The sequence below is a fragment of the Podarcis tiliguerta genome, assembly GCF_965153285.1.
Source record: "Podarcis tiliguerta genome assembly, chromosome: 4".
Classification (NCBI taxonomy): domain Eukaryota; kingdom Metazoa; phylum Chordata; class Lepidosauria; order Squamata; family Lacertidae; genus Podarcis; species Podarcis tiliguerta.
In genome coordinates this window covers 92,253,556-92,325,644 of record NC_139537.1, presented here as the reverse complement: position 1 = coordinate 92,325,644, position 72,089 = coordinate 92,253,556, and the positions used below count along the sequence as shown (strand labels likewise).

The 72,089-nt window shown below is 42.4% G+C and overlaps 1 protein-coding gene and 1 long non-coding RNA gene across 3 annotated transcripts; one reads left to right on the top strand and one right to left on the bottom strand.

The window, feature by feature from the left end:
- Positions 1 to 46,083: 46,083 nt before the first annotated feature.
- RAP2A (RAP2A, member of RAS oncogene family) lies at positions 46,084 to 64,658 on the bottom strand. Of its 2 annotated transcripts, XM_083435907.1 has the most exons (3): positions 64,601 to 64,620; positions 64,054 to 64,483; positions 46,084 to 50,234 (listed from the first exon to the last, which is right to left on the bottom strand). In XM_083435907.1, the coding sequence occupies exons 2-3, from the start codon at positions 64,365 to 64,367 to the stop codon at positions 49,997 to 49,999; spliced, it is 552 nt and encodes a 183-aa protein (XP_083292033.1). In that variant the 5' UTR covers positions 64,368 to 64,483; positions 64,601 to 64,620; the 3' UTR covers positions 46,084 to 49,996. The 2 variants fall into 2 exon arrangements, with proteins under 2 accessions (XP_083292033.1, XP_083292032.1); XM_083435906.1 differs by having other exon boundaries at positions 64,054 to 64,658.
- Positions 64,659 to 65,064: 406 nt separating this feature from the next.
- On the top strand, positions 65,065 to 66,398 carry LOC310676759. Its single transcript, XR_014510722.1, has 2 exons — positions 65,065 to 65,435; positions 66,215 to 66,398. It is a non-coding gene; the product is annotated as an uncharacterized lncRNA (long non-coding RNA).
- The last annotated feature ends 5,691 nt before the right edge of the window (positions 66,399 to 72,089 follow it).

The window sequence follows — 72,089 nt, the reverse complement described above, 5'->3', positions numbered from 1 at the left end:
AAGCTTTTTCGGTGAAAAGAGATAGGTTTTTATTATGGGAAACAGAATTAGCCCTCAAGGTCTGAACAACTTTTTTTTGAAAAAATCCCTAAGCCGCGCAGTCACAATTTCAGCAAAATCTGACGTTCTGCAATTCACTCAGAAATGGTGCCAAACTGTTGCAAACGATCCCCTGAAAGCTTTTTCGGTGGAAACAGATCTGTTTGTATCATGGAAGCAGAATTAGCCCTCGACGTCTGAACAACTTTTTTTGAAAAAATCCCTAAGCCGCGCGGTCACAATTTCAGCAAAAATCTGACGTTCCGCAATTCACTCAGAAATGGTGCCACACTGTTGCAAACGATCCGCTGAAAGGTTTTTCGGTGGAAACAGATAGGTTTTTATCATGGGAAACAGAATTAGCCCTCGACGTCTGAACAACTTTTTTTGAAAAAATCCCTAAGCCGCGCGGTCACAATTTCAGCAAAAATCTGACGTTCTGCAATTCACTCAAAAATGTTCCCAAATTGTTGCAAACGATCCCCTGAAAGCTTTTTCGGTGGAAACAGATAGGTTTTTATTATGGGAAACAGAATTAGCCCTCAACGTCTGAACAACTTTTTTTGAAAAAATCCCTAAGCCGCGCGGTCACAATTTCAGCAAAAATCTGACATTCTGCATTTCACTCAAAAATGTTCCCAAACTGTTGCAAATGATCCCCTGAAAGCTTTTTCGGTGGAAACAGATGGGATTGAATCATGGAAAACAGAATTAGCCCTCGACGTCTGAACAACTTTTTTTGAAAAAATCCCTAAGCCGCGTGGTCACAATTTCAGCAAAATTCTGACGTTCTGCAATTCACTCAGAAATGTTCCCAAACTGTTGCAAACGATCCCCTGAAAGCTTTTTCGGTGGAAACAGATGGGTTTGTATCATGGGAAACAGAATTAGTCCCCGACGTCTGAACAACTTTTTATGAAAAAATCCCTAAGCCGCGCGGTCACAATTTCAGCAAAAATCTGACGTTCTGCAATTCACTCAGAAATGGTGCCAAACTGTTGCAAACGATCCCCTGAAAGCTTTTTCGGTGGAAACAGATGGGATTGTATCATGGAAGCAGAATTAGCCCTCGACGTCTGAACAACTTTTTTTGAAAAAATCCCTAAGCCGCGCGGTCACAATTTCAGCAAAAATCTAACGTTCCGCAATTCACTCAGAAATGATGCCAAACTGTTGCAAACGATCCCCTGAAAGCTTTTTTGGTGGAAACAGATAGGTTTGTATCATGGGAAACAGAATTAGCCCCTGACGTCTGAACAACTTTTTTTGAAAAAATCCCTAAACTGCGCGGTCACAATTTCAGCAAAAATCTGACGTTCTGCATTTCACTCAAAAATGTTCCCAAATTGTTGCAAACGATCCCCTGAAAGCTTTTTCGGTGAAAAGAGATAGGTTTTTATTATGGGAAACAGAATTAGCCCTCAAGGTCTGAACAACTTTTTTTTGAAAAAATCCCTAAGCCGCGCAGTCACAATTTCAGCAAAATCTGACGTTCTGCAATTCACTCAGAAATGGTGCCAAACTGTTGCAAACGATCCCCTGAAAGCTTTTTCGGTGGAAACAGATCTGTTTGTATCATGGAAGCAGAATTAGCCCTCGACGTCTGAACAACTTTTTTTGAAAAAATCCCTAAGCCGCGCGGTCACAATTTCAGCAAAAATCTGACGTTCCGCAATTCACTCAGAAATGGTGCCACACTGTTGCAAACGATCCGCTGAAAGGTTTTTCGGTGGAAACAGATAGGTTTGTATCATGGGAAACAGAATTAGCCCTCGACGTCTGAACAACTTTTTTTGAAAAAATCCCTAAGCCGCGCGGTCACAATTTCAGCAAAAATCTGACGTTCTGCAATTCACTCAAAAATGTTCCCAAATTGTTGCAAACGATCCCCTGAAAGCTTTTTCGGTGGAAACAGATAGGTTTTTATTATGGGAAACAGAATTAGCCCTCAACGTCTGAACAACTTTTTTTGAAAAAATCCCTAAGCCGCGCGGTCAGAATTTCAGCAAAAATCTGACATTCTGCATTTCACTCAAAAATGTTCCCAAACTGTTGCAAATGATCCCCTGAAAGCTTTTTCGGTGGAAACAGATGGGATTGAATCATGGGAAACAGAATTAGCCCTCGACATCTGAACAACTTTTTTTGAAAAAATCCCTAAGCCGCGCGGTCACAATTTCAGCAAAAATCTGACGTTCCGCAATTCACTCAGAAATGGTGCCAAACTGTTGCAAACGATCCCCTGAAAGCTTTTTCGGTGGAAACAGATAGGTTTGTATCATGGGAAACAGAATTAGCCCCTGACGTCTGAACAACTTTTTTTGAAAAAATCCATAAGCCGCGCGGTCACAATTTCAGCAAAAATCTGACGTTCTGCAATTCACTCAGAAATGGTGCCAAACTGTTGCAAACGATCCCCTGAAAGCTTTTTCGGTGGAAACAGATGGGTTTGTATCATGGGAAGCAGAATTAGCCCTCGACGTCTGAACAACTTTTTTTGAAAAAATCCCTAAGCCGCGCGGTCACAATTTCAGCAAAATTCTGACGTTCTGCAATTCACTCAGAAATGTTCCCAAACTGTTGCAAATGATCCCCTGAAAGCTTTTTCGGTGGAAACAGATGGGATTGAATCATGGGAAACAGAATTAGCCCTCGACATCTGAACAACTTTTTTTGAAAAAATCCCTAAGCCGCGCGGTCACAATTTCAGCAAAAATCTGACGTTCCGCAATTCACTCAGAAATGGTGCCAAACTGTTGCAAACGATCCCCTGAAAGCTTTTTCGGTGGAAACAGATAGGTTTGTATCATGGGAAACAGAATTAGCCCCTGACGTCTGAACAACTTTTTTTGAAAAAATCCATAAGCCGCGCGGTCACAATTTCAGCAAAAATCTGACGTTCTGCAATTCACTCAGAAATGGTGCCAAACTGTTGCAAACGATCCCCTGAAAGCTTTTTCGGTGGAAACAGATGGGTTTGTATCATGGGAAGCAGAATTAGCCCTCGACGTCTGAACAACTTTTTTTGAAAAAATCCCTAAGCCGCGCGGTCACAATTTCAGCAAAATTCTGACGTTCTGCAATTCACTCAGAAATGTTCCCAAACTGTTGCAAACGATCCCCTGAAAGCTTTTTCGGTGGAAACAGATGGGTTTGTATCATGGGAAACAGAATTAGCCCCCGACGTCTGAACAACTTTTTTTGAAAAAATCCCTAAGCCGCGCGGTCACAATTTCAGCAAAAATCTGACGTTCTGCAATTCACTCAGAAATGTTCCGAAACTGTTGCAAACGATCCCCTGAAAGCTTTTTCGTTGGAAACAGATGGGTTTGTATCATGGGAAGCAGAATTAGCCCTCGACGTCTGAACAACTTTTTTTGAAAAAATCCCTAAGCCGCTCGGTCACAATTTCAGCAAAAATCTGACGTTCTGCAATTCACTCAAAAATGTTCCCAAATTGTTGCAAACGATCCCCTGAAAGCTTTTTCGGTGAAAAGAGATAGGTTTTTATTATGGGAAACAGAATTAGCCCTCAAGGTCTGAACAACTTTTTTTTGAAAAAATCCCTAAGCCGCGCAGTCACAATTTCAGCAAAATCTGACGTTCTGCAATTCACTCAGAAATGGTGCCAAACTGTTGCAAACGATCCCCTGAAAGCTTTTTCGGTGGAAACAGATGGGTTTGTATCATGGAAGCAGAATTAGCCCTCGACATCTGAACAACTTTTTTTGAAAAAATCCCTAAGCCGCGCGGTCACAAATTCAGCAAAAATCTGACGTTCCGCAATTCACTCAGAAATGGTGCCAAACTGTTGCAAACGATCCCCTGAAAGCTTTTTCGGTGGAAACAGATAGGTTTGTATCATGGGAAACAGAATTAGCCCCTGACGTCTGAACAACTTTTTTTGAAAAAATCCCTAAGCCGCGCGGTCACAATTTCAGCAAAAATCTGACGTTCTGCAATTCACTCAAAAATGTTCCCAAACTGTTGCAAACGATCCCCTGAAAGCTTTTTCGGTGGAAACAGATGGGATTGAATCATGGGAAACAGAATTAGCCCTCGACGTCTGAACAACTTTTTTTGAAAAAATCCCTAAACCGCGCGGTCACAATTTCAGCAAAAATCTGACGTTCTGCAATTCACTCAGAAATGGTGCCAAACTGTTGCAAACGATCCCCTGAAAGCTTTTTCGGTGGAAACAGATGGGTTTGTATCATGGGAAGCAGAATTAGCCCTCGACGTCTGAACAACTTTTTTTGAAAAAATCCCTAAGCCGCGCGGTCACAATTTCAGCAAAATTCTGACGTTCTGCAATTCACTCAGAAATGTTCCCAAACTGTTGCAAACGATCCCCTGAAAGCTTTTTCGGTGGAAACAGATGGGTTTGTATCATGGGAAACAGAATTAGCCCCCGACGTCTGAACAACTTTTTTTGAAAAAATCCTTAAGCCGCGCGGTCACAATTTCAGCAAAAATCTGTCGTTCTGCAATTCACTCAGAAATGTTCCGAAACTGTTGCAAACGATCCCCTGAAAGCTTTTTCGTTGGAAACAGATGGGTTTGTATCATGGGAAGCAGAATTAGCCCTCGACGTCTGAACAACTTTTTTTGAAAAAATCCCTAAGCCGCTCGGTCACAATTTCAGCAAAAATCTGACGTTCTGCAATTCACTCAAAAATGTTCCCAAATTGTTGCAAACAATCCCCTTAAAGCTTTTTCGGTGAAAAGAGATAGGTTTTTATTATGGGAAACAGAATTAGCCCTCAAGGTCTGAACAACTTTTTTTTGAAAAAATCCCTAAGCCGCGCAGTCACAATTTCAGCAAAATCTGACGTTCTGCAATTCACTCAGAAATGGTGCCAAACTGTTGCAAACGATCCCCTGAAAGCTTTTTCGGTGGAAACAGATGGGTTTGTATCATGGAAGCAGAATTAGCCCTCGACGTCTGAACAACTTTTTTTGAAAAAAATCCCTAAGCCGCGCGGTCACAATTTCAGCAAAAATCTGACGTTCCGCAATTCACTCAAAAATGTTCCCAAATTGTTGCAAACGATCCCCTGAAAGCTTTTTCGGTGGAAACAGATAGGTTTTTATTATGGGAAACAGAATTAGCCCTCAACGTCTGAACAACTTTTTTTGAAAAAATCCCTAAGCCGCGCGGTCACAATTTCAGCAAAAATCTGACATTCTGCATTTCACTCAAAAATGTTCCCAAACTGTTGCAAACGATCCCCTGAAAGCTATTTCGGTGGAAACAGATGGGATTGAATCATGGGAAACAGAATTAGCCCTCGACATCTGAACAACTTTTTTTGAAAAAATCCCTAAGCCGCGCGGTCACAATTTCAGCAAAAATCTGACATTCTGCATTTCACTCAAAAATGTTCCCAAACTGTTGCAAACGATCCCCTGAAAGCTTTTTCGGTGGAAACAGATGGGATTGAATCATGGGAAACAGAATTAGCCCCTGACGTCTGAACAACTTTTTTTGAAAAAATCCCTAAGCCGCGCGGTCACAATTTCAGCAAAAATCTGACGTTCTGCAATTCACTCAGAAATGGTGCCAAACTGTTGCAAACGATCCCCTGAAAGCTTTTTCGGTGGAAACAGATGGGTTTGTATCATGGGAAGCAGAATTAGCCCTCGACGTCTGAACAACTTTTTTTGAAAAAATCCCTAAGCCGCGCGGTCACAATTTCAGCAAAATTCTGACGTTCTGCAATTCACTCAGAAATGTTCCCAAACTGTTGCAAACGATCCCCTGAAAGCTTTTTCGGTGGAAACAGATGGGTTTGTATCATGGGAAACAGAATTAGCCCCCGACGTCTGAACAACTTTTTTTGAAAAAATCCCTAAGCCGCGCGGTCACAATTTCAGCAAAAATCTGACGTTCTGCAATTCACTCAGAAATGTTCCGAAACTGTTGCAAACGATCCCCTGAAAGCTTTTTCGTTGGAAACAGATGGGTTTGTATCATGGGAAGCAGAATTAGCCCTCGACGTCTGAACAACTTTTTTTGAAAAAATCCCTAAGCCGCTCGGTCACAATTTCAGCAAAAATCTGACGTTCTGCAATTCACTCAAAAATGTTCCCAAATTGTTGCAAACGATCCCCTGAAAGCTTTTTCGGTGAAAAGAGATAGGTTTTTATTATGGGAAACAGAATTAGCCCTCAAGGTCTGAACAACTTTTTTTTGAAAAAATCCCTAAGCCGCGCAGTCACAATTTCAGCAAAATCTGACGTTCTGCAATTCACTCAGAAATGGTGCCAAACTGTTGCAAACGATCCCCTGAAAGCTTTTTCGGTGGAAACAGATGGGTTTGTATCATGGAAGCAGAATTAGCCCTCGACATCTGAACAACTTTTTTTGAAAAAATCCCTAAGCCGCGCGGTCACAATTTCAGCAAAAATCTGACGTTCCGCAATTCACTCAGAAATGGTGCCAAACTGTTGCAAACGATCCCCTGAAAGCTTTTTCGGTGGAAACAGATGGGTTTGTATCATGGGAAACAGAATTAGTCCCCAACGTCTGAACAACTTTTTTTGAAAAAATCCCTAAGCCGCGCGGTCACAATTTCAGCAAAAATCTGACGTTCTGCAATTCACTCAAAAATGTTCCCAAACTGTTGCAAACGATCCCCTGAAAGCTTTTTCGGTGGAAACAGATGGGTTTGTATCATGGAAGCAGAATTAGCCCTCGACGTCTGAACAACTTTTTTTGAAAAAATCCCTAAGCCGCGCGGTCACAATTTCAGCAAAAATCTGACGTTCCGCAATTCACTCAGAAATGGTGCCAGACTGTTGCAAACGATCCCCTGAAAGGTTTTTCGGTGGAAACAGATAGGTTTGTATCATGGGAAACAGAATTAGCCCCTGACGTCTGAACAACTTTTTTTGAAAAAATCCCTAAGCCGCGCGGTCACAATTTCAGCAAAAATCTGACGTTCCGCAATTCACTCAGAAATGGTGCCAAACTGTTGCAAACGATCCCCTGAAAGCTTTTTTGGCGGAAACAGATAGGTTTTTATTATGGGAAACAGAATTAGCCCTCGACGTCTGAATAACTTTTTTTGAAAAAATGCCTAAGCCGCGCGGTCACAATTTCAGCAAAAATCTGACGTTCTGCAATTCACTCAGAAATGGTGCCAAACTGTTGCAAACGATCCCCTGAAAGCTTTTTCGGTGGAAACAGATGGGTTTGTATCAGAGGAAACAGAATTAGCCCCCGATGTCTGAACAACTTTTTTTGAAAAAATCCCTAAGCCGCGCGGTCACAATTTCAGCAAAAATCTGACGTTCTGCATTTCACTCAAAAATGTTCCCAAACTGTTGCAAACGATCCCCTGAAAGCTTTTTCGGTGGAAACAGATGGGATTGAATCATTGGAAACAGAATTAGCCCTCAACGTCTGAACAACTTTTTTTGAAAAAATCCCTAAGCCGCGCAGTCACAATTTCAGCAAAAATCTGACGTTCTGCAATTCACTCAGAAATGGTGTCAAACTGTTGCAAACGATCCCCTGAAAGCTTTTTCGGTGGAAACAGATAGGTTTTTATTATGGGTAACAGAATTAGCCCTCGACGTCTGAATAACTTTTTTTGAAAAAATGCCTAAGCCGCGCGGTCACAATTTCAGCAAAATTCTGACATTCTGCAATTCACTCAAAAATGTTCCCAAACTGTTGCAAACGATCGACTGGAAGCTTTTTCGGTGGAAACAGATGGGTTTGTATCATGGGAAACAGAATTAGCCCCCGACGTCTGAACAACTTTTTTTGAAAAAATCCCTAAGCCGCGCGGTCACAATTTCAGCAAAAATCTGACGTTCTGCAATTCACTCAAAAATGTTCCCAAACTGTTGCAAACGATCCCCTGAAAGCATTTTCGGTGGAAACGAATGGGTTTGCATCATGGGAAACAGAATTAGCCCTCGACGTCTGAACAACTTTTTTTGAAAAAATCCCTAAGCCGCGCGGTCACAATTTCAGCAGAAATCTGACGTTCTGCAATTCACTCAGAAATGTTCCCAAACTGTTGCAAACGATCCCCTGAAAGCTTTTTCGGTGGAAACAGATGGGATTGAATTATGGGAAGCAGAATTAGCAATCGACGTCTGAACAACTTTTTTTGAAAAAATCCCTAAGCCGCGCGGTCACAATTTCAGCAAAAATCGGACGTTCTGCAATTCACTCAGAAATGGGGACAAACTGTTGCAAACGATCCCCTGAAACCTTTTTCGGTGGAAACAGATGGGATTGAATTATGGGAAGCAGAATTAGCAATCGACGTCTGAACAACTTTTTTTAAAAAAATCCCTAAGCCGCGCGGTCACAATTTCAGCAAAAATCTGACGTTCTGCAATTCACTCAAGAATGGTGCCAAACTGTTGCAAACGATCGACTGAAAGCTTTTTCAGATGAAACAGATAGGTTTTTATCATCGGAAACAGAATTAGCCCTCGACGTATGAACAGCTTTTTTTGAAAAAATCCCTAAGCCGCGCGATCACAATTTCAGCAAAAATCGGACGTTCTGCAATTCACTCAAAAATGTTCCCAAACTGTTGCAAACGATCGACTGGAAGCTTTTTCGGTGGAAACAGATGGGTTTGTATCATGGGAAACAGAATTAGCCCTCGACGTCTGAACAATTTTTTTGAAAAAATCCCTAAGCCGCGCGGTCACAATTTCAGCAAAAATCTGACGTTCTGCAATTCACTCAAAAATGGTGGCAAACTGTTCCAAACGATCTGCTGAAAGCTTTTTCGGTGGAAACAGATGGGTTTTTATCATGGGAAGCAGAATTAGCCCTCGACGTTTGCAGAACTTTTTTTCAAAAAATCCCTAAGCCGCGCGGTCACAATTTCAGCAAAAACCTGACGTTCTGCAATTCACTCAAGGATGGTGCCAAACTGTTGCAAACAATCGACTGAAAGCTTTTTCGGTGGAAACAGATGGGCTTGTATCATGGGAAGCAGAATTAGCCCTCGACGTCTGAACAACTTTTTTTGAAAAAATCCCTAAGCCGCGCGATCACAATTTCAGCCAAAATCGGACGTTCTGCAATTCACTCAAAAATGGTGCCAAACTGTTCCAAACGATCCCCTGAAAGCTTTTTCAGTGGAAACAGATGGGTTTGTATCATGGGAAACAGAATTAGCCCTCGACGTCTGAACAACTTTTTTTGAAAAAATCCCGAAGCCGCGCGGTCAGAATTTCAGCAAAAATCTGACGTTCTGCAATTCACTCAGAAATGGTGCCAAACTCTTGTGAAAGATCCCCTGACAACTTTTTCGGTGGAAACAGATAGGTTTTTATTATGGGAAACAGAATTAGCCCTCGACGTCTGAACAAGTTTTTTTGAAAAAATCCCGAAGCCGCGCGGTCACAATTTCAGCAAAATTCTGACGTCCTGCAATTCACTCAAAAATGTTCCCAAACTGTTGCAAACGATCGACTGGAAGCTTTTTCGGTGAAACAGATGGGTTTGTATCATGGGAAACAGAATTAGCCCTCGACGTCTGAACAACTTTTTTTGAAAAAATCCCTAAGCCGCGCGGTCACAATTTCAGCAAAAATCTGACGTTCTGCCTTTCACTCAAAAATGTTCCCAAACTGGTGCAAATAATCCCCTGAAAGCTTTTTCGGTGGAAACAGATGGGTTTGTATCATGGGAAACAGAATTGGCCCTCGACGTCTGAACAACTTTTTTTGAAAAAATCCCTAAGCAGCGCGGTCACAATTTCAGCAAAAATCGGACGTTCTGCAATTCACTCAGAAATGGTGACAAACTCTTGCGAAAGATCCCCTGAAAGCTTTTTCGGTGGAAACAGATAGGTTTTTATTATGGGAAACAGAATTAGCCCTCGACGTCTGAACAATTTTTTTGAAAAAATCCCTAAGCCGCGCGGTCACAATTTCAGCAAAATTTTGACATTCTGCAATTCACTCAAAAATGTTCCCAAACTGTTGCAAACGATCGACTGGAAGCTTTTTCGGTGGAAACAGATGGGTTTGTATCATGGGAAACAGAATTAGTCCCCGACGTCTGAACAACTTTTTTTGAAAAAATCCCTAAGCCGCGCAGTCAGAATTTCAGCAAAAATCTGACGTTCTGCAATTCACTCAGAAATGTTCCCAAACTGTTGCAAACGATCGACTGGAAGCTTTTTCGGTGGAAACAGATGGGTTTGTATCATGGGAAACAGAATTAGCCCTCGACGTCTGAACAATTTTTTTGAAAAAATCCCTAAGCCGCGCGGTCACAATTTCAGCAAAAATCGGACGTTCTGCAATTCACCCAAAAATGGTGCCAAACTGTTCCAAACGATCCGCTGAAAGCTTTTTCGGTGGAAACAGATGGGTTTTTATCATGGGGAACAGAATTAGCCCTCGACGTCTGAACAACATTTTTTGAAAAAATCCCTGAGCACAATTTCAGCAAAAATCTGACGTTCTGCAATTCACTCAAAAATGGTGCCAAACTGTTGGAAACGATCCGCTGAAAGCTTTTTCGGTGGAAACGGATGGGTTTTTATCTTGGGAAACGGAATTAGCCCTCGACGTCTGAACATTTTTTTTTAAAAAAAACCATGAGCACAATTTCAGCAAAATTCTGACGTTCTGCAATTCACTCAAAAATGGTGCCAAACTGTTCCAAACGATCCCCTGAAAGCTTTTTCGGTGGAAACAGATGGGTTTGTATCATGGAAGCAGAATTAGCCCTCGACATCTGAACAACTTTTTTTGAAAAAATCCCTAAGCCGCGCGGTCACAATTTCAGCAAAAATCTGACGTTCCGCAAATCACTCAGAAATGGTGCCAAACTGTTGCAAACGATCCCCTGAAAGCTTTTTCGGTGGAAACAGATAGGTTTATATCATGGGAAACAGAATTAGCCCCTGACGTCTGAACAACTTTTTTTGAAAAAATCCCTAAGCCGCGCGGTCACAATTTCAGCAAAAATCTGACATTCTGCAATTCACTCAAAAATGTTCCCAAACTGTTGCAAACGATCCCCTGAAAGCTTTTTCGGTGGAAACAGATGGGTTTGTATCATGGGAAACAGAATTAGTCCCCGACGTCTGAACAACTTTTTTTGAAAAAATCCCTAAGCCGCGCGGTCACAATTTCAGCAAAAATCTGACGTTCTGCAATTCACTCAAAAATGTTCCCAAACTGTTGCAAACGATCCCCTAAAAGCTTTTTCGCTGGAAACAGATGGGTTTGTATCATGAGAAGCAGAATTAGCCCTCGACGTCTGAACAACTTTTTTTGAAAAAATCCCTAAGCCGCGCGGTCACAATTTCAGCAAAAATCTGACGTTCTGCAATTCACTCAGAAATGGTGTCAAACTGTTGCAAACGATCCCCTGAAAGCTTTTTCGGTGGAAACAGATAGGTTTTTATTATGGGAAACAGAATTAGCCCTCGACGTCTGAATAACTTTTTTTGAAAAAATGCCTAAGCCGCGCGGTCACAATTTCAGCAAAATTCTGACATTCTGCAATTCACTCAAAAATGTTCCCAAACTGTTGCAAACGATCGACTGGAAGCTTTTTCGGTGGAAACAGATGGGTTTGTATCATGGGAAACAGAATTAGCCCCCGACGTCTGAACAACTTTTTTTGAAAAAATCCCTAAGCCGCGCGGTCCCAATTTCAGCAAAAATCTGACGTTCTGCAATTCACTCAAAAATGTTCCCAAACTGTTGCAAACGATCCCCTGAAAGCATTTTCGGTGGAAACGAATGGGTTTGCATCATGGGAAACAGAATTAGCCCTCGACGTCTGAACAACTTTTTTTGAAAAAATCCCTAAGCCGCGCGGTCACAATTTCAGCAGAAATCTGACGTTCTGCAATTCACTCAGAAATGTTCCCAAACTGTTGCAAACGATCCCCTGAAAGCTTTTTCGGTGGAAACAGATGGGATTGAATTATGGGAAGCAGAATTAGCAATCGACGTCTGAACAACTTTTTTTGAAAAAATCCCTAAGCCGCGCGGTCACAATTTCAGCAAAAATCGGACGTTCTGCAATTCACTCAGAAATGGGGACAAACTGTTGCAAACGATCCCCTGAAACCTTTTTCGGTGGAAACAGATGGGATTGAATTATGGGAAGCAGAATTAGCAATCGACGTCTGAACAACTTTTTTTAAAAAAATCCCTAAGCCGCGCGGTCACAATTTCAGCAAAAATCTGACGTTCTGCAATTCACTCAAGAATGGTGCCAAACTGTTGCAAACGATCGACTGAAAGCTTTTTCAGATGAAACAGATAGGTTTTTATCATCGGAAACAGAATTAGCCCTCGACGTATGAACAGCTTTTTTTGAAAAAATCCCTAAGCCGCGCGATCACAATTTCAGCAAAAATCGGACGTTCTGCAATTCACTCAAAAATGTTCCCAAACTGTTGCAAACGATCGACTGGAAGCTTTTTCGGTGGAAACAGATGGGTTTGTATCATGGGAAACAGAATTAGCCCTCGACGTCTGAACAACTTTTTTTGAAAAAATCCCTAAGCCGCATGGTCACAATTTCAGCAAAAATCTGACGTTCTGCAATTCACTCAAAAATGGTGGCAAACTGTTCCAAACGATCTGCTGAAAGCTTTTTCGGTGGAAACAGATGGGTTTTTATCATGGGAAGCAGAATTAGCCCTCGACGTTTGCAGAACTTTTTTTCAAAAAATCCCTAAGCCGCGCGGTCACAATTTCAGCAAAAACCTGACGTTCTGCAATTCACTCAAGGATGGTGCCAAACTGTTGCAAACAATCGACTGAAAGCTTTTTCGGTGGAAACAGATGGGCTTGTATCATGGGAAGCAGAATTAGCCCTCGACGTCTGAACAACTTTTTTTGAAAAAATCCCTAAGCCGCGCGATCACAATTTCAGCCAAAATCGGACGTTCTGCAATTCACTCAAAAATGGTGCCAAACTGTTCCAAACGATCCCCTGAAAGCTTTTTCAGTGGAAACAGATGGGTTTGAATCATGGGAAACAGAAATAGCCCTCGACGTCTGAACAACTTTTTTTGAAAAAATCCCGAAGCCGCGCGGTCAGAATTTCAGCAAAAATCTGACGTTCTGCAATTCACTCAGAAATGGTGCCAAACTCTTGTGAAAGATCCCCTGACAACTTTTTCGGTGGAAACAGATAGGTTTTTATTATGGGAAACAGAATTAGCCCTCGACGTCTGAACAAGTTTTTTTGAAAAAATCCCGAAGCCGCGCGGTCACAATTTCAGCAAAATTCTGACGTCCTGCAATTCACTCAAAAATGTTCCCAAACTGTTGCAAACGATCGACTGGAAGCTTTTTCGGTGAAACAGATGGGTTTGTATCATGGGAAACAGAATTAGCCCTCGACGTCTGAACAACTTTTTTTGAAAAAATCCCTAAGCCGCGCGGTCACAATTTCAGCAAAAATCTGACGTTCTGCCTTTCACTCAAAAATGTTCCCAAACTGTTGCAAACAATCCCCTGAAAGCTTTTTCGGTGGAAACAGATGGGTTTGTATCATGGGAAACAGAATTGGCCCTCGACGTCTGAACAACTTTTTTTGAAAAAATCCCTAAGCAGCGCGGTCACAATTTCAGCAAAAATCGGACGTTCTGCAATTCACTCAGAAATGGTGACAAACTCTTGCGAAAGATCCCCTGAAAGCTTTTTCGGTGGAAACAGATAGGTTTTTATTATGGGAAACAGAATTAGCCCTCGACGTCTGAACAATTTTTTTGAAAAAATCCCTAAGCCGCGCGGTCACAATTTCAGCAAAATTTTGACATTCTGCAATTCACTCAAAAATGTTCCCAAACTGTTGCAAACGATCGACTGGAAGCTTTTTCGGTGGAAACAGATGGGTTTGTATCATGGGAAACAGAATTAGTCCCCGACGTCTGAACAACTTTTTTTGAAAAAATCCCTAAGCCGCGCAGTCAGAATTTCAGCAAAAATCTGACGTTCTGCAATTCACTCAGAAATGGTGACAAACTCTTGCGAAAGATCCCCGGAAAGCTTTTTCGGTGGAAACAGATAGGTTTTTATTATGGGAAACAGAATTAGCCCTCGACGTCTGAACAATTTTTTTGAAAAAATCCCTAAGCCGCGCGATCACAATTTCAGCAAAAATCGGACGTTCTGCAATTCACTCAAAAATGTTCCCAAACTGTTGCAAACGATCGACTGGAAGCTTTTTCGGTGGAAACAGATGGGTTTGTATCATGGGAAACAGAATTAGCCCTCGACGTCTGAACAACTTTTTTTGAAAAAATCCCTAAGCCGCATGGTCACAATTTCAGCAAAAATCTGACGTTCTGCAATTCACTCAAAAATGGTGGCAAACTGTTCCAAACGATCTGCTGAAAGCTTTTTCGGTGGAAACAGATGGGTTTTTATCATGGGAAGCAGAATTAGCCCTCGACGTTTGCAGAACTTTTTTTCAAAAAATCCCTAAGCCGCGCGGTCACAATTTCAGCAAAAACCTGACGTTCTGCAATTCACTCAAGGATGGTGCCAAACTGTTGCAAACAATCGACTGAAAGCTTTTTCGGTGGAAACAGATGGGCTTGTATCATGGGAAGCAGAATTAGCCCTCGACGTCTGAACAACTTTTTTTGAAAAAATCCCTAAGCCGCGCGATCACAATTTCAGCCAAAATCGGACGTTCTGCAATTCACTCAAAAATGGTGCCAAACTGTTCCAAACGATCCCCTGAAAGCTTTTTCAGTGGAAACAGATGGGTTTGTATCATGGGAAACAGAATTAGCCCTCGACGTCTGAACAACTTTTTTTGAAAAAATCCCGAAGCCGCGCGGTCAGAATTTCAGCAAAAATCTGACGTTCTGCAATTCACTCAGAAATGGTGCCAAACTCTTGTGAAAGATCCCCTGACAACTTTTTCGGTGGAAACAGATAGGTTTTTATTATGGGAAACAGAATTAGCCCTCGACGTCTGAACAAGTTTTTTTGAAAAAATCCCGAAGCCGCGCGGTCACAATTTCAGCAAAATTCTGACGTCCTGCAATTCACTCAAAAATGTTCCCAAACTGTTGCAAACGATCGACTGGAAGCTTTTTCGGTGAAACAGATGGGTTTGTATCATGGGAAACAGAATTAGCCCTCGACGTCTGAACAACTTTTTTTGAAAAAATCCCTAAGCCGCGCGGTCACAATTTCAGCAAAAATCTGACGTTCTGCCTTTCACTCAAAAATGTTCCCAAACTGTTGCAAACAATCCCCTGAAAGCTTTTTCGGTGGAAACAGATGGGTTTGTATCATGGGAAACAGAATTGGCCCTCGACGTCTGAACAACTTTTTTTGAAAAAATCCCTAAGCAGCGCGGTCACAATTTCAGCAAAAATCGGACGTTCTGCAATTCACTCAGAAATGGTGACAAACTCTTGCGAAAGATCCCCTGAAAGCTTTTTCGGTGGAAACAGATAGGTTTTTATTATGGGAAACAGAATTAGCCCTCGACGTCTGAACAATTTTTTTGAAAAAATCCCTAAGCCGCGCGGTCACAATTTCAGCAAAATTTTGACATTCTGCAATTCACTCAAAAATGTTCCCAAACTGTTGCAAACGATCGACTGGAAGCTTTTTCGGTGGAAACAGATGGGTTTGTATCATGGGAAACAGAATTAGTCCCCGACGTCTGAACAACTTTTTTTGAAAAAATCCCTAAGCCGCGCAGTCAGAATTTCAGCAAAAATCTGACGTTCTGCAATTCACTCAGAAATGGTGACAAACTCTTGCGAAAGATCCCCGGAAAGCTTTTTCGGTGGAAACGGATGGGTTTTTATCTTGGGAAACGGAATTAGCCCTCGACGTCTGAACAATTTTTTTTCAAAAAAACCATGAGCACAATTTCAGCAAAATTCTGACGTTCTGCAATTCACTCAAAAATGGTGCCAAACTGTTCCAAACGATCCCCTGAAAGCTTTTTCGGTGGAAACAGATGGGTTTGTATCATGTGAAGCAGAATTAGCCCTCGACGTCTGAACAACTTTTTTTGAAAAAATCCCTAAGCCGCGCGGTCACAATTTCAACAAAAACCTGACGTTCTGCAATTCACTCAGAAATGGGGACAAACTGTTGCAAACGATCCCCTGAAAGCTTTTTCGGTGGAAACAGATGGGTTTTTATCATGGGGAACAGAATTAGCCCTCGACGTCTAAACAACTTTTTTTGAAAAAATCCCTAAGCCGCGCGCTCAGAATCTCAGCAGAAATCTGACGTTCTGCAATTCATTCAGAAATGTTCCCAAACTGTTGCAAACGATCCCCTGAAAGCTTTTTCGGTGGAAACAGATGGGTTTGTATCATGGGAAACAGAATTGGCCCTCGACGTCTGAACAACTTTTTTTGAAAAAATCCGTAAGCCGCGCGGTCACAATTTCAGCAAAAATCAGACGTTCTGCAATTCACTCAAAAATGTTCCCAAACTGTTGCAAACGATCCCCTGAAAGCTTTTTCGGTGGAAACAGATGGGTTTGTATCATGGGAAGCAGAATTAGCCCTCGACGTCTGAATAACTTTTTTTGAAAAAATCCCTAAGCCGCGCGGTCACAATTTCAGCAAAAATCAGACGTTCTGCAATTCACTCAAAAATGTTCCCAAACTGTTGCAAACGATCCCCTGAAAGCTTTTTCGGTGGAAACAGATGGGTTTGTATCATGGGAAGCAGAATTAGCCCTCGACGTCTGAAGAAGTTTTTTTGAAAAAATCCCTAAGCCGCGCGGTCACAATTTCAGCAAAAATCAGACGTTCTGCAATTCACTCAGAAATGGTGACAAACTCTTGCGAAAGATCCCCTGAAAGCTTTTTCGGTGGAAACAGATGGGTTTGTATCATGGGAAACAGAATTAGCCCTCGACGTCTGAACAATTTTTTTGAAAAAATCCCTAAGCCGCGCAGTCAGAATTTCAGCAAAAATCTGACGTTCTGCAATTCACTCAGAAATGGTGACAAACTCTTGCGAAAGATCCCCGGAAAGCTTTTTCGGTGGAAACAGATAGGTTTTTATTATGGGAAACAGAATTAGCCCTCGACGTCTGAACAATTTTTTTGAAAAAATCCCTAAGCCGCGCGGTCACAATTTCAGCAAAAATCGGACGTTCTGCAATTCACCCAAAAATGGTGCCAAACTGTTCCAAACGATCCGCTGAAAGCTTTTTCGGTGGAAACGGATGGGTTTTTATCTTGGGAAACGGAATTAGCCCTCGACGTCTGAACAATTTTTTTTCAAAAAAACCATGAGCACAATTTCAGCAAAATTCTGACGTTCTGCAATTCACTCAAAAATGGTGCCAAACTGTTCCAAACGATCCCCTGAAAGCTTTTTCGGTGGAAACAGATGGGTTTGTATCATGTGAAGCAGAATTAGCCCTCGACGTCTGAACAACTTTTTTTGAAAAAATCCCTAAGCCGCGCGGTCACAATTTCAGCAAAATTTTGACATTCTGCAATTCACTCAAAAATGTTCCCAAACTGTTGCAAACGATCGACTGGAAGCTTTTTCGGTGGAAACAGATGGGTTTGTATCATGGGAAACAGAATTAGTCCCCAACGTCTGAACAACTTTTTTTGAAAAAATCCCTAAGCCGCGCAGTCAGAATTTCAGCAAAAATCTGACGTTCTGCAATTCACTCAGAAATGTTCCCAAACTGTTGCAAACGATCGACTGGAAGCTTTTTCGGTGGAAACAGATGGGTTTGTATCATGGGAAACAGAATTAGCCCTCGACGTCTGAACAATTTTTTTGAAAAAATCCCTAAGCCGCGCGGTCACAATTTCAGCAAAAATCGGACGTTCTGCAATTCACCCAAAAATGGTGCCAAACTGTTCCAAACGATCCGCTGAAAGCTTTTTCGGTGGAAACAGATGGGTTTTTATCATGGGGAACAGAATTAGCCCTCGACGTCTGAACAACATTTTTTGAAAAAATCCCTGAGCACAATTTCAGCAAAAATCTGACGATCTGCAATTCACTCAAAAATGGTGCCAAACTGTTGGAAACGATCCGCTGAAAGCTTTTTCGGTGGAAACGGATGGGTTTTTATCTTGGGAAACGGAATTAGCCCTCGACGTCTGAACAATTTTTTTTCAAAAAAACCATGAGCACAATTTCAGCAAAATTCTGACGTTCTGCAATTCACTCAAAAATGGTGCCAAACTGTTCCAAACGATCCCCTGAAAGCTTTTTCGGTGGAAACAGATGGGTTTGTATCATGGAAGCAGAATTAGCCCTCGACATCTGAACAACTTTTTTTGAAAAAATCCCTAAGCCGCGCGGTCACAATTTCAGCAAAAATCTGACGTTCCGCAAATCACTCAGAAATGGTGCCAAACTGTTGCAAACGATCCCCTGAAAGCTTTTTCGGTGGAAACAGATAGGTTTATATCATGGGAAACAGAATTAGCCCCTGACGTCTGAACAACTTTTTTTGAAAAAATCCCTAAGCCGCGCGGTCACAATTTCAGCAAAAATCTGACATTCTGCAATTCACTCAAAAATGTTCCCAAACTGTTGCAAACGATCCCCTGAAAGCTTTTTCGGTGGAAACAGATGGGTTTGTATCATGGGAAACAGAATTAGTCCCCGACGTCTGAACAACTTTTTTTGAAAAAATCCCTAAGCCGCGCGGTCACAATTTCAGCAAAAATCTGACGTTCTGCAATTCACTCAAAAATGTTCCCAAACTGTTGCAAACGATCCCCTAAAAGCTTTTTCGCTGGAAACAGATGGGTTTGTATCATGAGAAGCAGAATTAGCCCTCGACGTCTGAACAACTTTTTTTGAAAAAATCCCTAAGCCGCGCGGTCACAATTTCAGCAAAAATCTGACGTTCTGCAATTCACTCAGAAATGGTGTCAAACTGTTGCAAACGATCCCCTGAAAGCTTTTTCGGTGGAAACAGATAGGTTTTTATTATGGGAAACAGAATTAGCCCTCGACGTCTGAATAACTTTTTTTGAAAAAATGCCTAAGCCGCGCGGTCACAATTTCAGCAAAATTCTGACATTCTGCAATTCACTCAAAAATGTTCCCAAACTGTTGCAAACGATCGACTGGAAGCTTTTTCGGTGGAAACAGATGGGTTTGTATCATGGGAAACAGAATTAGCCCCCGACGTCTGAACAACTTTTTTTGAAAAAATCCCTAAGCCGCGCGGTCCCAATTTCAGCAAAAATCTGACGTTCTGCAATTCACTCAAAAATGTTCCCAAACTGTTGCAAACGATCCCCTGAAAGCATTTTCGGTGGAAACGAATGGGTTTGCATCATGGGAAACAGAATTAGCCCTCGACGTCTGAACAACTTTTTTTGAAAAAATCCCTAAGCCGCGCGGTCACAATTTCAGCAGAAATCTGACGTTCTGCAATTCACTCAGAAATGTTCCCAAACTGTTGCAAACGATCCCCTGAAAGCTTTTTCGGTGGAAACAGATGGGATTGAATTATGGGAAGCAGAATTAGCAATCGACGTCTGAACAACTTTTTTTGAAAAAATCCCTAAGCCGCGCGGTCACAATTTCAGCAAAAATCGGACGTTCTGCAATTCACTCAGAAATGGGGACAAACTGTTGCAAACGATCCCCTGAAACCTTTTTCGGTGGAAACAGATGGGATTGAATTATGGGAAGCAGAATTAGCAATCGACGTCTGAACAACTTTTTTTAAAAAAATCCCTAAGCCGCGCGGTCACAATTTCAGCAAAAATCTGACGTTCTGCAATTCACTCAAGAATGGTGCCAAACTGTTGCAAACGATCGACTGAAAGCTTTTTCAGATGAAACAGATAGGTTTTTATCATCGGAAACAGAATTAGCCCTCGACGTATGAACAGCTTTTTTTGAAAAAATCCCTAAGCCGCGCGATCACAATTTCAGCAAAAATCGGACGTTCTGCAATTCACTCAAAAATGTTCCCAAACTGTTGCAAACGATCGACTGGAAGCTTTTTCGGTGGAAACAGATGGGTTTGTATCATGGGAAACAGAATTAGCCCTCGACGTCTGAACAACTTTTTTTGAAAAAATCCCTAAGCCGCATGGTCACAATTTCAGCAAAAATCTGACGTTCTGCAATTCACTCAAAAATGGTGGCAAACTGTTCCAAACGATCTGCTGAAAGCTTTTTCGGTGGAAACAGATGGGTTTTTATCATGGGAAGCAGAATTAGCCCTCGACGTTTGCAGAACTTTTTTTCAAAAAATCCCTAAGCCGCGCGGTCACAATTTCAGCAAAAACCTGACGTTCTGCAATTCACTCAAGGATGGTGCCAAACTGTTGCAAACAATCGACTGAAAGCTTTTTCGGTGGAAACAGATGGGCTTGTATCATGGGAAGCAGAATTAGCCCTCGACGTCTGAACAACTTTTTTTGAAAAAATCCCTAAGCCGCGCGATCACAATTTCAGCCAAAATCGGACGTTCTGCAATTCACTCAAAAATGGTGCCAAACTGTTCCAAACGATCCCCTGAAAGCTTTTTCAGTGGAAACAGATGGGTTTGTATCATGGGAAACAGAATTAGCCCTCGACGTCTGAACAACTTTTTTTGAAAAAATCCCGAAGCCGCGCGGTCAGAATTTCAGCAAAAATCTGACGTTCTGCAATTCACTCAGAAATGGTGCCAAACTCTTGTGAAAGATCCCCTGACAACTTTTTCGGTGGAAACAGATAGGTTTTTATTATGGGAAACAGAATTAGCCCTCGACGTCTGAACAAGTTTTTTTGAAAAAATCCCGAAGCCGCGCGGTCACAATTTCAGCAAAATTCTGACGTCCTGCAATTCACTCAAAAATGTTCCCAAACTGTTGCAAACGATCGACTGGAAGCTTTTTCGGTGAAACAGATGGGTTTGTATCATGGGAAACAGAATTAGCCCTCGACGTCTGAACAACTTTTTTTGAAAAAATCCCTAAGCCGCGCGGTCACAATTTCAGCAAAAATCTGACGTTCTGCCTTTCACTCAAAAATGTTCCCAAACTGTTGCAAACAATCCCCTGAAAGCTTTTTCGGTGGAAACAGATGGGTTTGTATCATGGGAAACAGAATTGGCCCTCAACGTCTGAACAACTTTTTTTGAAAAAATCCCTAAGCAGCGCGGTCACAATTTCAGCAAAAATCGGACGTTCTGCAATTCACTCAGAAATGGTGACAAACTCTTGCGAAAGATCCCCTGAAAGCTTTTTCGGTGGAAACAGATAGGTTTTTATTATGGGAAACAGAATTAGCCCTCGACGTCTGAACAATTTTTTTGAAAAAATCCCTAAGCCGCGCGGTCACAATTTCAGCAAAATTTTGACATTCTGCAATTCACTCAAAAATGTTCCCAAACTGTTGCAAACGATCGACTGGAAGCTTTTTCGGTGGAAACAGATGGGTTTGTATCATGGGAAACAGAATTAGTCCCCGACGTCTGAACAACTTTTTTTGAAAAAATCCCTAAGCCGCGCAGTCAGAATTTCAGCAAAAATCTGACGTTCTGCAATTCACTCAGAAATGGTGACAAACTCTTGCGAAAGATCCCCGGAAAGCTTTTTCGGTGGAAACAGATAGGTTTTTATTATGGGAAACAGAATTAGCCCTCGACGTCTGAACAATTTTTTTGAAAAAATCCCTAAGCCGCGCGGTCACAATTTCAGCAAAATTTTGACATTCTGCAATTCACTCAAAAATGTTCCCAAACTGTTGCAAACGATCGACTGGAAGCTTTTTCGGTGGAAATAGATGGGTTTGTATCATGGGAAACAGAATTAGCCCTCGACGTCTGAACAACATTTTTTGAAAAAATCCCTGAGCACAATTTCAGCAAAAATCTGACGTTCTGCAATTCACTCAAAAATGGTGCCAAACTGTTGGAAACGATCCGCTGAAAGCTTTTTCGGTGGAAACGGATGGGTTTTTATCTTGGGAAACGGAATTAGCCCTCGACGTCTGAACAATTTTTTTTCAAAAAAACCATGAGCACAATTTCAGCAAAATTCTGACGTTCTGCAATTCACTCAAAAATGGTGCCAAACTGTTCCAAACGATCCCCTGAAAGCTTTTTCGGTGGAAACAGATGGGTTTGTATCATGTGAAGCAGAATTAGCCCTCGACGTCTGAACAACTTTTTTTGAAAAAATCCCTAAGCCGCGCGGTCACAATTTCAACAAAAACCTGACGTTCTGCAATTCACTCAGAAATGGGGACAAACTGTTGCAAACGATCCCCTGAAAGCTTTTTCGGTGGAAACAGATGGGTTTTTATCATGGGGAACAGAATTAGCCCTCGACGTCTAAACAACTTTTTTTGAAAAAATCCCTAAGCCGCGCGCTCAGAATCTCAGCAGAAATCTGACGTTCTGCAATTCATTCAGAAATGTTCCCAAACTGTTGCAAACGATCCCCTGAAAGCTTTTTCGGTGGAAACAGATGGGTTTGTATCATGGGAAACAGAATTGGCCCTCGACGTCTGAACAACTTTTTTTGAAAAAATCCGTAAGCCGCGCGGTCACAATTTCAGCAAAAATCAGACGTTCTGCAATTCACTCAAAAATGTTCCCAAACTGTTGCAAACGATCCCCTGAAAGCTTTTTCGGTGGAAACAGATGGGTTTGTATCATGGGAAGCAGAATTAGCCCTCGACGTCTGAATAACTTTTTTTGAAAAAATCCCTAAGCCGCGCGGTCACAATTTCAGCAAAAATCAGACGTTCTGCAATTCACTCAAAAATGTTCCCAAACTGTTGCAAACGATCCCCTGAAAGCTTTTTCGGTGGAAACAGATGGGTTTGTATCATGGGAAGCAGAATTAGCCCTCGACGTCTGAAGAAGTTTTTTTGAAAAAATCCCTAAGCCGCGCGGTCACAATTTCAGCAAAAATCAGACGTTCTGCAATTCACTCAGAAATGGTGACAAACTCTTGCGAAAGATCCCCTGAAAGCTTTTTCGGTGGAAACAGATGGGTTTGTATCATGGGAAACAGAATTAGCCCTCGACGTCTGAACAATTTTTTTGAAAAAATCCCTAAGCCGCGCGGTCACAATTTCAGCAAAAATCGGACGTTCTGCAATTCACCCAAAAATGGTGCCAAACTGTTCCAAACGATCCGCTGAAAGCTTTTTCGGTGGAAACGGATGGGTTTTTATCTTGGGAAACGGAATTAGCCCTCGACGTCTGAACAATTTTTTTTCAAAAAAACCATGAGCACAATTTCAGCAAAATTCTGACGTTCTGCAATTCACTCAAAAATGGTGCCAAACTGTTCCAAACGATCCCCTGAAAGCTTTTTCGGTGGAAACAGATGGGTTTGTATCATGTGAAGCAGAATTAGCCCTCGACGTCTGAACAACTTTTTTTGAAAAAATCCCTAAGCCGCGCGGTCACAATTTCAACAAAAACCTGACGTTCTGCAATTCACTCAGAAATGGGGACAAACTGTTGCAAACGATCCCCTGAAAGCTTTTTCGGTGGAAACAGATGGGTTTTTATCATGGGGAACAGAATTAGCCTTCGACGTCTAAACAACTTTTTTTGAAAAAATCCCTAAGCCGCGCGCTCAGAATCTCAGCAGAAATCTGACGTTCTGCAATTCATTCAGAAATGTTCCCAAACTGTTGCAAACGATCCCCTGAAAGCTTTTTCGGTGGAAACAGATGGGTTTGTATCATGGGAAACAGAATTGGCCCTCGACGTCTGAACAACTTTTTTTGAAAAAATCCGTAAGCCGCGCGGTCACAATTTCAGCAAAAATCAGACGTTCTGCAATTCACTCAAAAATGTTCCCAAACTGTTGCAAACGATCCCCTGAAAGCTTTTTCGGTGGAAACAGATGGGTTTGTATCATGGGAAGCAGAATTAGCCCTCGACGTCTGAATAACTTTTTTTGAAAAAATCCCTAAGCCGCGCGGTCACAATTTCAGCAAAAATCAGACGTTCTGCAATTCACTCAAAAATGTTCCCAAACTGTTGCAAACGATCCCCTGAAAGCTTTTTCGGTGGAAACAGATGGGTTTGTATCATGGGAAGCAGAATTAGCCCTCGACGTCTGAAGAAGTTTTTTTGAAAAAATCCCTAAGCCGCGCGGTCACAATTTCAGCAAAAATCAGACGTTCTGCAATTCACTCAGAAATGGTGACAAACTCTTGCGAAAGATCCCCTGAAAGCTTTTTCGGTGGAAACAGATGGGTTTGTATCATGGGAAACAGAATTAGCCCTCGACGTCTGAACAATTTTTTTGAAAAAATCCCTAAGCCGCGCGGTCACAATTTCAGCAAAAATCGGACGTTCTGCAATTCACCCAAAAATGGTGCCAAACTGTTCCAAACGATCCGCTGAAAGCTTTTTCGGTGGAAACAGATGGGTTTTTATCATGGGGAACAGAATTAGCCCTCGACGTCTGAACAACATTTTTTGAAAAAATCCCTGAGCACAATTTCAGCAAAAATCTGACGTTCTGCAATTCACTCAGAAATGGTGCCAAACTGTTGGAAACGATCCGCTGAAAGCTTTTTCGGTGGAAACGGATGGGTTTTTATCTTGGGAAACGGAATTAGCCCTCGACGTCTGAACAATTTTTTTTCAAAAAAACCATGAGCACAATTTCAGCAAAACTCTGACGTTCTGCAATTCACTCAAAAATGGTGCCAAACTGTTCCAAACGATCCCCTGAAAGCTTTTTCGGTGGAAACAGATGGGTTTGTATCATGGGAAGCAGAATTAGCCCTCGACGTCTGAACAACTTTTTTTGAAAAAATCCCTAAGCCACGCGGTCAGAATTTCAGCAAAAACCTGACATTCTGCAATTCACTCAGAAATGGTGCCAAACTGTTGCACACGATCCCCTGAAAGCTTTTTCAGTGGAAACAGATGGGTTTGTATCATGGGAAACAGAATTAGCCCTCGACGTCTGAACAACTTTTTTGTTGTGACTGCTTAGGGATTTTTTCAAAAAATATGCTCTTTTACACAGGTACATAAGGCAAGGAAGGGGAAGGAGAGGAAAAGAAAGAGCCTTTCATGTCAGTTACTCCAAATCATTGCCTGATTTGTAGTGACACACTTTTCTTTCTTGTTCTTACTGTAGTTTCTGTGCAAATCTGGAATATTAGAAACCTTTAATTTTTTTTCTTTTTTTTTTTTGAAGGTATTTGTGCCAGAACAGGTAAAGAAATACTTGTGCACATGTCCACAACAGACTTCAGGTTTCCTGGCTTGGAGCAATGCACTCGTAATGTATTGTACACATACTATGATGTACTGTTTTACTGCAGTTTTGTGCAAATCTGCAAAAGTTGTATTTCAAAAATTAAAAGATGCTTGCCACAGAAACAACTTGCAAGCATTCCTATAATGGTACCCACGATTCCTTGCTTAAGTCTGACTCCATAGGTATTAAGACCAATACATGTCATTCTTTCAGAGTTGCTGTCGCAAAATGCCAAAAAGCAACTGCGTTTATATACGCAGTATGTAATTTATATGCCATCCATATAATCTCTATTCAAAATGCTCCTCTGTCTGGATATGTTCTAAATTTTTAATCACAGAATTGTAATGTGTAAGAATATCCGCTCAGAGAAATAATACCCATTGATGTACTCTGAGGTATCGTTCAATGGCATGCCACACAATCTAAGTTTTTGTTTGCTTTTATGAACAGAGTTCAGAAATATAATGCCTCCCCCGTCCCCTTCTGCCCAATTAATCTCATCTTGATGCTACTTGATCTAGTGACATGCCAGTGAATTAATTTATTTGATATTACAAAGTAAATACGGGAGAAAGCCTAGAGCATCAGGGAGAATAAGTGTCTGTGATTTTGTCTTTGTGCAAAATATGCACAGGGAAGAGAAAAACAGAAATACGCAGGGAGGTTCCAGATGGCCTGTTTATTGAGCATTCTTCTTGATTTGTTTCTGGGGAGATCAGATAATAATGGCTGTTTAATGAACAGAGGTTACATGACATTCCGCCAAAGCAAGTGTTATTCCACATTTTCCAATGCCTGTCCCCATCACCTTCCTTACTGCAAGTAGCCCAATCTTCTGGGAAAGTGAGGTAGTTACGGAAGATCTCCCGATCAACCTGAATTTGCTGGTATGTGATTGAATCACACCTGAAAATAGCAACAGTATGGAAGCTGCCAGAGACTGTGCTCTCCTTGCATTTCAGAAAACAGGTTCACCTCGGAGCAGATGAGTTAAGCAGCTACTTTATTTTTTGAAAAAGACCCCCTTACAATATGGTTACCAAGCACCTTTCCACTGTGTGCAAGAGGTACTGGAGTAAGGAACTCAAACTCTGACTTATGGCAATGCTTGTCCATTTGGTGGGGGAGGACTATAGCATATTCTTATGTATTGAAGTTCCCACCCTGGCCACCAGGAGTATGTAGTTTTCACTCAGGTCCACGTCAGTTATTTTAGGCGGGAAACCCTGGGTTGTTGTTGCTACAGTGTTGACAGCCGGCTGCCTATAAAAGCAGGCCGGCTGAGCTGTTTGCTGTTCAGTTCTGGCCTCAGAATAAAGAAGAGCTGTTTGAAGAATCGCTGTGTCGTCTGCTATGTCTACCCACTATTCAACATATATGATGGTGTACACAGTCCTTACACATGGTTTGTCCTCCTCCCCTTATTTGTCCACTACCCAAAACCATCCTAATGATGGATAGATCATGTGAATGAGGCACACAAGTGCAGGTATATACACATCCAATCAGGTGACTAGGAGAGGATCCACAGCATACCTTTAAAACACTCTTATGCCACTTCAACAGTCATGGCTGCCTCCCCCCAAAGAATTCTGGGAGCTGTGGTTCGCAAAGGATACTGGGAATAAACAGCTCTGTGTGAGGTCTCCTAACAACACTCTGCACGCTTAGATGTCTGCGTCCAGGGGCAGCTGTCTACCAGCTCCATCTAGTATTCAGGCTGAGACCCTACCTGCCTGCAGACTGTCTCTCCAGAGTGATGTATGCTCTGGTTATCTCCCGCTTGGACTACTGCAATGCGCTCTATGTGGGGCTACCTTTGAAGGTGACTTGGAAGCTACAACTAATCCAGAATGCGGCAGCTAGACTAGTGACTGGTAGTGGCCACTGGGACCATATAACACCGGTCCTAAAGGATCTTCATTGGTTCCCAGTGCGCTTCCGAGCACAATTCAAAGTGTTGGTGAGACCCTTTAAAGCCCAGTATACCTGAAGGAGCGTCTCCACTCCCATCACTCAGCCTGGACACTGAGGTCCTCCTCCGAGGGTCTTCTGCTGATTCCCTCACTATGAGAAGTGAGATTACAGGGAGCCAGGCAAAGGGTCTTCTCGGTAGTGGGGCCTTCCCTGTGGAACACCCACCTGTCAGATGTCAAGGAGAGAAAGAACTGCACAACTTTTAGAATCCATCTGAAGGCAGCCCTGTATCAGGAAGCTTTTGATGTTTGATGCTTCGTTATGTTTTGATATATGCTGTAAGCAACCCAGAGTGGCTGTGGAAACCCAGCCAGATGGGCAGGGTATAAATAATAAAATTAGTAGTAGTAGTAGCAGTAGACTACGGTTACTAGGCTCTTTGGGGGGCAGCCATAACTGGTATAAGAGGGCTTTAAACAAATGGTATGGCTGTGACCCTCTTCTACTTGTGGGGAGGATAGCATAATGGCTTTTTCAACAATGGCACTCCACCACATGGGATGTCAACAGTATGTGAACCATCCCTCAGATACAGTAAGACTTTTTCATTTCTCATCTATTTGCTCTTTATGAATTTCTCTCTCTTCTCAACATGGGACTCTGTTGCTCCTATAACTAAAAGCAGATGGGGCATACATACTTTCTCAATTGTCTGTCTCACAAGGAGATATCCTGCAAAATATGGCACAGCTGCCAAGCTTAGGGCTTTCCTTGTGGAGAATATTTTTTTTTACAGACTCAAGAATTGGAAAGATAGAAAAAAGCAACATCGGGGTCACTCTCTGTCAGAAGCACGGCTCCCTTGACAAATGATTATGTTCCAAAGAGATTCATAAATGGTGACTCCCCCTCCCCTCGGATGAAATGCCGAAGCCAAAATCTACTTTCATTGCCTAGGGATATGCAGGCAGAGTGACAGAGCACACATCATTCCTCAAATAGAAGCGAACACTGAAGAACTCGTCTCTATTGGAGAATCCCCCTTTTCCCAAGGAAAGGATTGTAAAGGTTTCAGCATTAATGGTTTCTAGCCCTTAAGAAAATATCACCGTTTGCAGTCTCTTTGTGTTTAATGGGACTTACTCATATGTAAGTGGGTACAGGATTGCAGCCTTGGCAGTGGAGGGTTCTTGTGCCTTTTAACAGCTGTCTGGCGGGACAAAACTTAACAGGTTAAGCCTTTTCTAGTATGCAGATGCAATTATGGGAAAACCTTTAGCTTTTTCACATTCTGTCTGTAAGGTGTTTTATTACGTGTGTGACCACTGATCTATTTTTGGGTCCCCTACACCGCCTGCAATAGAGGGCAGAAATCTGCACACGTCACAAACAGATGCAAATCTCTTTCCTCTTTTGTGAGCAGGTTGGAAGTCACAGTGTACTGGGCCCAGAAAGTCCTGTTGGCACCCCTGGGAGCAGCAGATGGTGGAGAAGTTGGCAAGTCTGTCTCTTGTACAACCAGTTGAACAAGCTGTGGTGCCCTCAAAGAGAAGGGAAAGGGCCTCCCTCAGGTTTTATCAATGATCTGCAGTAGTGAAGACGGGGGTTTGATTTAGGAACATTGTAGAGGTAGCATTTGAGGGCTGTCAGTTTCAAATGCCCTTTCTAGAGCTGGAGTTTTAACTCTGGCAGACACGATACCAAGTGCAGCCTCAGCCAGTAGCTAATGTAATTGCTGTGTATTTAAAGATGCCATTTAATTCACTGTTCTCCAGTACAAACACACTTTGGCTCGGTTCTGTCATCTTCATCAGAACTGTCTGTGTATCACTCAAGCAAGGCAAATACTAATAATAATAATGCTATTTAGAAGCGGGGGAAAGCAGAGCAGAAACATCTGCCTTGGTTATGAAAAGAGTTGCCAAGCCCATGTATTCAGCTTTTAATAGCTGGGTGTTCCGGGCCCTTGAGAACAATATCAAGTGTATCATTAGAGCTACAAAGGCTGGTTTTGTTACGAGGGCTTCATCTGAGTTGCCTAAACGGTTAACGAAAGAACAAGAAAATTCCACGCACGTTAAGAAATCTTGGCAGATTAGCAGAGAAGGAAACTGGGCCAAAGGAGCTGGCTCGCAGTGGACCCGTAATGCAGAGTTGTAGCTGATGTGGTGCTACGTGAACGTTCTGTTAGCACTAATGTTTCTGATTGCACATTGAAATGTTCTCCCCCTTGCCTTTGCAGGCACGTCCCCTAAATCTGTGCCAGGGGTTCCCCCAATCCTCTGGTGCAGATTTGGAGGGGAGTGCAGTGCACACAGGAAGAAGATGGGGTGAAAGTGCCATTGTGCAAGCAGAAATCCTCATGCGGATCATAGAGTTGTAGAGTTGGGTCATCTAGTCCAACCTCTCTTTGCCCAATGCGGGGCTCGAACCCTTGACCCTAAGATTAAGAGTCTCATGCTCGACCAACTGAGCAATCAGTCAAGATGGGATGTGTATGCTGAACACTGCCCCATTTCCATGAATCATGAGGTTCTAGGTACAGGCAATTGCAGCTGTGTTTGAACCATCACAAGGTTCCTTGGAGTTGAAACCCATTTATGGATAAGGTTTGGAGCCCTCACGGCTGTCTCTAAAAGCAGAGGCTCCTTGTACCTCTTTGCTGCATTCTTCTGGGCTGGCTGTTTAACCCCACTTGCACTCAGCGTTCATTTCTCCTGGAGCTCAGCACTGGGAAATGCTGACCTTGGATGCTGAGATGGCGCTTGGTGTTTGCCAGATACTGATGAGCTGGTATATTTTAAATTGCACAGTCTAACTATTTAAACTGTCACCTCCAGTTGTAAAGAACAGCCGGTCGAGCAGGCAGCAATATTAAGGTACACACATAACACACACACACAGCTCTGACTGGAACAAGACAAGAGACTTGCTTCTTATCATATCAGGAACAATATTACCCCCTTTTTATTCCTTATTCTTTGGCAATGACTTGAACTCTAGCTTTGTGGAAGGGAGTAACTCTCGGGGGCAGAGGCAAGAGACATGGGTTTTGCTACAGCTTATGAGATTTTTCACTTGCGGTATCAGAGGTAGGGAACTTTTTTCCAGCCTGTGGGTCATATTTCCCTCTGGGGAGGGCAAGCAAAAACAAGCCAGGGCAATGTAGGTTTGCAATGTTTACCTTTGTGAAGTAAGCTACTAGGCTTTGAGGTTCCCTAATGTGGGTAAAAGCCTCAGCGCCTAGGGCTTGCCGATCAAAAGGTCGGCGGTTCGAATCCCCACAGCGGGGTGCGCTCCCGTTGTTTGGTCCCAGCGCCTGCCAACCTAGCAGTTCAAAAGCACTCCCGGGTGCAAGTAGATAAATAGGGACCGCTTACTAGCGGGAAGGTAAACGGCGTTTCCGTGTGTGGCTCTGGCTCACCAGAACAGCAATGTCACGCTGGCCACGTGACCCGGAAGTGTCTCCGGACAGCGCTGGCCCCCGGCCTCTTAAGTGAGATGGGCGCATAACCCTAGAGTCTGTCAAGACTGGCCCGTACGGGCAGGGGTACCTTTACCTTTACCTGATCTACATGAACATCACTATTTAGAACTTATCGTTGTCATATGTATATATATTCTATTACATCAGAAAAATTGAGACAAAGTTTCAATGGTAATTCATCTGAATGGCGTTTATGGCTGCCGAATGCAATGTTGTAACTTTATGTTCATAACTGAGCTAATAAAGATTGGTAGCCTCCCTGTGTTATTACAACTAACCTAATTTTCAGCAATATGTGCGTAGACGTGACATTTGTTCTAAAGGTTGTTTGCTGCAACTTGAGGGGTCTCGGATTGTATTACCCAATAAACTGATTATATTTTTGAAATCCTCCATCTTTTATGACCCTCATCTGAATACATTCAATTGCCAATAGCTTTTCCACCTCTCCTTTTCTAGCTAAACAAGGAACGTTGGTCCTAGTTGGCAGCTGTGTCTTCCAATGCTGTGCATCTTTTGCCACACACAAAAGCTGATCAACTAATCCTATTGCCTCCCCCCCCCCTCTGTTTTAATTTGACAATCGCAAACATCCTTTGGCAGCTGCCTCCTGTTCAGGACAGGCAGGGTGTCTATTCTTACGCAGACAGTTTTGACACCACGTTGTGTTTGACAGCGCTAAGTAGATCATCCGTTCGGAAGGTGTTTTGTTTTCTGCTGCCATCACAGAATCAGAAAAGAAAACAAGACAAGTATCTGATCCAATTTATTGGCTTGTCAGGAAGACCACTGATCTCTCCCCCAAAAACCTTAAGATTAAAAAAAATGAACCTGACTTGCTTGCATTCATGTCACACCAACATGTTCTGTCTAAAATTACTTGTTGGGCAGACTATGGGGGAAACCACTACAAATATTTGGCAATGGCTCCTAAACAAATAATAATAATAATAATAATAATAATAATAATAATAATAATAATAATTTATTATTTATACCCCGCCCCAGCCACTCTGGGAGGCTTCCATAGAAACCAAAAATACACTAAAATATCACACGTTAAAAACTTCCCTGAACAGGGCTGCCTTAAGATGTATTCTGAATGTCAGGTAGTTGTTTATCACTTTGACATCTGCTGGAAGGGCGTTCCACAGGGCGGGCGCCACTACCGAGAAGGCCCTCTGCCTGGTTCCCTGTAGCTTTGCTTCTCGCAATGAGGGAACCGCCAGAAGGTCCTCGGCGCTGTAACTCAGTGTCCAGGCAGAACGATGGGGGTGGAGACGCTCCTTCAGGTATACTGGACCGAGGCCATTTAGGGCTTTAAAGGTCAGCACCAACACTTTGAATTGTGCTCAGAAACGTACCGGGAGCCAATGTAGGTCTTTCAAAACCGGTGTTAAATGGTCTCGGCGGCCGCCCCCAGTCAGCAGTCTAGCTGCCGCGTTCTGGATTAGTTGTAGTTTCCAAGTCACCTTCAAAGGTAGCCCCACGTAGAGCGCATTGCAGTAGTCCAAGCGGGAGATAACCAGAGCATGCACCACTCTGGCGAGACAGTCCGCAGGCAGATAGGGTCTCAGCCTACGTACCAGATGGAGCTGATAAACAGCTGCCCTGGACGCAGATTTGACCTGTGCCTCCATGGACAGCTGTGAGTCCAAAATGACTCCCAGGCTGCACACCTGGTCCTTCAGGGGCACAGTTACCCCATTCAGGACCAGGGAATCCTCCACACCTGCCCGCCTCCTGTCCCCCAAAAACAGTATTTCTGTCTTGTCAGGATTCAACCTCAATCTGTTAGCCACCATCCATCCTCCAACTGCCTCCAGACACTCACACAGGACCTTCTCCGCCTTTACTGGTTCTGATTTAAAAGAGAGGTAGAGCTGGGTATCATCTGCATACTGATGAACACCCAGCCCAAACCTCCTGATGATCTCTCCCAGCGGCTGCATGTAAATGTTGAAAAGCATGGGGGAGAGGACAGAACTCTGAGGCACCCCACAAGTGAGGGTCCAGGGGTCTGAACACTCATCCCCCACCACCACTTTCTGAACACGGCCCAGGAGGAAGGAGCGGAACCACTGTATGACAATGCCCCCAGCTTCCAGCCCCTCAAGACGGTCCAGAAGGATGTTATGGTCGATGGTATCAAACGCCGCTGAGACATCCAGCAGAACTAGGAAACAGCTCTCACCTTTGTCCCTAGCCCGCCGGAGATCATCAACCAGTGCGACCAAGGCAGTTTCAGTCCCATGATGAGGCCTGAATCCCAACTGGAAGGGATCCAAATGGTCCGCTTCTTCCAGGCGTGCCTGGAGTTGTTCAGCAACCACTCGCTCAATCACCTTGCCCAAGAATGGAAGATTTGAGACTGGGCGATAGTTGGCCATCGTGGCCGCATCTAAAGATGGTTTTTTAAGAAGCGGTTTGATAACCGCCTCTTTCAGCGGGTCTGGGAAGGCTACCTCACGGAGGGAAGCATTCACCACCCCACGAAGCCCATCGCCCAGTCCTTCCCGGCTAGCTTTTATAAGCCAGGATGGCTTATAATTAAAGAATCCTGTTTTATCAGACAAAGATCCACCAAACCTGTCATCCTCTTACCAGCAGTGACCCGTAAGATGCCTTTGCAAAGTGAGCATGTGAGAAAGCATGGCAGTGGCTGATCTAGGCGCCTTCCTCTCACTGATGTGGATGTAATAGTTGCCACATCTAAAAGAGCAGAAAAAGAGACAAAACCATATTCTGGCTTTGTCTGTTTCTCTGACATAGGCGCCAACTCCTAGGGGCCAAGTTCCCTTTGATCCCCACATAAAATATTTGAGCCCCCCGCCCCAGTTGATGGGCATTGCCATTCAAATGGTGTGCATGTGCTACATCATGTGATTGATTATGCGAGGTTGGGGTTTACCTGCTCCCCAATATTTTATTCAGGTTGGCACCCCTGTTCTCTGATATGGCAGCTGTTGTGCCACACCCCCACTGCAGCCATTTTGTGTTAAGCCATGCCCCCATGACTGCCATTTTGTGTTACGCCGCATCCTCATGGCAGCTCACGGATTGACTACTTGAATCCTTCAATGGCTCTTGAAAACAGCAACACAAGTTTTTCTTTGAATGAAATCTGCACACTGGCAGTTGCATTTTTTTTTGCTTCTTCCACAGGTATGCAAGTTCCTTGTGTTGCATAAGAGCAGCCTTTCCCAGACTGGTACCCTACAGGCATTACTGGATCCCAATTCCCATAAGCCTCAGGGTTTCGGGGGACTTACCCAGTTTCAGTTCAGCCAGCTTCAGCTGAGCCAAGATGGAGGATGGACACTGGCATTATCTCGAGTTGAGCTGAGATGGTGGACTTTCAGCCAGCTGAGACCAAGGTCATCTGGAGATCCACCTATTCAAAAGTCCACTTGTTTCAGGAGATCTTTGGTTTGGATTGCTCCCTGTCTCCAGATTCACCACCACCACCAATATGCAGAAGAGCCAACATTTGCCTAATTTCAGTAGCCTAGGTCTGATGTCTGAGAGTATTGGGCAGCAACTAATAGGGGACCCAAGCAATCCCCAGATCAGTTTTCACCTATCTCAGTCCAATTATTTCCCCTGAAGGCAGGTATCAGAATGAAATTTGGTATGTGTGTTTGTGGCATGATTTTCCAGCTGAAATTTGTACACCTGCTCTAGCCCTATTCTGATTTCCAGGAGGATGCAAAATAACTTGCATTGTGGTATCCAGTAGGAGGGATTTCCGCCTCAGTGTGTGACTGCTTATTTATTGCGTTTGAATTTGGCTCTCTGCTCAAGTGTTCAAGGACGCGTCCAAGGAGCTGCTCCTTCTCTGCCCCTCCCTTCCTGGTCCTATCATTAGGCAGAGAGACAGGTGACTACCTCAAGCAGCTGCTTAATTTATTGTTCCATTTTTTACTGCCAAGGAAGGGAGAGGTGTTGGATTTTCTGACCCAGGTGCCAAAATAACTGAGTGCGCCTTGGGTACTACTGCGCACCTTGACTTGGGTAGGTGGAGGACATCATTTGAGGATATCTCTTAGGCAGCAAAATCCTCCACGTTGGTTCTGCCCCCTTCCCATCTTGCAAGGTTTTAGTGGCCAGGGCTGGGCAATATCTGATTTTCAACAGCATCATATATTACCAGCTAAACGTCATGAAATGCTGATATATCATGATGTCTGAAATATGTAAGGATGGGACAGTGTATAGGCATTGGCTGGCTTCATAGTTTTCCCCACATTGTGATTTTTGCATAGCACACACACATACGCATCATGATTCACAATATATGGCCAGGTCAAAAATTATGAAAATTATCACGATATAGGCTTAAAACCAGTTTTGGACAATCGATCAGCCAGCCCTGACACACATCATGATTTGTGGTACATTGCCAGGTCAATAACTATAAAATTGATATGGACTTCAAGCTCATTTTGGACAATATATTGATATATCGCCCAGCCCTATTAGTGACTGATTAAAGGTTTCCCAGCAAGCTTGATGACTGAGTGGGGATGTGAACCTAGGTCCTTCCAGTCCAATTCTTAATACATCACGAAACTCATATTGTTGCTGCCATCAGACTGGAGGCAGTGTAATAAGAGTATTCCAATGAAACTGTTAGACCCAGAAACTGAGATATGAAAGCTAGGAGCTAACTGGCACATTAAATCATCGTTATGGACGCAACAACAGAATGTCTGGATGCACATTATTACAACAAGGATATAAAGCTGGAAATGAATGAACTGCAGCTAAAATATTATGTTCATTTTCCACATGGTCTTGTCCTTCCCCTGCCCACTCCCCTAATATTCTTAAGAGGGTCTCATCTCCAGTCTTCAGAGAGTAGCTGGAAGTGGGGAGGCAGAAAAAGGTTCTCATTTTCTTCCACCTTGCAGTTTTAATCTGAAATCTTAGGTGCAGGACTGAGCTCAGAAACTACTCGAGCTAATGAAATTCCCTGTCGCAAAATGCGCCTGGAGCAATGGGCGTTTAGAATGCTGGTTAGAGCAGAAGGTAGGGAAACCAGCAGAAGGTGGAGCCAGAACCCATGACAGGCAGTGTCTCACTTCTAATTCTAGTTTTGTCCCCATCCTCCTTCCTGCTGAGTTCTACCACTATGGTGTAGTGGTTAAGAGCGGTAGACTCGTAATCTGGTGAACTGGGTTCGATTCCCCGCTCCTCCACATGCAGCTGCTGGGTGACCTTGGGCTAGTCACACTTCTCTGAAGTCTCTCAGCCTCACAGAGTGTTTGTTGTGGGGGAGAAGGGGAAAGGAGATTGTTAGCCACTTTGAGACTCCTTTGGGTAGTGATAAAGTGGGATATCAAATCCAAAGTCTTCTATGAGAGCAATACTGAGACAGAGGATGCTGCTGTTGAAAAGCAGTGCCACCTCCCTAGACAAGTTGTTAAGAGGTAGGCAGGCAAGTTGGGGGCAGACTTAGTGGTGCAGTGCCCCATTAGTCTCCACTGAGTGCTCCCCATGAATAGTGGAACTGGATCTACTTGGCACAAGCTGGTCTTCACAGGCCATAGCCTGAAAAGATAACCACTACTATTTAATAGTAATAATAGGTTTCAGTGAATGAAATGATTATCGGGGTGTGACTATTGAAAATCATTTCCTCCCTCAGTTGATATATTTATCTTGCTCTGAATGACAAGGCACACAGGATGCGCAATGTTGAAATCCAATTATGATTATCTAACGTGATTGCTACGGTTCACACCACGGAGATGGAGAGGAGGTAGAGCCACCAGTGGAAAAGATTTAACTACCTGAGGCTGCAGCCGTGCAAAGGCTAACGCCACAAGCTTTGCTCACCCCAGAATGATTTGCAGCGGCTTATGCACGCCATGTAGGTCGATAAAAAGAGGAGCATGCTGTTTCTTTTAGAAAGACCATGCAACTAAACTTTCTATTCCGCTAACCCAGAAATAGTACCTCGGGTTAAGAACTTTGCTTCAGGATGAGAACAGAAATCGTGTGTCGGCAGCAGGAGGCCCCATTAGCTAAAGTGGTGCTTCAGGTTAAGAACAGTTTCAGGTTAAGAACAGACCTCCAAAACAAATTAAGTTCTTAACCCGAGCTTCCACTGTACTTAATTAATTGTTAGCGAACATGCTCAGAACATCCAGGATCCTAGTAGTTAGCAAAAAAGACAGATTGTTAATTATTCTTAATTATCAGAAATTAGGCAAAGCTGAAGAAACAAAAAAAGAAGTTTGGGACATTTTTACAAGGGTCAAGGGGTACAGTGCCATGTAATTAATTAATCCATCTGAAAACATTCTTGCAATTAGATAATACAAGACAAAACAAGATGACGCTCAAAAAGATGCATCAAATATGACTTCTTCAAGGAAAACAATTTGTCTTTTAGTTGCTTTAAGAGTTAGGTTTTTGCAGAAGTGCTCGTTCAAAGGACTTGTCATACAAGTTCAATACTTTCAAGATGTACAAAGAATAGTCTTCAGTTTGTGCATTAATTTTTTTAATGAAAAATGTTGACAACATACTAATTACCCTCTGTTTGCAAGGTCCTAAAATATTTTTAAAATAACTCCTTTGGGTAGTCTCATCAACACTGCATGTTTTTCTGCAGAAGCTACGAAGCGCAGGATCCAAAACGATCTCCTGCCAGCTGAGTCGCAGCTTCATAACAGGACAGAGAGGGAGGGAGGGGAGGGGGCCATGAGGTCAGCACAGTGCAAATGTGCTGGTGGAGCTAATCTGGCTTTCCTGCTGGCATGTTTGTGCTGCACCAACCTTGCGGCCTCTTTGTCATTTCTTCCTGTGTCCCAGTATGCAGTAGTGGCTTAGCTGGTGCGAAGATGGGTGAGTGGTTGAACCCCACCATGTCATCTGCTGTTCAATGGACCACTCTCTTAAAGGAGATACTAAGAAGTGGATGAGAAACCTGAGCTCTCTAGCTCTTGCTAGAGCCCCCTACCATCTCTGACCATGTGAGCTGGAACTGATGGGAACTGGGGTTCAACAGCATCGAAGGTACCACATGTTCCCCAATCATTAATCAGATCAAGAACTGACAGTAGCTAATAAATGAACCAGAGGACCTCAGTTAATCGGTGTTGTAAGGCTCTTTAAGATGAGTTGAAAGAAGAATGCCTGGCTAATTTGCCTGGATTAAAATGAAGCTTTTGTTGTTACAACACACCCTGTTTTGGGTGCAGCGGTTAAAAACTCATCAAGCACTAGGACTGGGTTGTCAGACAGTTTTCTTTGCCTCTTCATGATTTGTGTATGATTTGTTATGGTCAAGCTGAACAGAGAACGAGTTTCTTTGATCCAGGTTACATGCCGCCATGGTATCAGATACTGTATTTAAGAAATCTTAATCACATGAATTGGAATTAATCAGTGGATAAATTTGCATAAAATTAAAAGGCATATTATACTTTTAAGGAAGAGAAGGAACATTCTTTTCTGAAGCTCAACTGACTTGGACACGAATCGACCAAATATGGATAACTAGAAGTCTGGCACCTAAGGTGAGGAAGGTGAAAATCTGCCCTAAAACATGCTCCGACCATAACGCCTTGAGAATGGATATGACATTGATCCCAACCGGCTCCTTTAGATGGAAGATGAATGATGGCCTGTTTAGAGACCAAAGAATTGTAAAGAAGGCCCAAAAAACTTTAAAGGACTATTTTGAGATTAACTTGAACACTACGGTGGAAAAAAGAACTATCTGGGATGCAAGTAAAGCTGTGATGAGAGGGTTCTTGATTCAACAGAATTCTTTAAAGAAAAGACTGCAAAATGAAAAGAAAGATAAAATTCTGGAAAGTATCAAAGAGTTGGAGAAGAAGTTAAGATCTAACCCGAAGTCCCAACCGATTCTGAGAGAAATTAAACTTTATCAGGCACAATATTCCAAACTGATAAATCAGGAAATAGAATGGAAGATTAAAACAATGAAACAAAAAACTTTTGAATCGGCAAATAAATGTGGGAAACTGCTAGCCTGGCAGCTGAAAAGGAGACAAAGATTAAATACAGTAACAAACTTAGAGGTTGAAGGAAGGAACATTCAGAACCCGGGAGAGATTAGAAAGTGCTTCCAGAGGTATTTTAAAAAGCTATACACTCAAGGGCCACAAGATGAAATAGAGATTACACAATTTTTGGAGAGAAATGGATTAGCAAAGCTGTCAGAAGAAAATAGAACAATTTTGAATGGCAAAATAACACGACAAGAGATTGAACAGGCCATCCAGAGTCTGAAACAGGGCAAATCACCAGGGCCAGATGGACTGACCTCTAACTACTATAAGACATTGAAGGATTATTTGATACAACCTTTGTTGGAGGTCAGTAATGAAATAATGGAGGGGAAGAAGGCGCCTGAATCGTGGAAAGAAGCATTTATCACATTGATTCCAAAGTCAGAAACTGAAAAGACACAACTCAAGAACTACCGTCCCATCTCCCTTTTAAATGTGGATTACAAAATATTTGCAGATGTTTTGGCACGAAGATTTAAGAAAGTTTTAAGTGAGATAATCCATAAAGACCAGGCAGGCTTTCTCCCGGGCAGACATATGTTTACTAACACAAGGAACATCATAGACATATTGGAACTTTTACAAACAAACATAAACACTAAAGCAGTTTTAATTTTTATAGACGCGGAGAAAGCCTTCGACAACATATCTTGGAAATTTATGAAGGGGAATTTAAAAGAAATGGGAGTGGGACGGGGGTTTGAGAACGGGATTGAGGCAATATATTCAGAACAAAAGGCTAAACTGATAGTTAACAATGTGGTTACAGAAGAGTTTAAAATTGAAAAAGGTACACGACAAGGCTGCCCGATTTCCCCATTACTGTTTATTTCGGTTCTGGAAGTGCTCCTGAATATGATTAGGGGGGACAGGTTGGTGGAAGGGATTCAGGTCGGAGCGAAACAATATAAACTTAAAGCTTTTGCAGATGACCTAGTTCTGACATTACAGGAGCCGGAGTCTAGTTTGAAAAGAGTACTACAACTGATTCAAAACTTTGGTCGAGTGGCAGGATTTAAGTTAAACAAGCAAAAAACTAAAGTTTTGGGGAAAAACTTGACAGATACTGAGTTGGAACAGCTTCAGAAAGAGACAGAACTAAATGTGGTTAAAAAAGTTAAATACCTAGGGGTAAACATAACAGCAAAAAATCTGAGTTTATTTAAAGATAATTATGAAAAATGTTGGTCAGAGATTAAGAGAGACTTGGATAGTTGGTCAAGACTAAAACTTTCTTTGTTGGGCCGAATAGCTGCCATCAAGATGAATGTATTGCCAAAAATGTTATTTTTGTTTCAGACACTGCAGATTGTAGACAAGACAGAGTGCTTCCGGAAGTGGCAGAAAGATATTTCTAAATTTGTCTGGCAGGGCAAAAAGCCCAGAATCAAATTTAAAATATTAACAGATGCGAAAGAAAGAGGGGGCTTTGCCCTGCCAGATTTAAAGTTGTATTATGAAGCTGCAGCTTTCTGCTGGTTAAAAGATTGGTTACTTCTTGAAGATACGGATGTCTTGGATTTGGAAGGTTTTAATAACGCGTTTGGATGGCATGCATATTTATGGTATGATAAAGCTAAGATAAATAAGGCCTTCAAGAACCATATTGTCAGAAAATCAGTTTTTAATGTCTGGACAAAATATAAAGACTTACTGGAGAATAAAACTCCGAGGTGGCTGTCACCCCTGGAGGCTAAGGCTCGGAAAAGAGCCAATATGGAGGCCAACTGGCCAAAATATTGGGAGATAATAGAAAAGGATGGTGACAACTGGAAATTGCAGAGTTTAGAAAAGATGAGAGACAAAGTGCGAGACTGGTTACAATATGCTCAGATTAAAGAAGTGTTTAAAAATGACAAAAAGCTAGGATTCCAAGTGGAAAAGTCAAAGTTAGAAACTGAACTGTTAGAACCTAAGACTAAGGTACTTTCAAGAATGTATAACTTGCTGCTGAAATGGAACACACATGACGAAATGGTAAAATCAACAATGATAAAATGGGCGCAGGACATTGGGTATAATATTATGTTTGAAGATTGGGAAAGGTTGTGGACCTCTGGGCTGAACTTCACTGCATGTAATGCGTTGAAGGAAAATGTGATGAAAATGATGTATAGATGGTACATGACCCCTGTTAAACTGGCTAAAATATACCATTCGTCTGATAGCAAATGTTGGAAATGTAAGGAAAATGAAGGAACATTTTTTCACCTCTGGTGGACCTGCCCTAGAGTGAAGGCCTTTTGGGAGAAGATATATAATGAATTAAAAAAGGTGTTTAAATACACCTTTACTAAGAAACCAGAGGCCTTTCTCCTGGGTATTGTAGGCCAGAGTGTGTTAAAAAAGGACAGAACATTCTTTATGTACGCAACAACAGCAGCAAGAATATTAATTGCCAAGAATTGGAAAACTCAGGAGCTACCCACTGTGGAAGAATGGCAGATGCAACTGATGGACTATATGCAATTAGCCGAGATGACCGGCAGAATTCGAGACCAGGGAGAAGAAAGGATGGAAGAAGACTGGAGGGAATTTAAGATTTATTTACAAAAATATTGTAATTTGGCTGAGTGTTGAATTGGATGCCAGTGCAGATAATTGTCTACCATTAAATTAGATTTAAGGCTGAATTATATGTCAAACCAAATTAAGATTATTAATTAAGATGAGTTAAATGATAATTTGTTTGAAATAAATTTAATAATGATGTAAGTGTATGCGGGAGGTGTGGGGGAGTCCCATGTAATAATTGAGAGATGTTAAAGGGACAATGATAAGTTGTGCTTATCTAATATATGCTTTATTTGAAAACTTCAATAAATATATATTAAAAAAAAAAAAATAAAAGGCATATTATACTTTTTTAAAACGTCTTTAAAAACATTAAATGTTTTACTTTTAAAAAATGTTTTTATGCAAAAAAAATTCCCAGATCCTGTCTTAGAAGAGGCATCTTTCCTGTGTGAGAGAAGGGGAGGGGGGAACTCTTCTAAATCATGTTGCCTGATTATTTGGCGTCACAATTTTAGTTTTACCAGACTAATTTAAGCACAAATATCCTTTCCATGTAAAGAGATATGCTAGAAACGGCCTGTGTTTTGGCTTTGGGACAGAGTTTGCAAGTTAAGACTTTGATTTCCCAGCTGACACCTTACAAGTGCTCCACCTTGACAAAACAGGTTTCGGGAACATCATTGCTACACAATGTCTTTCTACTTGCGTAACTGGCTAAACAGCACCAGCATAGGCCCGTGTGCCTGTAAAATAACATTAAATATTACTTTTGAGGACGCATATGTTAAAGCTTCTACGAACAAATCGAGACTTGTGGCTGCTGGTAGCTTCTACGGTTGACCTCAATAACCCAAAGCGTGAAAATCAAAGCAGAGCCCAACCCAATGCACCTCAATTACATTTCCAGGAACCTTGTTTATTCTTCTCCACCTTCTACTCTCCTCCATCCGATTACTATTGGGGATGAATCTGGCTGCACATCCCTGTTGCTGTTGCTTCTGCACCCACCCATGTGCTGGGTGCTGAATGCCTGCAGCAGGGAACCTGCCGGACGCCAGGAGACAGTCTGCACCATTTAGAACCTTGATTTTCCAGAGTTGTAGATCATGCATGCAAAACGAATGCAAGGAGAAGAGGCTTCGTGCTGCAGAAGTTCAACCGCCAACAGGCAGAAGTCTTACAAAATGGTGGGGGATAAGGGGCCAACTCTCCCACTCACCCAATGGACATTTCGAGGACGGGAGAATGAGTTAATAGCACTTAGGTGGTTCCAGGTACTGTGATCCACAAGGTTGTGGCATGTCAACTAAGCCCTCACCCTCTCCCTGCAGCCTCAGTCATCAAAATGCATAATGTCAAGGGATAACCTTGGCAAGGTCAGCCCAGCATTAGGCAACTGGTTCAGGCAGCTGATTTTGGTCATCATGAAAGAGCAGCAAAATCGTTCAATTGATTATTATTCTTATTTCCGGAGGGGAGGAGTACTTGAGGGGATTTTCTGGCCCAGGTGCTGAAATAACTTGAGTGTCTTTGGGTACCTGGGTTCAGAAAAGGCCAACTAAAATCTACTTCCATAAGAGGTTTCTATCCTGTCACTAGTTTTTGTGTGACTTCTATATGCAAAATGGAGAGAGGGCACCATTTTGCCCTTGGGCCAGCCCTGTGCTTGAAAGACCAACGCAGCTCAGAAATTCCAACACCGATACATCAAACCTTCCAGATTCCTTGAAGATTTGATTTCCAAGATTTGACTTCCAGATTCCTTGAAGATTTGATTTCCATGCACAACAACGAAACAGTCAAAACCAGTTTCCTACTGAGTGGCTGGGAAACTAAAATGCTACCCGTGGATCCCTTTGCAAGACATTAGATTTTTTAATGTTACAATTTTATTGTTAGACGATGCTATCTCCGCATTAAAGTTGATTTATGCTCTCTTCGAATATTCTAATTTTATGAAGTATTGATAATATATCCATTTATCATGTTCTGTTTTATTTCTTGGATTAGATTTCCTTGAGGCTCTCAAGGAAAGTACAACACAGATACGCAGGGATCCTGTTCTAGTAGCTTAGAGATTGACCGTTCATCAGTTATATCAGCCTAGTATTGCTGAAAAGCTTGGGTCCAGTATTTTCTTTTTACTTGCAATCTAGTTATTTACTTTTGTTTTAGGACCACTTAGGTAGCTGGCTTAAAGGAATGGAAAATCTAATAAAAATCCTAGCATAGAAACAGAATCCTACACACAATTGTTTGGATCCAAATCAACACATTATTACTGGGTGACCTCCACAAAGCAGATGATGCAAGCACAGTATTCAAGGGATCTGTTCAGAACCGAGATAGGAATGAAACGCCATACTGAATACACAAACTGAATGTTAAGGATGTTATTGTTGTGAAAGCATCAATGCAAAAAAACCAAACCAACCACCAGCCCCTCCAAGACACATCCTCCCTAAAACGCAGAACTGTCACATCTTGTTTTAGTTTACCTTCTCCTAACTGGAAAGTTGCCATCCAGGGTTTTGCATTTCCATCTCCAAGAGAAAGTACTTCTCTGACAGTCTCAATGGTAATTTACCTTCAGAGTGGGGCTGTCACCCAATTAAAGAGATAATGAATTAGTTGGTCGTGACTTTTAATCGAATTAAATGTGAACACATTTGCATATGAATAAAACAAGACCTTGAATTGAATAAAGCATATTTTAGATAACACATATTTGGCAGCAGGCTTAGAAGAAGTATCGACTCCTGAGTGCAAGGTAAAAGCAGTGATGACTGCCTGACATTTGAAGTTTTTATTAGAACTATCCCCCAAATTTCTTTTTTGACTATTTGTTAAGGTGGATGGATGAACTCCCCCTGCAAAATCATGAGGGGAAGGAAATAAATGTCTTTAAATTTTTCAGGAGGGGTTTTGGCATTCCTGGCTCATTGCTTTTTTCACAGGGTCACCAATGCCACATTGCAGAATGCCGCTCCCAAGCCATTCCACGTTTGGCAGTAGGAAGTCGCATGCGGCTTTCTCCATGACTTCCTGTTACCCACACTTCACAGTGACAACCAGTAAGGTCAGTGGCAACACCCTAAAAAATACAGAAATTTATCTTGTTCCCCAAACAGCAGAAACTTGGCTGCTTTCATAAGAATATATTCAACAACTGGGAAGGGAAGATTTCAACCCAGCCTTTGGTTTCCTATGTTTTGATGACCAGCAGATTATAAATTTAGGGGTATCTGTAAACACACCCCAGCCAACTAAATGCATAAACCATTGTTTAATTTTTATAATGGTAAAGTTTGCAACACTATAAAAACAGATGCAAAATAATTTGCAAACAGATAAAAATTCAGTCCTGATAAGAGAAATGGGTTTTCAGTAACAATGATCACTAAGGAATCTTAAAATCATGAAATTATAAGGGACCTTAGAAGTCATCCAGCCAACTCAGTGGAGAATGCAACATAATTATTTGAATAGGACCATTGTGATGCCCCAAAGCAGCAATCACCATGTGAGTATCATGATGTAAAATACCAAACCAGTAATTCAGCTTAACACATTGCAACTTACCGATTGTGATTGGCACAACTCTATCAGATCAGAAAAGAAGTCCTATAAGCAGGCAATCCATTGAGTTTTCTGTAGATGCCTGTGCAATATTTACAGGTGCATCAATTAGAAGGCAACAAATAGGTCATTTGCTGGATTGGTTGATGCACTATGAAGCTTGAAAGGGGGGGTTTAAAATTTTATTTTCTGGAATACATGAGGAAATATTAAAATCAAATGTCAATAATCCCTTGATTTACAAATCTGTAGAAAATCAAACAGTTATTGAGATTTTATTTTGACATTTTTCATTGAAGAAAACAGTTTAACAGTAATATGTGGTTTCATTATGCTTTTTTTAAAAAAAAATTGCTGTAAACTAACGTGTACCATTTAATTTTTTTATTGAAAAAGCATTCTTGGAGACTTTATAAAAATGTTAAACCTCATGGGCAGGGGGAGGATGAGAGGAGACAAGAATTCGTAGTCTGCAGGACCCTATATAGTTCCTCTCATTTGCAAAACACACACATATATTGCTAAATGGGTGGAATGCTACCAGAGGCCTCCAAAAGGACTTGGGCCAAAACTGCAGTGGAAATGGGCCTATATTGTAGAATGAATGGGCCAGTTATCAGTAGCAAGACCAGCTGACGGCTGTGTACAATTAGCAGCATTTGTCAATCTCCACAGCCCTAGCCATGGAATACATCGTTCTCACAATGTGTGCCAGCCTCTAGTGTTTGGCACCTGAGTGCCCGCATGGCTTCGAAACAAAAACCACCCAATACTCATTGCTATCTTACACAATGAGGTATTTCATCCATACTGGCATGACTACAATGCAACTGCTAATCAATGTCAGTTGGCTGGAACAATTGTGTTAACATTAGCACTACCACTGTCGAAACTGTACTGTCAGGTCCAAGCTAACTGTACCATTGCGCAGTGCAGCAGAAGCTCCCCAAAAGGTAACCATCTAGAAATAGTGGATTTGATGCGCATCATTTCTTTTTAAATCAAGGCTTGGCTGATATCAGTATGTGGACTGTTTTATTACCCTTTGTGCACTGCTGATATTTTAGTTCAACCTTTTGTGCTTCTTGGAAATATGATGCCTTACAAAAGCATTACCAAAATGATCTACTTTGAATTCCACTCACCAAAAATATAGGGCAAATGTGCTCCTTTCTAGGACAGACGAGAGCTAGCTGCATTCTGAACAAGCAGAGCATAGTAAAGAATGTCACTCTTTGATTTATATTTTTTTATTTTCGCTAGAAAAGAAGGAAGTGAATGGTGCAAAGAACCCCAACAGACGTTTCATTAAATAAATTTATTTGTTAAAATAATTTAACTTCAAATACAACTGCTGAGTTTGCATTGAGTTCTATGTACAATTTGATTTATTTTGAAACATCATGATTTAAACAACTGACACCTTATAAAACTTGCTGCATTATTTTTTTTTTCAGTTATCAGTTGTAACAGAGCTCAACAATCAACTGTTAAATATCTTTATTCAACTCTAGGAAATCCCAAATTGTCAATGGTTAAGCCTAGTTTTCAAAAACACACTGCAATCATTTCTGGAAACCTCAATCAAGAACTGACAGAGGAATAATGCACATTAGAATTCCTGCAGCTGCCAAATTTGCTTTGTCATGGAGTTTTGTAATTGCAGTCCAAGTGGTGCTTCAACTGCACACTGGTGAAAAATCATGCATCCCTCCACCCTAAGGTGACAGTAGGCAGAATGTGTTACATAGAAAAGTAAATACCGGTACATTTCCCCACAGACATTAATGGCAATTTTAGAATTAGGAGTGTAGGTAAAAGGACTGTTCTATTGTTGGTCCTATTAGAAGAAAAAGTCCCGAAAAGCTGCTATGAATATTTGCTGGGGGTGGCGGGCGGGGGGGTTTTACCTTACCTAAAGAAACAAACAAACCACAAAACCTTTAGAACTAATGCTGGTTTGATTAACGTTTGCAAAGGGCAAAGGAGGAATTATTTCCCCCTTCTATTTTCAAAAGAAGCTACAACCATTTATATGACAATATAAACTTAAAAATGCCAGCTGCAGAAAAATACAAAGCTCTATAAGAAAAGCTAAAGAATAGTAGGTCTTTGGATTAAATTATAATATTTTAAGGCATGTTATACCCCCCCAAAAAATTACTACCATTGGAATCTGATTGGGATACAAAAATAAGCAGTCATCCTTAACGAGCTACTCCGAATAGGTATAATGGCACTGATGCATGCCAGTGTGCCCCTAGTGCACATTTATACATGAGGGAGTGCCACCGCTGAGATATGTTTCAGGAAGTTACAGGGTCTATACTTGAAGAGTATGACTAACCCAGGGGCATGGGTCTAGGAATGGCAAGTGGTCTGGGTCAGAGGGGGGTGACAATCACCCGACTTAATTCTAAGCACAACTTCAGGGCCAGCCAGCGGCGGGGCGGGGATAAAATCTTGATGCAACGGAGACAGGTCCAGGAGAAGCCTGGAATAGGCTAGAAAGAGGGGAGGGAGAAATCAACACAGGAGCAATGGCACCTCTTGAATTGGCACTAGATAACTGGTGACACAAGACACCCATTTGACCTGTGACTCACTCTGCTGGCCTAAACACATGACATGGGGGGCGAAATCCCATGTCAATGTAAGTAACTGCAGCTCTCCTGCCAATTTAAAATATTTTAGCCAAGTCCATCCTTTAATGTCCCACTGTAGTAGATTTCCCCACCATGGTGTCTGAACAACAACTCCCATCTTACCGCTGACCATACTGGCTGGGAATCATGGGATTTGTAGTCCAAAACATCTGGCGGGCACTATAACCATGTAAGCAGAACCCAAGCAGCACACAGTATGCCTCTTTAGAATTACACATCACATAAAACTGTTACGATTTGTGGGAATACACAATGCTTTGTCTCTAAAAAACAGCAATAAGCATTATCAAGGAAGTACTTTTCTGTTCAAATCCACCACATTATGCAATGACTTCCACATTAAAAGCATGCCCATTATTTTATTTTTTTTACCAAAAATGCTATTTATGTCTTTCAGTCATCTTACTTATGTCACTGTTATGATTGCATAAACTACTTGGCATGCAAGACAGGACCCATGTTTGGAATAAGCAAAAAATGTAATCAATGTTTAGGTTATATCTGTCCATCTCATTTATTTCAATGGCAAAGCTGGTTATTTTCCTAAGAGACAAAGCAATTCCTTCTGAAACCTTTTAGGGACCATGAACTCATGACAGTTCCCCTCTCCGCATGCAAGCTATCAATGCGATATGCATTAAGTGCCACAACTCCGTAGGCTGTGCAAGCTGCTTGGGAAGGAGCTACATTTTTCAAGTGGGACCTCATGTTTAGCATGTTTACACTCTTTGCGTTTTTGATTTAAAGAAAAAACCATGCAAGGACTAAGGCAATAGTGGCCTATAATCATCCATCATTTTTCTTAAACTGTTAGAAAGTGAACTAAACTAAACGTGTTCCGCAGTGTCAGAAATAAAGTGGCCCAGTGTTGCCAATATTTCTTTTTAAAAAATGCTTCTGAATTCAGTTTCTTTAGACGCACTTTAGATTGCAGGTTGTTTTTCTGCTGATGGAGGCAAACACCTCAGAACTCAAGTTCATTACAGCATTTGTAAAAAGTCACACACTCACCCACCGACACGCACACAAGACACATACAGGCCTCTCCACTCGTCTACACAAGAAACTACACAGCTACTCCACAAGACTGCAAAACCAAACTGTGGGGTGGTATTTGGACCACAGGCTCAGTGATATTGCATTTTAAAGGCCAAAATCATCCATAAAGGTCCAGCTCAACATGATCACTCCAGCATTTCAAACTTAGACATTCTGATTGGAAACTTCCTTGATTGTAAAACATCAGAATAGATATAACTGGTGCTGTTAAGTCATGCAAATTATAAGTATTCCACTGCTATGAAAATTAAGACCAGAGGCTGAGCACCATTTCAAAACAATGTTTCACTCACTATTTGTCACGGCAATAACCAGGGCAACAGGATCACTGTATGGCAGCACCTGACTAGCATATTAGGCAACTGAAGACAAGAACCTTTTCCTTGCTCATCTATGGAATTACAACATTGTGTATTCAACTTCTGAGTCTAAGTAACTTGCACAGTTAATTCAATCAACCAGTTGCCAATAGTAAAGCTATAAAATAGCAAATTTGAATTCCATAGGTATCACATCAAAGACGTAGCCCTTAAAGGCAAGAAATAAACTGGTATCCTTAAACTTAAAAATGCAGGATGCTCAGACAGTCCCCATGAGGTTTCTGCAAAAGGAACATCTGGATACAACATGGCTTCATTTTCCTTACAAGGTGGTACTTGTTAATGTGCTAAAATTTCCTTGTTAGTAAGGCTAAGCAAATTTTTACCCCCATCACAGTTGCTTCTTCCTGTTTCAGTAAAGAGATGAAGACATTTCCCACTTTGTAAACAGAGGGTTGTTTGGTTTCTTGACTGAACAGCATCCAAAGCAATCCACCATTTCTGAATACCAATGCAGAATATTTAACACATTCCAGTGTCCCACTATTCTCTTCACAAGCCGTTGATTTTTCAGAGCTCCTCTCTTAGTACAGGTGGAATATTTTCCTTTTCGCATGATGGGATAATAGAAAAGAATCAAATTTAAAGGGGGTGGGGGACCAACTACATCAACTTGCCAATAATCCTACTAACGCTTGTGTCAAAGATGGAATTAGCATATTTGACTGAGTAAACTTGGCCACAAGTGACAAGTCCTGAAATTCAATATGCAGACACATACACTTTGTTAACCTGTATTTATCAGTGGAGAATATGTAGAGTGCAAAGTGTCTTTGCTGGTGCTCTCCCATTCACCATCAACAACAACTTAAAGCAGCAGCTGTTGTCTGACAAAGCCAACATACACTGTTTGTGCTCACCCTGTAAATCTGTTGGCTGTGTCACAGATCTGCAGGTGCAGGAGATGTGCTGCAGGCAAGTGAACTGTAGAAGCTTATCCCAAATTCTTTCACTAAACTGATCAACTTCAATGTTCCGCTTGCAGTTAATGCCGCTACTCCACTTTGGATTTATCCCCAGAGACCCAATTTTAAACCACGAAGCGAAGTAGTCAGTTGTATCATCTTACCAAAAATACAGCAAATCAGGTCCAAATCCATCATTTGGAATGCTATTGTATATTACATGCAGAACAGCATGGATCATCTTTATCTGGCTGAGAGGCATAGTTCATCTGTCTGACAATCTCTGCAAAGAGTTCATCCACCATTGTTTTACTTTTGGCAGAAGTCTCCATAAAAGGACAGCCCCATTCTTCAGCCAGGGCTCTGCCTTCATTTGACGAAACTTCCCTCTCACTCTCCAGGTCCACTTTATTTCCAACCAGGATTACAGGCACCTTCTCATACCTGCAATTAGATACAAAAACAAGGTTGAATCCCTTTGCAATCTTAAGGAAAACAATGATGCCTAATATGATTTGAAAAACGGTACAGAGCCTAGGGCTTGCCGATCTGAAGGTCAGCGGTTCGAATCCCCACGATGGGGTGAGCTTCCACTGCTCGGTCCCTGCTCCTGCCAACCTAGCAGTTCAAAAGCACGTCAAAGTGCAAGTAGATAAATAGGTACCACTCCGGTGGGAAGGTAAACGGCGTTTCTGTGCGCTGCTCTGGTTTGCCAGAAGCGGCTTAGTCATGCTGAACATATGACCTGGAAGCTGTACGCTGGCTGCCTCGGCCAATAAGCGAGATGAGCGCCGCAACCCCCAAGTCAGCCACGACTGGACCTAAGGGTCAAGGGTCCCTTTACCTTTACAATGAAGATTTGGCAATGTGACCCATTTTGGGGATCTTTAGCCCAGTTTTCTAGCAGCTTTCAGTGTTGCTTCACATGATGTTTCAAAATGAAGAACAGAATGTTCATCAGTATATAACCATCTACTGAAATGTTAGTACTTTCCCACAACATGTTTATCTCTAAAAAGCTTCAATAAGGCGGGGGGGAGGAAGGAGAGGGAGGGGGGGATAGCTTCGGTTCACATGAGGAAAGTGGTTTGGCCATTTATGCCTATACATTTCTCTATTCCTCCTTGCACCTACTCTCTTGCCTGTTTTCACACACTACAACACATCCTGTGGAATTCTATCTGTTATATTTTAGCTGCCCAATCAGAATGAACCCCATTCTGGGGTTCCCCAAAGTTGGGGAACCCCAAAGTTGTATTGAAAAAATATGACTTTCAGGCCGCCTGGCCTCCAAATGGCAACTAGGCATTCCATGGTTTAAGGAGCCATTTGGCGCCTAGCTTATGTAACGTTGTCACTGCACCAATGTTGTCACTGCACCAACAAATCACCCGTTTTGCAAGATCCAGGGCTGGTTCCCACCCCCAATATGTGCACATATTATTTTAATCTGGAAATCTTTGAAGTGGGTAGAGAAAAGAGGCCATTCATGTGTCCTCCAGAATAAAGATACAGTGTGCTGAAATGTACCAAAGTGCATGGTGTTCTTGCAGCATTTCAGAAAGCAGAAGTGTTGGGAGACATTTTACATCTGTAGTCATCTATGATTCATGCTTCACTAAATATCCTTATTTTCAAGTAATGCTGCAATGCAGAAATCAATAGAGCCATGGCAAAAGAAGCTGTAACACGAACTTCCTTCTAGCAACACAGTTGTATACAAAGGTTACATGTTTCCACCACAAATGTTGGCATTTTTTTCTTAATGCACACAAAACAAATGCAATTCGGGGAAATAATAAAACCAGACTTTTTTATGGACGCCTAAGCCTTGCATGCTCACACTTGTTTGGGATTTGCAGATGTTCAACATGCAGTGGCAAGTGAGTTGCTCATGGAGGGGAGAGGTTGTGCTGTATTTTAAAGAAAGGCCGGTTAACCCTGAAGTACAACCACTTAAGTGGAACAATGGGTCAGTGTGCCTTGCTGTTAACCAGAAGGTTGGTGGTTCAAGCCCACCCAGGGACGGCTGTGGGTGGGATTCCTGCACTACAGGCAGTTGGACTAGATAACCCCGGAGGTCCCTTTTGTGCTGATAAAATATCACGGATAGAATTCTAAAGGAAGTGTTGTTAGTGCACGAAAACAGGCAAGATCCAAGGATTCCAAGGCACGCACCTCCAGATGATGGAGACATCAGGCACCATCCTGACACCTGGCAATCTTCACTTGGTTGCAAGTGGCCAATATCCAGTTGAAAATGGCAAATTTTGAACACTGGTTTGTAACATCGCCTAAAAACCATCATCTACTGCAAAGTGCATAAGGAGGAACAAGCTGCCGTGAACCCTGAACTTGAGTGCTTCCCATGCAGTCAAATTCAGAAGCTTCCACTTATAATTAATTGCAACTTGCTGTGTCATCTAGACTCAGAAATGCAATTCACATTAACAATGGTTACTTTAAATAAGCAGTTTCGGTAACCATGGTTTAAAAGTTGGCTTGTTTGAAACTATTCACAATTAACATTAACCACAATGGCTTGGTCTGCACACAATACTAAACCATGATGTGTTAAACTATGGCTTATTAAACTACAGTTTAGTGTTATGTGTGAACCCAGCACAGCAGTTTAATGATAGTTTACCTATGGTTAAAGGTTGCTCATTCATCAAGCTTTATAGCTGGTATATAACTTAGTTAACATTAACTATAGCTTAAGAATTATGTGTGAATCTAGGCCGCCTTCTTAACTATGGTTAAAGAGCAGTCACTACCCAAAAGCAACAGAGCCACGAGTGAAGAGTATCAAAAATGTCAAACAAGTTAAAAGCTCCCACTAGCGCTTTTAACAATTCTGTAATGCAATAAACAAAGGTTTAAGTGATAACTTGCCAGACACCTCAGTGTTAACCATGATTTGCTACTAAATCTGGTTTAGCACTGTGTGAACCAAGCCGATGCCACTCTGGATGGTAAGATATAAAATATGTTTGACTGTACACTACACAACCCTTTTTAGAACATCCCCCAAATACAAAGCATTTCTTTAGCATCACCAGCTTTCTTTGAATCTCTACGTTACATTGGATAGTTACAAATAGTAAAGAATGTTCTGACCCTTTTATGCACAGAAGCTTTCACCAGAGAGGAGAACTAACAGATACTGAATTAAAGTCTACAGATTCTAACGCAATTTCTCATCTTCAGTGAAAAGCAGGGTATTATGATTGCCATCCCTCGCCCCAATATTTAAATATTGTGCTGTAGCATGAGGACTGAGCAGAGCATGTTTAAACCACAGTATTTGCTGCCTATGCATGCAAACCCAACTTAGTAATGACAGTTACAACATTTAAAGACTGCCAATCAGCTATGTACTCTAAGAGAATTACTAGTCTTATTTTTATCAAGAGCTAAACATAAAATTCTGACAACAGCACAGATGTTGATTGATAAGACTTTTCTTTAAAAACAACAACACATTTCATTGAAGAATGATTTGCTGTTAAGTCTTATGTCAAAATCTCTCAGGGATAGAGAGACATAGCATTTCCTTTAAACCTTGAATTTCCCATGAATATCTGAGCTTCAATAATCCACTATAAAATCTCTTGATGTGTGCACATGGAGGGTGGGACTACTGGATATTCAACTTCCCTCTTGAATATCTGATCTTAAATCATCTTTGAAGTTCTGGAGTGGGACACCTGCCAGAACTCTTAAGGCAGCCTGAGAATGTTCCTGAATGAGGCTCTGTGAATGTACATGACCCATGTGTTTGGCTGCACAGGTACCAAGAAGAAGAAGCACATTTCCCAAGAAGTTTTTGGAGGGGTTTGAAGGCCTGGAGAAGGAATGGAGGTCCTCAGCAATCATAGACCATGTGCAGGATTTCACATGCAGCACCCTGGATTCTACCCTATAGTGGGGACTCAATAAAGGGTTTATCCAGATGGGCAACTCCAACTCAAGAAGTGTGAGAAGCACGGAGCTAGAACCTAAACATCCAGAGCAATGGTTCTTTCTAGAAAAGACATTTCCCCCCAAAATAATTACATCATCCTCTGGACCGCCCCCCCCCCATACAAAACACCAGCAAACTATCACAAATCAACTGAACAGCGGCTCAAAATCCAGCACACTGCACTAACATCTGCCTCTGAAAATGTCTCTTGCAGAAGACAGGCAGAGGGTTCATTTGATAAAAATCAAATGGCTGAAGGAGGAAAAAAACAATTCTGAATTGATGCAAGTTCATTTTTTATTTTTAAATTTCTATTATAGAAAGACCTCAGTACAAACACCACTGCTGCTGTCTTAAATATTTACTGGGAAAACAGCATCAAGGGGAAGGAAATCCTTTGGATTCCATCCACGGAATACCATAGCCCACAAGATACATGGGCTGCATGAACAGAAACTCTGGATCACCCTCCTAGGCAGCATAAAAGCTCTGTTCATTTGTAAGTCAGCTTGCTGTGATGATGCCAATTAGTGTGCACTTTTGTTTACAAAATATCCTTTACAAATGGGAAATGTGGTTTAAATTTACCTCCTTCTGCGCATACACACCCATTCATACAACAAACCATTTCCCCACCTTTGATTAGGCCGAAAAATTGACTCCTTTTCATAATCCTCCTTATCCTTCTCTGATGTATCTCACATCTTAGGCTATGGAACAGGCATGTTTTTCTAGTGTACATCCCACATCTTTCTCAATGTATGCCTTGGTTCCCTGGGCAGTTTCTGGTACATAAATGACAGAGAGGCCACAACTGGAAAGCATTGCTTGGGCATAATAAAGAAGAGGCCCAGATTTTGTATGGCACATAAATACATGTGCCAGAAGTAAAAAGCGCAATAGACAGATAATATTGTTATCCAAAGATGACATGCATTTTTACAGGTTTAATGTCAGGAAAATGTATTACGGTGAATTACTTTTTCAGACTTTAACCAACTGGTGGCATATTATCCCCATTAAATAAGGATGCAGAATTTTAGAATTTCAATGCTTTAACATAATGGGAGCAGAGCTTCTTGGCTGCCAAAGCAAATTTGGCTACCAGACATGTAATTTGTAGATATTTATTAGTTAAGAGTTCAACTATCACTTCCTGGAGGGATTGGCCTTGGAATGAACTTTTATTTAAAATATAACACTGCTAGGAAAACATTTCAGATTCCTAGGACCTAGAAGCCAATATTTAGGAATCCATATAATAGGCAGCTCATATATGAACCATATTATCTGCTCTCCTCTTCTTCCCTCACCATGCAATTACTCAGAACATCAGAGAAGTGGAATGATCTCAGCAACTTGCCCAACTCAAGTTATTTGGTACCTAAAATTCAAGGCTACCAACTATTTTGATTGTGTGTACAATGAACATTTTCCACATAGCACCTATGCATGCCGAGTGAAAGTGTCTTTCCATTAGGATGAACTGGAACTAAGTTACATTTCAGATATAATTCAAAGTCTACTGCTGAAACTATTTCCCCCTAAAACCAATGCCTGGATTTCTACTGCAGTAATTATTTTTTCCAGAAGTGCAGATGTGTTTGGGTTCCATTAATATAGAAAGAAAATTCCAGTTTTAAATGTTCCTATTTGCAATTATTGTACTAATTCTGACTGTGAATAAAATCCATTGATTCACTCCCTGTACAAAGTCTAGATATGGAGATTTCAGAGTGTGTAGAAGCAAAACATGGCAGTTGTTGCCCCATATATTTCATTTCCAAGAAAACATTATGGCCATACAAAAAGCAACCTTTCAAATGCGATAATCCTGACCGAAGAATAGATCAGACCAAAATCTACATTTTAACTACAATGATTTACAATGTGTATCAGTTAATGCTCCCAACCCTAACTCTTGCAAGGTGCATGGCTGCCACTTCTGCACAAACAACTTTTAAAGTGATCTTGGGAATACAGTGGTACCTTGGGTTACATACGCTTCAGGTTACAGACTCCGCTAACCCAGAAATAGTACCTCGGGTAAGAACTCTGCTTCAGGATGAGAACAGAAATTGTGCGGCAGTGGCGGCACGGCAGCAGCAGGAGGCCCCATTAGCTAAAGTGGTGCTTCAGGTTAAGAACAGTTTCAGGTTAAGAACGGACCTCCGGAACGAATTAAGTACTTAACCCAAGGTACCACTGTAGATACAAGCAGACGAGTCAGCTGGATGATCTAGGTATACAAATCTTTTCCAAGGATAAAACAACAAGTAGGATTCAATGGAAATCGAGGATGCTCTACAACAGGCATAGCAAACTCACTGGTCCTATTAGCTAGGGATGATGGGAGTTGTAGTCCCAAAACAGCTGGAGGGCTGAGTTTGCTATGCCTGCTCTACAACCATATTATGCGATTAAGTAATGCCACTACAAACTTCTAATGCAGTGGTTCCTACTGTGGATGCACTGTTTTTCAAAAGCCAAGCCATGGACCCTCTACCTTTGAAAATTTAGATATCTCTATGGTAGCGTTTTGGTTATGTGAATGGTGCCATGGACCGCCTGGGGTCCATGGACCACCAACTGGGAACCATTGTTCTAATGCATAAGCTAGCCTTCCCAAACTTGGCTCTATCTAGATACTTTGGATCGTGCCAGCCCACATAGCACTAAATCAAGCATAAGGAAAGCTGTCATTTACAATAATAACTTGTCTAGTGTCCATTCTGGCAAATGTCCGCGGCAAACCCGGAATTACCGGAACAGATTACTTCCGGGTTTGCCGCTCGCACATGCGCAGAAACGCAAACTGCTCTGTGGGTGTGCGCAGACACGGCGCTTTGCCCTGCGTCCTTTTTGGCTAGCGGCTAGGGCTCCGGAACGGATCCTGGTCACAAAGCAAAGTACGACTGTAGTTGCAACTTCTTACTATTCACCCAACTATTCACCATTTTTGTTGCTTCGCATTATACAAATGTAGATGGCATAGGTATATAAAATTATTCCTGATGTGGAGAAAGTGGTTAGAGAGAGATGCTTTTTTACCTCTCAGAAATACTGGAACCTTGGTTTCTCCAACAAAGACGAATGGTGGGAAGTTCCGGACAGGCAAAAAAGGTACTAGTTCACAGAACACATAATTAAAATTTAAGAATTCATTGCCAAATTATGGGGTGGTGTCCATCAACTCAGATATCTCTAAAACGGAATTAGGCAGCCCTGTTCAGGGAATATTTTTTAAATAGTTGATGTTTTATTGTTTTTTAATATTTTGTTGGGAGTAGCCCAGAGTGGCTGGGACCACACAAACGGACACCACATAAATAATAAAATTATTGTTGTTGTTGTACTATTACTGTTATTTTTACTGCTATGTTACCTCCACGAAGCAGCATGACTCTAAACACCAGGGCCCATGCAACATCCGCAGGAGCAACTTATTGCCCTCATATTATATTTGTGGACTTCCTAGTGACATCTGACTGATCCTTGTGTGAAATGGGTGCAATAGTTAGGTCTTGGGTCTGATTCAGAATACATATACTTACACTGTAGGAAGTCCCCTTTGCCCCACCCTACCCCACATATAAAATGGAATTACAGAGCGCCTGAGAATTCTGATGACGTCTTTGAAGCTACAACAATGTATTTACTTATTCTCTAGAAAAATATTTTAGGATATATTGATGTTTTCCCATACTCAATCTTTCCCAAACACCTCATTACAAAGAGGATTTTAATCTGCTGTGCCAAAAAGCCATATGGTGTTCGGAACACCTCTCAACAAACCACAAAAATCCTTTCTGGGAAAGTGCAAGCCTTAAGGGGGGGAAATCTTATCCCGATAACTGTACAAACATTTTAAAACCCAGTTTCACTGCAAACGCTGTTCTAGCATGCAAGTGATGTGTCAAACTCTACCTAGTAATTATAAATGATATCTGCTCCTTCTCCTACAAAACATTTCTTAATCTGTGCTTCTGTAAGCAAACGACTTTTAACTTTTGAAAGCTTACACTGGTATATCCTTTTTAGCCTTTGTTGAAGTAGTCACCTGCTGTTTTATTCTGTTTTTTTAACCCCACAATTTAGAAAGGGTTAACAGTTGAGCCAGGTTCTCTTAAGGTAGAATTCTTTAGAAACCTCTCCTCTTAATCTCCTTATGTGCAAGTACTGTACTGGCAAAAAACTGTTGACTCGCCTTTTCATTATGATTTCCATTTATTTCTCAAGACTGTTTCTATAGCTTGAACCTGTTAGAATCAACAATATCCATGTTGTTATAACTGAGAATTATTATTTCTGTAATGACAGACATTGAAAGATGATTTGAAAATAAAAAATAGAATTTTCAGGTACTTAGAATGTACGTTTCTTTTTAAAATCTGTAGTTGTTGGGAAAGAATAAATTATCCATAATGAGAAAATATTTTGCAAAGAATTCAAGGAAAATTTTAATTAACCAAAATTTGGTTAAACCAAGTTTCCTATTTCATTGGAAAAGTTAGTAATGACTTAGGACTGGATCAAAGTTTAAGTGTGCACTATAGGACTGGCAGAAGCTGCTTTCTGTGTCCCTCTCCTTCCAACAGCAGTTGACCCTACAAAATGCTCTCCTGAAAATGAGGGAACCTGCCAAATAGGGTGATCTGTTGTGCAGGAGACTGACAGGTTGCCTGAAAACTGGACGGCTACTGTAGGGAGAAGGGGACAAGAAGTCAGTTTCAAAAAGTCCCCGGATGCACTTTGGATCCAGCTTGGTGTTCCTAGTGAAACCCATCAGAACAAAGTTCAACTTAGTCTGGTCCCAACCCAATATCATTATCTCTAACTTCTGAACCTTTCGGCATTTAAAATAAAGATATGATGGAGGTTTCAAACAATAACTGGGCCAAACATAGGCAGAACATTGAATGTATTCTGGAAGCTACTAGGGCTTTTTCTTTTTTTAAAAAAATGTTGAAATGACAGTAGGACCACAAATGAATTAGCTTAGGTGCTTTTGCCCCAGCAAGTCTCCAGCTGCAGGGGGGAAATGAATAGTGAAATCTTCAAAACATCACAATTAGCAGCACTTTCTCCAGTCTGTAGAAGGGGAGTACGTTAGTGTCCTAAACACTTACTGGATCACGCTGCAACATGAAAATACATCACATGTATATTCTCATCTAATACCATAGATTCATAGAATCGTGGAGTTGGAAGGGGTCATCTAGTGAAATTCCAAGCAATGCAGGAATCTTTTTGCCCAACACAGGGCTCAAACACACAACCCTGAGATAATGAGTCTGAGTTATCCCTAGTCAGCTCAAAAACAATCTTAACAATGCCTGCAACCTTGGCATTCTTATGATCTGAGCTATCCAGGCTAAATTTTCTGCCCTAAATTTGTTGTTGTGCTTTTTCCTTTAAAAGATTCCTGCCCATGTTCTGTGGCTTGCTATCTTCTGCTTCAGAACTAAGCATGCTCAATTATAGACTACGGGGGTGGATATCTTGCCAAGAAAGGTGGAGGTACTACAATGCTACATCTGTAGTTTTAGCAAGACAAGATACAGGTTCAGCAGATATCTACTTTTTACTACAAGTGGTATAGAAGGTGATATTTCAAAGACTGGCAATCTTTTTGCAAGTTTTGTGAAAGACAAGGCACAAAGTTTTGGAGATTTAGTTGCACAAGAACCAACATTTATGGCTCTCTTCAGGTTGCAGGATGTGGACTGAGTGTACATAACTTGAACTTTCTCCTCTAGATATACGGTTACGTAATTTTTTCACTGTGTGAAAATTACGTAGTGTTTCCAAAACACTAATATCATGGTCACTGGGATGGAAACACATGGTAAAATAGTCTCATGATCATTTCATAACATGCATGGAAACAAAAAAACCGAACACTTCTCAATCCACATCTTAACATAGAATGATGATTACTTGAATTAGCCTGAAATCAGCACTGAGATTTCACAGTAAACTCCACCCTGTGGTTCATTCTATTACAGTAGTTTGAGCATGATTACTGCTAAAAGATGTGTAGACTGACATGGATGCTGCAGAAGACATTCCACATACGATCTCTGTGTCTGCCAAATTGCACGGAAAGTCTCCAAGCCAGCAGGAGGAACGCTACCCCCAAGGAAGCATGAAAACTGGCAGATCCAGATAGGAACCCCATTATTCTTGTTATGACATCTGTGAGGAAGTAATGGAGGGCAGCTAGAGTTGGTGGCAAACAAAGCACTGTGTAACTAGTAGAGCTCACTTTATTGACACACGTTGTTCTGTTGTGATGCAACCTGTGTTTCAAAATTTCAAGCAGTGTAATAAAACAACCCAAAAAATAGCAAGTTCTATACACTTTTCCAAGGACCTGGAAACTGTCACAACCTGTTTGTAATTGCCTTGCCTGGTGCACAGGCAGTGGGCTTTTTCAGTTCTACTAACAAGAACCTTTGACTAGTCTCACTGGAGTTCTTAAGTTGATATTGCTTGAAAATATCTATTTGGGGAATGGGGCATATGAGCATACATGGGAGCAGCAATAGTAATCAGTCATCTGGATTTTGACACTACCTCATATACAATGATTGGTTAGTTTTGAGGATGACAGATCCTATCAAGTTTTGAGACTTGATGCTAATTTATATTTTAAAAATAGCATATAATCTAAGCTTAAAAATTGCCACAGAATTTCCTCAAAAGATTTCAGACAAATTCCACCGATTGATGGCTTTCTGTTCTCTACTGGAACTGTGGAAATGTCAAAAGAAACACAGATCATGTATCTTTACAACGTTTATCAGATGTACGTGGACAAAAATACACACTGAAAAGGAACCAGGTATCACACATGCAGGTGAGAATAGCATTTTAACCAGAAGCATAAATGGCTTAAGCTTCCTTAGTCGGAAACCACTGCTCATCCCAAGGTCAGTAGCATTTTGTAGAAAACAGAAGAAAACACACAATGAAAAATCAGTAACTATATTGGTATTTCACAGAAAGCCTAGGGTTAAATTCATTTGTAAGAACAGTGGTACAGATTAGCTCTGTAATTCCCAGGTGGTGGGCCCATTAGTAGACCACACACAGTTGGGGGTGGATTCTGGTGCCCAGGAAAATGGTGGTGGTGCTTATTACAGCAGAACCAGGAAGTGAGTTCAGAATACGGCAAAAGATGTTCTGCATGGTGCACAGCCTGGTAACGTACAGGCTACATTGGTAGGTATTTGGTCATCATTTCTCTGCACACTTCCCTAACAACAAAGGGATAGAGGGATTATATTTTCCCCACCATGAACTGCTTGTTCTTCCTTGTACTTGCTTTTATCTAGGTATCTAAAAAATGTTTCTAACCATGGGAAAAACAACAACTAACCCAGTTGTATGTCTTCTACTAGTGAATGTTGAAGACAAAGCTTTAAGGAAAGATATATTGCATTTCTGGATCTGGGACAGGGGACAGAAGAGTCATTAATAAAATGTCACCAACTGGTCACATTAACAACATAATGCAATAGTATCTTAATAAACTAAGAGAGCCCATCTATTCTGATTGGAACAGTTTGGCGATTTGAAAAAAAACCATTGGTACTGCCACCAATGGAATTTCAATAATAGTAGAAAAATCACAGTTAACAACTATTGCTTACAATTCTATTTCCCTCAAGGAATAGATTCCACAACATATCCTGGAAGAGATTAATGAATTCCAGAGATAGCATCACTAGCAGAGTCATAGGACCAGAAAACCCCACAATTACGTAAAAATAAATACATTTACAGATGTGCCTTAATAATGGTGTGTTAAGATTAGGAAGGAATTTTATACTGTGATATCTGTGTTTTCCTCTCCTGCACTCCCAATCCTAGAGCTGCTATGGGAGACATTATGCTGGACATGACAATCATATGCTTAAAGGCTATGGGTTAAAGTAGATTAGCTATTGTGCCTAAAACTACTGTTGTTAATATAATAAATGCTATAACTTCTAGGGAAAAGGAACATGGTTTCCCAGCCCCCTGTACTTGTCTGTTCCTGCCCACTTTCAAATGAGGCAAATAACACTCTTTCTTGTGAGGAGGTTTGGATGGCAGGAAAACTCACCATGCTTAGGGTTTGGGAATATGCTCCTTTAAACCAGATGCAATTCTTTATATGGGGCAGAGAATACAGGTGCCACTGCCTCCCCACTGTATGGCGCGCTCCCCACTTGAACAAGACAAGCTGTTTCATTCCATTTATTTCTTGCCCCAGAGGCATTTTGTCTGCTCAATTGTACTAGACTCTACTGAGTATGTGGATCATCTGCCTCCCCACGGTGATCTTCTCCAGAGTTCAGAGTCTATGTGAAATCAGAATTGAGGATGCCCAAAGCAAGACCTTCTCTACAGTTGCAGTACAGAATTTGCTCCCCAAGGAGGCCCACCAGGTACAACTCTTATATACATTCATAAGCTTGTCGACACCATTTTTAACGGCTGGGCTTTTGGTAAACCGCAAGGCCTGTACCTTTTTATTTTACTGCCAAGATATGGTTTGCATTTGGTTACTAAGTTTCAAACTTTGAAGTTATTGCAGTATTTTATTGCTTTTTAACAGTTATCTTTCTTGTTCATTTTGAACCGCACTGGGCATAGTACAGTACTGTGAAATAGCAGCAAAGAGGCTTAAGAGGGTAATCTTTCAGTATTTAGACATGAGCAGATTCTATCATAATGCAAGAGGTTGGACCTTCAAAACCTTTTCAGCACTTAACGTTTTAGGGCTGATTTTAAAGCAGATTAAGGCATCCATCTAGACGTGTGGACACTGAAATAAGCTGATGCTGACAGGCACATCAATTATCATTTAAAAATTCTGCAGTCTTAATACTAATAATTATCAGGAATTTTTGAAGAGATGCAGCTTCTGGAAATATATTTTTCATGCTGATTAGGATGTCAAAGATCTTGCCTGAATCACTTCAGTATGAAGAGTCAAAAAGTAAAGCTCTTCTCTAATGCCATCTTATTAAACCTTGCAAAAAAAAAAAAGTAAATTAACAACCAGAGAATCAAGGAAACACCCCAATTTGATCCAGCCGGATGGAACACCCCCATCAGGACACTGGCTCCAATATTACAAGGAAAGATAGTGTTTACTATGGGTAAAATTATTTTTAGTGCTTTTAGGCAGAGTTAAGTTGCTTTCAGAAGTAGAAAGTAAGAAATCCCAAACCACTTGTCTGATGTATAGTTGGAGGGATGGGCATCTGTTATGCACATGTGAACAGGCAACAATACAGGCAGGGAGAATGCTTCTATAAAGCAGAAATCTAACAGGATATAAGAGGTGTTCTTTATATTCAAGTTGATGTGTAGACACATGTACAAAAACATAGGAAAGAGAAAGGTGTATTAAGGAACATGCAAGGTAACCAGCATGGTTTATGAATGCTGAAAGCCTAGATAAAGAAAGCTGGAGGTGAATATGCCAATGTTGCAGTCAGGGCTTGCAGAAGTTGTGCAGGCTGTTGGGAGATGCAACACAGAGCTCCAGAAGTGGGTGGAATGAAGAACTGAAAGCTCTGTGCATGGGAACAGAATTAAAGATAGGCAAGGCAAGGGCACCGAGGACAGATAGATGTGAAAGTAAGACACCATGTGGATAAATATATATATATATATAATGTGGGTGAACAGGAATGACAAGATTTCTCACCAGGTTCCCAAGGAAGGGTGCAGTGTATGATACTAACTGGGCATGCAATTACATTCTGGCAGCACACAAAGGGCAGGAAATTGGTTGACATACTGAGCAGGGGATGCAGGTTTGGGTGTTCAGAGGTAGGCAAGTCTCCCTGCAGTATTTAGAGAGCGCTACCTGCAGGCAGGGAGGGGGTGAAGCTGAAACAGTCAGGATGTGTGGGATTGTTATGAGGGATGGTAGGGTGGTTTTTTTTGCCAGGGCAGGTAGGTTTTGACACCTTAAGCGAGGGCAGAAGGGCCCATCTGGAGGAATAAGGCAGAAGGAAAGGGTGCTGGATGAGGGTCCCGGTCCTGGAAGGCGATCCTCAAGGATGGTAGAGAGCTCCCTGCAGAGCAGACAAGAGGAGGAGGAGGAGGAGGAGGACGACTGCTGGGCAACAGGCAAAGAGGGCTAGGTGGGAGCAACGCCGAGGAAACAGGGAAACGCAGAGGAGGCAGGAAAACGGAGATTTGGGTGAGGGCTTTTTTGGGGGGTGGGGAGAAGCAAGGGGTCTCTCCTAGCCAAGGCGAGGTCCCCCCCCCCACCGCCCCCATCCTCACCTCTTGACGCGGATGATCTGGTCTCGCATGGGGCGGATGTCCTGGAAGCTCTGCTGGTTGACGAGGCTGTAGACCAGGATGAAGCCCTGCCCGTTCTTGATGTACAGGTCCCGCATGGAGGCGAACTGCTCGGTGCCGGCCGTGTCCAGGATCTCCAGCACGGAGGGCGAGGCGTCCACCTCGATCTCCTTGCGGTAGAAGTCCTCGATGGTGGGGTCGTACTTCTCGATGAAGGTGCCGGTGACGAACTGCACGGTCAGCGCCGACTTCCCCACCCCGCCCGAGCCCAGAACCACCACCTTGTACTCGCGCATCCTCTTCCCGGGCCGGGCTCCGCCGAACCGCCTCGCCCACCGGCCGCCTCAGACGCTGCCGCCGCCGCCTCTTCCTCGGGCGCTCACCCGCCCGCGGCCGCCACCGCCGCCGCGACCTCCGGCGCCGCCATGGCTGTGAGGGAGCGCGAAGGGAGGAGGCGGGTAGGGGGCCGCTCCCGCAGCCGCAGCTGCCCCTGGGCGGCGCTACCGGTCGCCGCGGCCGCCGCCTTCACGGGCCGCTGCTAATGCGGCGGCGGCGCTCCCGTTGCTGCTGTCGGCTGCCAGCCGCGGCGGACGCCCCGCCCCCTCATTCCTCGTAACCAGGGGAACCACCAACCGGGCAGCGCCGGGGCGCCGCGTCACGTGCACGGCAGCCGCCCGTCTCCGCCAATCGCCGCTTTCGGGGGAAGTTGAATGACACACACACAGAGACAGTCTCTCACACACCCTCCTTTCTCGTCCGCCGCCCTCTCACCACGTGACCAGCTCTCTTCGCCTTCCCGCTGTAGCCTAGGAAACAGGAGGCCCGCCTCGCCCTCGTCGGATTTGGGAGGGCACGTGGCTCCGGACGAACCGGAGCGCGCGCGCCCCGGCGGCGGCCCAATCGTCGGCCGGGGTTCTGTCGCTGCTGGGAGACGCGGTGGGAAAGAGGACTCTGATTGGCTGGCTGGCTGGCGGGCTACTTCCCCTCCCCAACGGTCACTTTTCCCTTCGGCGGCCTCTGGGCCTGGCAGGCTCTCGTCGGCCGGCGGAAGGAGAGGGGTTTTCCCTCACGGGGGCTCTCAACCCTTCCCTACTGTCCTGTTTTCAAAAGCCCAGGCCTCTGTGCTGCGCCGACGAAAATGAGAGGCTTTTTTGTTCGTTTATTTCTTACGAAGTTCCTTATAACTTTAGTTGGTTAGACCTGGTAACACCCGAGGTTCAATCTCCGTGCATACTCCTGCTTTCTCGGGTTAGGCTGGATGACCCCTGTGGATCCCTTCAAACATGATCATTCTGTGCCAACTTATTTTAGCATAGGTCTCCAGGAGGGCAGCTCACGATATGAGAATAATAAAGCGCAGTGAGGTAAAATAAACAGAATTAGCGAAGGCGGCAGTTGTCCCTACCTGGACAGGGATAATCCAGCTACTGTCTAGGCTCTGGTAACTTCAAGGTTAGATTACTGCACATAGTGCTGCCTCTGAAGATGGTTTGGAATTCAGCGGCCAGGTTGCTCACTGGAGCAAGGCAGGTTGAGCATAGTACACTGATCCTGGTCCGACTGCACTGCCTGCAAATTAGTTTCCTGGCCCGATTCAAAGTGCTGATTTTGACCGATTAAGCCTTAAATGGCATAGGACCGCAATACCTCAAGGACCGCCACTTTCCATATGAACGTACCCAGACCCTGAGATCATCTTCTGAGGCCCTTATTTGTGTTCCTTGTCCCTGAGAGATCTGGAGGGTGGCAACACGAGAACGGGGCCTTCTCTGCAGTGGCTCCCCGTCTGTGGAATGCTCTCCCCAGGGAAGTTCACCTGGCACTTTCATTGATTGACACCCAATGGCCTTTTAAAATGTGTTGGGGAGGGAGGGGGATTATTGGTTTTTTTACTTTTGTGTATTTTGTGTTTTTATATTTTGGTTTAACTTGGAACTGCCCTAAGGCCTGCGAGTGTAGGGCAGTATACAAATTTAATAAATAGTGATTATTATTATGCAGGGTGATGTACAGACTGACGTGTGTGTGTGCGTGTGTGTGTGTTTGTATGCAACAGGCTAAGCAACCTGTTTTACTTTTGGAGCTAGAATATAGCACATAAGAACAGCAGTATTTGCTGCATTATTTTTTTCCTTTTCTGCAGGTTTGGTACCTGCTAGAAGACAGAGAATGGAGCACAGAGACAGGATCTAGAGAGATCTCCAAGTTTTGGAATCGACCTCTGTTCAACTCCTTAAGCACTGACATAATACAGTATTGCTCTCATTATTGAGAACCGTTTCAGTCTGGCTTCAGGCCTGGTTTGGCTGGTGAAATGACACCCTGAATGATGTCTTTTATTGGGAAAGGGACAGTGGAAGTGTGACCTTGTTAATTTTCCTGGGATTTCTCAGCACCATTTGATACAGCTGACCATGATATTCTCCTGAATTGGCTCTGTGGTGTGGGAGTGAAAGGTACAGTGTTTAGGTGGTTCTGCTTATAGGACTACTTTCAGAGAGTAGTAGTGGAGGACTTCCTGGTCTCATGGTAAGTATGCTGTGGAGGCCCTCAGGGTTTATTCTGCCCCTATACTCTCTATCATGCATATCATAGAATTGGAAGAGACCACAAGGGCCACCTAGTCCAACCCCCTGCCGAGCAGGAAGCTGCTGGAAGCAGTTTGCAGGGAGTTTAGAAGAGTGAGGTGGCATCAGTATGTTGATGACATTCAGCTGCATTTCTCCATATAATTTGAGTCAGGTGAAGCTCTGCAGGTTCTTGTTCAGTTCTAGGGGGTAATACTGGTAGGATGAAAAGCCAAAAAGCCGAAGCTGAATCCCAACAAGAAAGAGATTCTGTGGATTGGTGGAGCCTAGGTCCGGAAAATAGGAATATGGCCTTTTCTGGAGATACTCCCCCTGAAGTTTAAGGTATGTAGTCTGGGAATACTTCTCAATTCCACTTTGTTTCTGGAGGCCCAAGTGACCTTGGCATGCAGTACCCATTTCTAATTATGGTTATCTTGCCAGTTCCGGCTTTCTTGCAGGAGGACAGCCTGGCCAATGTGAGCCAGTAACATAGTAACCTTCCATTTAAACTATTGCAATGAATTCTGTGTGGGGCTGCCCTTGAAAATAGTTCATAGATTGCAGCTAGTGTGAATGCAGCTGCTACAGAGTCCTGAAGGGTCTGATGTATTTGAAAGAACCATGTGATATACTTGTAAGTTCTGTACTGACTACTTGTTTTTCTGCTGGGCCCAATTCAAGACAATAGTTTTGACATATAAAGCCTTGAGCAATTTAGGACTCTGAAGGAGTTCCTCTTCCTATTCTCTCCTGCCCATTCTTTGAGATTGCCTGGATAGGCCCTCTTAGTAATACTATCAGGTGTGGAGTCTATGGGTCAGGGACCCAATGGAGAGCTTTCTCAGCAGTAGCACTCCAGTTATGAAATCCCCCCCCCCCCCCAGCTTTGGCTCGCTAGCTACCCTATCTGTGTTTCAGTACCAGGTAAAAATATTCCTTTTCAGAACAGTACTGTAGTAGTGGCATATGTAGTGCAGCTTTTCCTGAAGTGGATTCTGTTTTACCTTTGATTGCTTTGTGTTTTGTATGTATTATAGTGTTGTAATCTGCTCTGGACTCTTTGATGAAAGGTGATATTATTTATTATAAGTTTGTTTATTTATATAATTATTATACTTCTTGTGACTGACTCAAATCGTAGGGCACCTTTAAAACTAATTTATCGTGGTATGAGCTTTTAAGTTAGGGACTGGCAGGGTTCCAAAGAGTGTGTGGTGGAGGCAAGGGACCAGAGATTTATGGGGTGTGATGCCACCCACAAGGCAGGAGCCAGGGGAGGAAGGGAAGACAGGGTAGTCCGAGGCAGAGGAAACTACAAAGGATGGGGTGAAAGAAGAAGGGGCGGTTTAGGCGAGGGACCCCCACCTTCCGCCACCCTACTGTCATTGAACCAGGAACGACTTGAAAAGGGAAGCCCAGTGAAGTCTCAGGTTGAAGGCACGTAACCCGTCAGAGGAGGGTCATGACATTTTATAGGCAAGAGTCTATTTGATGCATGAAGTGGACACAATTGGTATATACATGTTACATAGATTTTACGCTGTAATATTATGTTGCACATTATCTACTTATCAAAGATGGAGGCAAGCAAGTAGTCAAGCCAGTGGCTCGGTAGAAGTTAGGCAGTGTTACTAGTGGTTTCTGAGCACTTTGACTACGCTAGCTTGATCTTTCTCAAAATGAGGAGCCTGGCCAGAGTTTGCACTTATGTAGTAATAAAAGGCCAGATGGGATTCTACTGGTTCTTTGTGTTACCAGTTCCCGGTTGGGCTACTGTATTTTTTGCTCTATAAGAGGCACCAGACCACAAGATGCACCTAGTTTTTGGAGGAGGAGAACAAGAAGAAGAAAAAATCTGTATTTCAGAAGCCAGAACAGCAAGAGGGATCGCTGCACAGTGAAAGCAGCACTCTTGCTGTTCTGGCTTCTGGGATAGCTGCGCAGCCTGCATTCCCTCCATAAGATGCACACACATTTCCCCTTACTTTTTAGGACGGAAAAAGTGAGTCTTATAGAACAAAAAATATTGTATTTTGTGCCACAGAGCTAAAGCTGGCAAACTAGCCAAGCCCTCAGTAGGCTTCCTAGTGGCATGGAGCTCTGTGGCCGGTCCTCAGTTTGACATTCCCACACAACTTCTCAAAGTATGATAAAATTCCAGGGTACCAGTTATCAGGGACAGTTTCTGTCATAGCAAGAGCACAGTGGGGAGAATTCCTTCTGTAATGGTGTGTATATACAAATATACAGGTTGAGAAGATTGCAAACATGTAGTACTAGCCCTATAGTATCTGTCCCTAAAATCATGCCACACCATTGCAGTTCCCTATGTATTGAAAAATGTGAATAAAATTGAGCTGTTCCTGGTTGCCTACAAAGTGCTGTTACCCCTCGAACAGATACTGTCAGGCAGTTGCTTACCTAGACTGTATATATGCTGCCCTTTATTTATTTAACCTAATTTATATACTGTTTAGTCACTAAAATATTAGAGGCTTACATCCATATTGATAGAATAATAGAGTTGCAAGGGACCCAAGAATCATCTAGTCCAACCCCCTGCAATGCAGGAATATGACAATATGTCATTTTTGATCTATTGCTTCTAGGCCTTTTAAGCAAGACTGGTTTTACTTTGGTCAACTAGCCTCACTTTTTCTACAACTTTGACCAGTTTAACCCTCCAGTTAACTGTATGTATCATTCTCCCTTGTCACATCTCTTTTATATAGTAACACAGGACCTCTGAGCAATGATCATGTCATGCTTGTGTTTTGTGCAGTCCTAATTGCTGGTTGTAAATCAGCGGTAGATGGTAGTAAAGGGAGGAATCCAAACCCAATAACTGAAATAGGCAAATATCTGGCTGCTGAAGTCTCAGCTCATCCAGAGATACAGTGCCATAAGTTTTCCATTCTGGCTCAGCTGCGGCTCAACCGAAGCCAGAGAGTTTCCTGAAAAAGGGGTGAGGCAAGGGGAGACTTACCTCTGTTCAAACTCGATTTGGCTGGTTTGCATGACCTAGCAACCCAGTGGAAGCTACACTGGCAGAAAGGATGGTGGAAGTTGAACTTTATTTTAGAGGCTTGTTTTCCCACTGCCAAGTCCGAGCTGGTCCAGACAGCACTAGCCCTGCTTCTGAATGGAGTTTGGAATAGTAAATTACAGAGCATAGATTATCCTGGCCACTTAAAATGGGCATCTTTGGGACTTCTCTCTAGTTTGAATGCATACACAATACATGTAAAGCAATAGGAAAGTTTGCAGTGCCAGTGGGGAATTTTAGTTGTTTCAGACAACCTGTCAGAACAAGTTCTTTTTTTAAATAGGGTTGGAAGCCTCTGCTATCTTCAGATAATTTGCTAATAGCTTTCTGCTCCCTTAAGCAAAATGACACATGTATAGGGAAACTTTGAGTCAGTTTGACTCTACTCATGGTAGTCAGTGAGTCGTCTCATTTATACCGTAATTAAGGAACTGGTTCGTGTCTATCTGAGCATACTTTATATTGCACAACTATTCTGAAATTACTTTGGTGGAGATTTTGTATTTATTAGAATTCCATCTGAAAAATATATGTGGTTTTAATTAACTGAGGCTGAAGCCACACCCAAAGCATCTGTTTCTTGGCATCTCCTCCAACACCACCCTTAGCTGGTCTCTTTGGTATGTGAAGAATTAGATGGCTTGCCCAAATTATGTAACAAATGACAATACCAGAGCTAGAAAAATACTCAGAAGGAAAAAGGTTTCCCGTGCAAAATGTTAAAGGAAATAAGGTATATTATATAGCAGATGGGATGAAATAAGATGGCATGTTACCATACTCAGTTGAAACAACTATATACATGCACATTTGATTTCTCTAAAATAACTTATTTCAAAATAGTTTATGGGAAAGTATGAATCCAATATATTCCCTTTATCAGATTATTCTCACCTAAGTTTCATGAGATACTTACTTTAGCTGTGAGTGGAAAGAGGAAAAGCTAAATTCCACTGAAAACAAATTTGTTTAGAACCGAAAGTGTCTAATTTTAAAAGCTTATTACAATACTAGGGGCTGCACCCTTGCTTGCTTTTATTACCCAATGCCTCTCGGCCACCCCCCGCAACCTCCCCGCCACACTAACCTCTTAGACCAGGTAACCTTTTTGGCCACCCCGCAGGCCAACTTTGACAGTTGGGTGGGACAACCCACCTGTCCGTCATATGATTTACTTATAATTACATTGATATCCCATCTTTCCTTCAAAGAGCTCACGGTGTCCCGCATGGTTCTCCCTCTCCCCATTTTATCTTCACAACAACCCTGTGAGGTAGATTAGACCAAGACACAGTAACTACCCAAGGTCCCCTAGTCATCATCATGGGGGAGGGGGAATTTGAACCCTGGTCTCCCAGCTCAAAGGCCAACATCCTAACTCAGTGGTCACCAACCATTTGGACCTGTGGGCACCACAACCCATTATGTTGACTGTCTCAAGCCTAATTTCAGCAGGGAACCCTGTGAGCACCAGAGAAGGTCTGTGTGGGCACATGTGCAGCTGAAGCTGCCATATTGGTGACCCATGTTTTAACTACTGCAGTGAAAGTGCCAGGCCTCTGCATCAAAAGCAGCGGGAGGAAGGTGGCGGCAGCACCTTTTCTCTAGGCTTCAAGGATGCTGTATGCTTGTAATTTGTTCTCTGGCCCCTTCAATGGCAACTTAATAGATGAGTCGAGAGGGCTTCGCCACGAGACAAGGGGGAAAAACAGAAGTAAAGAGAAATGATTATTCCTTAACAGTAGGCCATTGCTCACCCCAGAGGTCTTCTTGAACCAGAGACATGCCACCTCCTTACCCAAACAGCTAAATTATCTCTGGCCTACAACCATTCCCAATCATTTCCTCACCTCATCAGAGCCAATCTTATCCATATCCAGGGCATTGGGCCATTTAAAAAAAAAAGGATGCTCATTCTTCCAGTCCAGGGTATCCTCTTTACCCTTTCAACAGCACCGCCAAAAATTAAAATGGGTTGCAGGGTCTTCATCACTGCACTAAACTTGGGGCACCTGGGTCCTCCAGGTTTGACAAAAATCTGCCATGAGCAACTTGTGGAGAGTGCAGGAAGGAATTAGACCCACTGAGAAAGGTGTTCATGCTTGACTCAGAAAGAACAGGAGGCAAATAAAAGATTTTGAGGAGTATCACTGAATTGTATGGCTTATGAGAGAAGCAGTGTTAGAAAGTCAGATATATCAGCTAGGTGCCAAATGGCTCCTTAAACCAGATAAAATTTAACAGACAGTATTGTACAGGATGTGCTGCTAGTTTGTGAAAATAGTCGAGATCCAAGGATCCGCAGGCATGCAGTGCCAGAAGATGGAGATGGCAGGCACCATCCTGGTGCCAGGGCATCCTCACTTGGTTGATTTGATTGACATCCTGTGCCCCTTTAAAAT

What these genes read in the sequence shown, in the direction of transcription:
- RAP2A (XM_083435906.1), bottom strand. Translation starts at nt 64,367, where the DNA reads ATGCGCGAGTACAAGGTGGTGGTTCTGGGCTCGGGCGGGGTGGGGAAG. An exon ending in CAGATCATCCGCGTCAAGAG is followed by an intron (nt 50,235 to 64,053) that starts GTGAGGATGGGG and finishes ATCTAATTGCAG; the next exon opens with GTATGAGAAGGTGCCTGTAA.